This window comes from Dasypus novemcinctus, chromosome 17, assembly GCF_030445035.2.
Source record: "Dasypus novemcinctus isolate mDasNov1 chromosome 17, mDasNov1.1.hap2, whole genome shotgun sequence".
NCBI lineage: Eukaryota > Metazoa > Chordata > Mammalia > Cingulata > Dasypodidae > Dasypus > Dasypus novemcinctus.
Window position 1 is genome coordinate 30,451,802 of NC_080689.1, and position 72,089 is coordinate 30,523,890.

General features: G+C 42.1%; 1 protein-coding gene across 1 annotated transcript; it reads right to left on the bottom strand.

The window, feature by feature from the left end:
* Nucleotides 1-1,105: 1,105 nt before the first annotated feature.
* On the bottom strand, nucleotides 1,106-28,784 carry COX7A2L (cytochrome c oxidase subunit 7A2 like). Its single transcript, XM_004448019.5, has 3 exons — nucleotides 28,631-28,784; nucleotides 3,194-3,325; nucleotides 1,106-1,888 (listed from the first exon to the last, which is right to left on the bottom strand). Exons 1-3 carry the CDS (start codon nucleotides 28,700-28,702, stop codon nucleotides 1,748-1,750), a joined length of 345 nt encoding a protein of 114 aa, XP_004448076.1. The 5' UTR covers nucleotides 28,703-28,784; the 3' UTR covers nucleotides 1,106-1,747.
* Nucleotides 28,785-72,089: the final 43,305 nt, after the last annotated feature.

Genomic DNA, 72,089 nt, shown 5'->3' on the forward strand with positions numbered 1-72,089 from the left:
GCAGTTGGGACACTTGCCTCCAACATGAGGTCCTGGGTTCGGTCCCGGTGCCTACTAAAAAGAGGAAACAGACAACAAGCAAAAAGGTGAGGGAACCATCTGAGAATGGTTGCCAGAGACTGGAGGAATGGGGAGTGACTGTTTATGGGTACAGGGTTTCTTACTGGGGTGATGAAAATGTTCTGAGATTGTCTATGATGATGGTTGCACAACTCTGCATATAGTAAATCTAGTCATTTTAAATAGGTGAATTATATGGAATATGAATAATATCTCAATAAAGCTGTTAAATTTGAATACAGACTATGTACTAGACGGTAGTACTGTTAATCTTAAATTTGAGTATGATAATCAAACTATGGTTATGGAGGAGAATGTTCTTATGAGATACTTGCTGATGTATTTATGGCTGAATTATCATCATTCCATAAATCTTAAATGACTGAACAAAAGCTAAATATGTGTACTTCAATAACTACATCATATGTGCATGTGTGTGAGACAAAGAGAAAGCAAAGGTGACAGTATGTTGAAACTGGTGACTTAAGTGGAGGATATACTGGTATGTGCGGTGCCATTCTTGCAACCTTTCTGTAGTCTAAAATTTGCCAAAATAAAAACCTGGGGAATACACCAGAAAAGAACAAAGTTTAGACATGTACAGACAAATGGCTTTCTAGCCTGTAAGTGAGAATGCTTATCTGGAATTTTCAAACATTGTATTTTATCTTCAGTGAGAGGTCACTGTTCTTCACCATGGCAAGTTACAGAGTACCACATTATATATATAATAAAATTCCATCTTTTTTCAGCATTAACACAAGGAGAAATGAAGTCTACCAATTGTACCAGCACAGGAAATAGTGTCTAAATGGACTGTATGTTACAGGCACACACACTAAGGAGCAAGCAGGTTTTTCATAAGGACCCATATGGTAATCACGAATATACCATTAGACTCCTATTACTTGACTCTGAGGAAATAAATCTTTTGTAAAGATTATCTGGTACCCAATTAAAGAAAAGAAATTAGACTCAGGTTGAGGCATCTCTAGTGTGCTAAAATTTTTCTAAAAGGTCATTTAAAAGAACTTTACACTTGAAATTTTTCATTCATATATTTATTCCACAGTCAAAATAAATTATAATTTAAAGCCATAACATTTTTAATAGTTAAAGGAGAATTTGTGGCACAAGTTGCATTAATAAAACAAGACACTGGTCTAAAGTGCAACAATAAACAGGTGTCCTCTGTTCCCATGGTGGAATAAATACATAACAATTACACCTGAAAATTCACTAACCCTTTGAAACAAACTGTCCAATGATTGAATAGAGGCAGGCTGCAGAGAGTTACTGTTAACATTTTACTGCAAGATGGAAAAATCCCCAAGCTGACTACAAACTCACACCCCACATTGCATGTGCCTGGCCTTGGCTTTTGTCTTTCTTCCACAGTCATATCCAAATCCAGAAAGGCTTCTCTACCCCATGTTCAAAAATGCAACCACAAATCCTTATGGTCCTCAGCATGGAATGATGTTAATAAGCCTGTGCTCATCTGGAACCAGGGAAATCAGGAGCCCAAATGAGGAGAGGATCATTTGTTTAAACAACAGTTTGAACTATAGAATGAGCTCTGACAGGCCATATGCATTTCATAAACCAAAACATTTACCAGAAACAATAAAAAATGAAAATTCAAAGGGTTTATGCCAAGAAGCAAACCAATCCTCTGCAGCCTAACTCATTTGTTTCTGGGCTGTGAAGCCATGTAGAGGGCGATCAGGCAGTAGATGGTCCCTCCCAACGTCAGCACCATGGTGGTCCGGTAAAGCATTTGGTCAGGCAGGCCTCGTTTCAGGTGGATGGGCACACCATCAGATTTCTTAAAGACAAGAATTAACAAGGGCAAGGTTGATGAGAGCAGGCGCTATTTCCAAGAAAAAGATTTTTACAATTTCCAACTAGTAAAAAACAAATTTCTCTATTGTGTAACTTATCTATCAACACACCACAGTGTAAAAAGCCCTAATCCATCAGAATGCTAACTGAAGTGCTGGTATATTTTCCTATAAATGTAGCTAAAGCTTGTAAGCCCAAAGCCACTCCAAAATGCAGGCTCAAGAAACACGGATGCAACAAATTGCAAAATTCTAAGGAATTTACCATATATTGCTTAAATAGGAAAGGAGCACTGGTGAATTTTTTGAAGGCAAAGGTAACTGGCAGCTAAACAAAGGACTCGGGCACAAGAAATGCTTTACATTTAGTTTGACATCTGTTCCTAAGTAGACAATGTATGCTCACATCAGGTCAATTAAAAGATTCAAGCCCATTTTGTATTCGACTGCCTTCTTTCTATTAAGCTGTTAAACTCTTGCTTAATATAAGACTCCATAAAATGTTCAATCCATACTTCGCACAGTCTCCAAAATCCCTTCCCACCTCATCCCAAGATCCCAAATGCCGTCCCTCAAGTCTTACTTACCAAATAAAAAAGGATTAAACTGATAAAAACAAAGTGCTCTATCCCCAAGGCAGAACTCAATCTGGACCTTTTGGAAGAGGGGAGCTGCCTCCTAGCAATAGCAATAACAGACACCGCCACCCCCATGCCACCTGAGATATACTCAGGGCACTAGCCTTTGAATGAATTGTATGTAGATTAGTTTTAATAATTTAAAATTCCAATTCTAGCTGCTCTCTGTTGATCAGCAAACCCAAGAGGGTCTCCTCTGCACACAGCAACAGCTAGATGAATTTTAATATTAAGCAAGCAAAAACAATTAGGAAAAAACTTTTTACCAAAGCCACAATGTGTATCACAAAGCCAAATATATATAAATACACACACACACACACACATATACATATATATATGTGTGTGTGTGTGTGTGTCTTCTGGATTATTCAGTGTCATCCACAGTGTTGTTCCCTCCAGAGCTGTAGATGCAATTTGAAAATCTGCATATCGTCACAGACTGATGAGGAAATTAACCACTCTCCTCTTTTATCACTTTCTACTTACATAAAATTCTACTATATTAAGGGTCAAACTAAAATCAAGATAATTCTAATTAAGGAAAAAGAAGGAGGAAGGTAAATGAGCTAGATTAAGACTCAGTTTCATAAGGAATTTTAAATCCCATTCACTTCATGGGCTTCCATGCTTCAGAGTGTCTTCCCTCACCTGGAAAAATTTCTGCAGTTCTGGAACTTTGTTTTTCCCAGCATAATCATATGCAGTAGAATCGGAGGTCAGTTTAGTTGGTGTAGCAAATATGATAGGCGGTGCTTCTGCAGCAACCACAGGCTTTAATCCCTGTAAGAAGAAAGGAAAATGTCAAGTTGAAAGTCTGTCTGGGCATCTGAACAAACCTTCCAAGGAGAAGGCTGTCTGGAATAGTGGAGGCAGCTGTTCTACCACATGAGAGGGAAGGAAAGCCTCTCCAACTCCGCATTACATGGTCTTTAGGTGGTCCTAAACTGTGCAACAGAACACCTGGTTCTTTTTTTTGAGGTACCAGGGGCAGGAGATTGGGGGATTGAACTCAGGACCTCTGATATGGGAAGCCAGTGCTCAATCACTGAGCCACATCAACTTCCCTGAGTTGGTTCTATCATTTGTTTTGCTTGTTGTTTGTTTTTGTTTTCTCAGGAGGCACCAGAACCAAACCCAGGACCTCCCATGTGGGAGGCAGGCACTCAACTGTGTGAGTCACATATGCTGTTGCCTGGTTCACTTTTGAAAGCAAATCCTATCAAACCCTGCCATTAAGACAAAGGGGAGAGAAAGCAAACAATATCAGAGGCCCTAATATGAGCAACCAAGAATATCCATTGTATCTACATTACCAAGCCAATAAAATATTTATCATCAGTATAAACTTCTGATTAGAGATTCAGACATACAGTAAAAAAAATCTCAATCTGGAAAACCTGTAATTATAAGAAACTTGTCTTTGGGGACCAAAAATCAAAACAAAATAGTAGTAAGGTAACAGAACATTCCAGCATTAATACATCTACAAGTTAAAAAATTTATAGTAATCTGTGAAATGTGGATGACAACACCTCCACTGAAAGGACTATTTGATATAAAAGATGTGTGCCTAAGACAAGTGTCTGGCACATAATGCCAAATAAATATAAACTGAATGAAATTTGCGATTAAAACAGGTTTCTGCAGTCCCCTCAGCGAAATGGATAAAAAAGGGACAAAACAAAGGCATAAAAATAGCCCAAGTGGAACTCTGGTTTTCTATCTGAAGGAGTAAACTTACAGTGACAGACATATTGGTGGTTAGCCCAAACTACAAGGAGCTAAGAGGTACTAAACAATGAAATCATTCTTTTATTTTTAAAATTCTAACTAGGAAAAAAACTTTAAAGTTGGAGAGTCCAGGCCTAGTCTCTTGATTTTAAAGACGAAAATGGAAACCCCTCACTTGACTCAATGTAGTCATCAGACCAATGCGTCTTTAATCTCTCAGCTGTTAGTGATATTAATACTGAAGAACAGCAGCCAATTTCTACGGAGCCTTGTTAGAATCCCAGCATGGTATTAAGCATTTCACATGCATTATCTAATTCTGTCAGCAACCCCCAAGATGATGCTACTACTCCCGTTTTACAGAGAACAGGATCAGAAAGGGTAAGAAACTTGCCTTAAAGACAGAGCCAAGTTTTGAAACTCAAGCCTCTCTTAAGCCCAGAGCCCCAGTTTTTAAGTATTTTACCACCACCACCCCTCATCCCCAATCAACTATTACATAAAAGTAACAACCCAGTTAAAGAGAAAGTTTGGTCAGCAAGCTGCTGGTCTGCATTTGGTACATAACATACTCAAGAGGCTCAGGAGGAGTTAGAGATCCCAGAGTTATTAACAAGGCTAAAAAGTATCTTTACTTGTATTGGAGAGTTTTAGCTACCACCAATCATTTTGTGAGCTCACTGTGTTTTCTCCTAAGAATCATTTCCCCTTGAATGCAAAAATCTAAAAACCATTCCTACCAAGCATATCCAAAAATGGCTTGAAATTAAATTCATGTTTTGACAGGACTAGTGTGAGAGCATTTTTAGAAGGGATTACACCTGTTTTGTGTTTGTTCACCCATCAAGTGATTCAAAACTGCAAAGTTTTTAAACACTATCATTTGAAAACAGGAACATCAACCACTTTAACACTTTTAAATATTTCCATATTTCCATTTATAATACTGTAAAAACCTAGAATACAGAATTTTAGAAGCTACTTATAGGGAGTAGATGTGGCCCCAGCAGTTGAGAGCCCATCTCCCACATGAGACGTCCTGGGTTGGTTCCCAGTACCTCCAAAAGAAAAAACAAACAGACAATGAACAACAACAACAAAAAAGGCAAACAGAGGAGGGAGTCATGGTGGGGGGCGGGAGCTACCTATAAATCCATTATTTTATTCCAATTATTACAAACTGTAACTCTCCTCCAGTCTTTTTTCATATACATATTTTAATATCTCTGTAGTCACAGTGTAAAATTCTACTATTTTGCTTTGTTAAATTATATCAAACATGTTTTTTAGGTTCCTACACAATTTTCATAACTGTCATTAACATTACTCTTCACAACAATCCTGCAAATGAGGCATTACTGGGGCCATGTTAAAGTTCAGGGGGGGTGGGGGGTAAATGGGAACCTCATATTTTTTTCATGTAATGTTAAAAAAATAAAGACAAAAAAAAAAGAAAAAGAAATGTTTTGTGAACCTTGCTATAATGATGTTAACTTTGATTTTTAAAAGCAACTAAAATAAACTGAATTTCTAAATTAAAAAAAAGTTCAGATTATTATACCTAATAAAATCAGATTATTAAACCTCAGATTTTTTTTTTTTAAGATTTATTTTATTTATTTCTCTCCTCTTCCCTCCTCCGCCCCCCCATTGTCTGCTCTCTGTGTCCATTCGCTGTGTGTTCTTCTATGTCTGCTTGTTCCCTCCGGAGCACCAGGAAACTGCATCTCTTTTTTGTTGCATCATCTTGCTACGTCAGCTCTCCGTGTGTGCGGTGCGATTCCTGGGCGGACTGTGCTTTTCTCACATGGAGCGGCTCTCCTTGCGTGTGGGGCACCCCTACATGGGCGCGCCCCTGCGTGGCACAGCACTCCTTGCCTGTGGCAGCTCTGCGCATGGGCCAGCTCACCACACAGGTTAGAAGGCCTTGGAGATCAAACCCTGGACCCTTCCATAAGGTAGGCGGACACTCTATCAGTTGAGCCACGTCCACTTCCCAAACCTCAGATTATTATATCTGATCAAGAAAGGAGATTGAGATGTTTCAGGGGTCTATCCCCCTATGGAAGTTCTGAATAGCCAGCAAGAACTGACAGAAACACCTTTCTAAAAGTATCAGAAACCAGTTAAAGGATTGCAGTTAACAGGACAAGCCCCAAATCAAGAAAAAAGCCACTTAAAAGCTGTAGGATCTTATGGTGCGCTAGTTGGTACCTCCCCCATCCACTCACAGGCTTGGCAGAAGTCTGCCCTACTTCCAGTGTGGATCCCTGGTCCTGGATTTGGGAGGGAGCAGAGTAACCCTTGTGTACATGCTGGGAACAGGTCTGGCCCACTCAATCTGGTAGCAGCCTGAATATGCCCTACATACAGAAGGCAAATCCCAAGCTCTCTTACAAAACCTGCTACTTGGAGCAAAAGATTGCTGGTTAGAGGACATAAAGTTTAGTGCCTGGGACCTTGAGGAAACTGTTTCCTAGGGAAGAGGGAATATTCAGATCCATGTAAACCAGGGAATTTCTAGGGCCACATATCCATGCCAAAGAATAGGCATGCTCAGAAAAGATCATGGAGGCCCCTACACATTGGACTGGAACTATTCTCCAAAGTCATTGTATAGCTAAGCCCCGAAGAAGGGCCCTACACAGATTTTGTTGTTGTTATTAGCTCCTCTGAAATCCCAGCAATAATACTAAATATCAAATGTACAGGTTAAGACAAAAGATTGCAAAACATACCAAAAAAAAAAAAAAAAAACACCAAAAAGGAATAGCCCAGGCAAAGGAGAAATAACCATACAAACCATCAATGATAAGGATCAGACCTGGGACATTCCAGCACACAAAGACTTTAAAAATATGTCCTAAATAAGCTCAAAAAGCCAAAGGAAAACATGGACAAAGAACTAAAGGAAATCAGGAAACCAACAGATGAACATGAAAAGGAATGAAACAGACCTAAAGTCCATAGTAATAAAAATTTAAAATTCCCAGAGAGATTCGACAGCAGATTGGCACTGACAGAAGAAAGAATCCATGAACTTAAAGATAAGATAAATCAATCAGCCAGTCTGAGAAGCAGAAAGAGGAAAAGAATGAAGAAAAATGCACAGAGCCTGAGAAACCTGTGGAACCACTGAGATACCAATATAAGCAGTGAGAGAGTCCCAGAAGAAGAAATAGAGGCAGAGAAAAATATTCAACAAATAATAGCTGAAAACTTCCCAAATTTAATAAAAGACATGAATATAGACATCCAAGATGATCAACAAATTCCAAACAGGATAAACCCAAAAGATGCACAGTACGCCATGTTACAATCAAACTGTCAAATGCTAAAGGTAAAGAGAGAATTCTGAAGGCCACAAGAGAGAAGCAACATGTCACATTCAAGGGTGCCTCAATAAGACGAGGACTGATTTCTTATCAGCAGCCATGGAGGCACAAAGACAGGGGGAGAACATATTTGAAGTGCTGAAAAGCAAAATACTGCAGACTGCAGATTCTGTGAATCTGTACGGAGCAAAACTAAACCTGTCTTTCAAAAATTAGGGAGGAATTAAGACATTCCCAGATAAATAAAGCTGAGGCACTTCTTCACCACTAGATAAGTCCTAAGAAATGCTAAACGGAGTTCTGCAGGCTGAAAGGAAAGGACAATTAACTGAAACCACATCAAGAAATAAAGATCTCTGGTATAGACAATGGCATAGGAAGTATAAATACCAGATACTGTGATTTTGATTTGTAACTCTACTTTTTACTTCCTAGAGGATCTAAAAGCCAAATGCAAACAAACAAACAAAAAATGCATTAATAAATCAAAGGCTTTAGAGTCAATGCATAAATATGTAATTTGTGACAAGAACTACATAATGATGGGGAGACAGGTATAGGTACAATTTATGTATGTTATTGAAGCTGTTAAATTGGTATCAAAGCAAATGAGATTGTTATCAGTTTAGGATGGTAAATTTAAGCCGCAAGGAGCCCAAAATAGCCAAAAATGTCTTAAAATAGAAGAATGAAGTTGGAGGACTCTCACTTCCTGACTTTAAAGCATATTACTTCGTTACAGTGGTAAAAACAGCATGGGATTGGCATAGAGATAGACTGACCAATGGAGCCAAATAAGAGAACTCAGAAATAGACTCTCACATCTATGGTCAAGTGATTTTTGACAAGGCTGTCAAGCCTACCTAGCTGAGGCAGAACAGTCTACTCAACAAATGGTGTTGGGAAAACTGGATATCCATATCCAAAGGAAAGATAGAGGACCCCTATCTCACACCTTATACAAAAATTAACAAAAATAGATGAAAACATTTTCAAGATCTTGTGGTAGGCAGTAGTTTCTTAAACACTACGCCCAAAGCACAAGCAATGAAAGAAAAAATAGACAAATGAGACCTCCTCAAAATTAAACATTTTTGTTCTCCAATAATCACTGGCTATTAAGGAAATGCAGATCAAAACTACAATGAGATATCATTTCACACCTTACAAAATGGCCGTTATTAAAAAGGTAGAAAACTACAAGTGCTGCAAAGGATGTGGAGAAACAGGAATACTTCTTCACTATTGAAGGAAATGTAAAACGATGTAGCCTCTGTGGAAGACAGTTTGGCAGTACCTCAAGAAGCTAAATGATCCAGCAATACCACTACTAGGAATATATTCGGAAGAACAGAAAGCAAGGACGTGAACAGACACCTGTACACTGATGTTCATAGTAGCATTATTCACAATTGCTAAAATATGGAACCAGTCCAAGTGTCCATCAACCAATGAATAAACAAAATGTGTTATATACATACAATGGAATACTATTCAGCTGGAAGAAGAAATGAAATCAGGATGTTTATAACAACATGAATGAACCTGGAGGATAACATGTTGAGTGAAATAAGCCAGACACAAGAGGACAAATACTGTATGGTATCACTAATACGAACTAAATATGATGAGTAAAATCACTGAGGTAAACTCTAGAATATAGGTTATTAGGAAACAGACTATGGGTTCAGAATGGAAGCTGAGGCTTAAGGTATGTGATCAAGACTTTTTTTTCCCCTAAGGAGGTATCAGGCATTAAACCCAGGACCCTGTACATAGGAAGCAGGCACTCAACCACTGGGCTACATCTGCTATCCTGTATGTAGAATTATTAATAAGGTTAATCATTAAAGTGTGGAAATTAATAGAGTTGACACTAACACATTATAGTGATAATTAACACAGCTGATTTACAAATGTGATTGCAGCTAAAAAGGGTACTCTGTGGTCATAAATGTCAATTGAAAGGAAACTAGACAATAATCTGGGGAATGTACAACAGTGATTTCAGTGGTAGATGAAGATTATAGGTAACAGTAAAAATATATGAACGCTCTTCTACAAAGTGCTAAGATTTAGGTGATAAACAGGAAAATTACAACTAATTTAACTTATGGACAATGCTTAACAGTAATACTGTAATATTTTGCAGGAGACAACAAGAGGGGCATGAGGGTACAGGATTTTTCCTTTTGGAGTAATGAAAACGTTCTAAAAATGACTTGAGGTGATGAAAGCACAACTCTGTGATGAAAATGAGAGCCACTGGGTATACTTTGAATGGACTGTACAACACAACAAACCCAATAGTGGGAGGTGGATTGTGGTTAACAGAACAAATATGAGAATGTTCTCTCATGAACAATAACAAATATACAATACTAACACAGGGTGTTAATAATACACCAAATATAAGATATGGGGTATAGTTGATAGTAAAATTTTTTTTTTTTTTTTTTTTATTTATTTAATTCCCCCCCCTCCCCTGGTTGTCTGTTCTTGGTGTCTATTTGCTGCGTCTTGTTTCTTTGTCCGCTTCTGTTGTCGTCAGCCGCACGGGAAGTGTGGGCGGCGCCATTCACGCTGGGCGGCTTTTCCTCACCGGCGCACTCCTTGCGCGTGGGGCTCCCCCACGCGGGGGACACCCTTGCGTGGCAGGGCACTCCTTGCGCACATCAGCACTGCGCATGGCCAGCTCCACACGGGTCAAGGAGGCCCGGGGCTTGAACCGCGGACCTCCCATATGGTAGACGGACGCCCTAACCACTGCGCCAAAGTCCGTTTCCCGATAGTAAAATTTTTGATGATGTTGTTTCATAGTTTGTAACAAATGTTTCACAACAGTGTGAGGTTTTGGTAGTGCGGTGATGTACGGAAGTTTTGTCTGACAATATGTATGTTTGTTTTATAAATTCACAACTTTTACTATTTAAAAAAAAAATTTAGCCCCATGGTAACCACAAAGAAAATATCAAAGACTAAGTGAACTCAGAGACAGAAAATAGAGTAGAGGCTATACCAGGTGTGGGGGACAGGGGCAATGGGGAGTTAATGCAAAATGAGTGAGGGATTTTTATTTGTGGTAAAGAGAGTTCTAGTGGAAAGTGGTAAGGGTACTGCAACACTGTTAATGTGATTAATCCAAATGAATGGTATGGTTGGCAGGGGACGGGATTGGAAGAGTTATGCTGTATGTATATTTTGACAATTAAAAAAAAATGCAAACATTATATAAAATGCATTCTCTTAGCGGTGGGTTTTGTAACTTTATCCCCATTTCTTTTTTATCTTTTACTTGTAATAAATTTTAAATGAACAATGTGGCTTTTATACCAATAAAAATGTAAAGTCAAAAGTAGGGGAAGAAAAGAAAAGCCCAATTCCATCCTCTTATTTTACAAATAAGGACTTTAAAACATTGGGATGTCAAAATACCCGACCAGTCAACAACCACTAGTTAGTGGCAGACCCAGGACACAGCTCAGCCAGCCTTTATGCTTTTCACTGTATCACAGCAGAGAGGGCTGTGATTCCATGGAAGGTTCTCTCTTTATTTCTCTGAGATATACTAACAATGAGGGATCCAGAAAAGAAAAGACATCAGCAAAGGAGATAGGAGTTTGTATTCTAACTGGGGAGACAATTCATAAAGTAAAAAACTGCTCAAAATAATGAGTTATGCAAGTAATAAGGATAATGAAGTTTTCAGTGCAGGGAGTAATCACTGAGGATGTTGAGTGGTCTTGAACTTCACATCAAATGTGGCAGGGATAGGTGGGACAGGAATAGTGGGAGAGGAGAAGACAAGAAACTACAAAAAAAGACTGGAATGTATTCAAAGAACCACCTGACCCTTCAGCTGGAGGGGTGAAGGAAAGATTCTTAATGGGCTTTAAAGGCCAGGCTAGTGAGTCTGAATTCCACAGCTTAAGCATCAAGAAGTCTTTAGGAACATGCTTGTCCAGCCAGTATGCTATACTCATTGTTTCCCCCATTTGCTCAATCCACTCCTCCTGTTTGATATGATCTCCTCACTCTTCACTGCCACTTTAGAATCCAAATCTCCTTCAAGGTCTCTGGGAAGCTTTCTCTGACCACTCAGGTTCAGTCATTTCCCTGTTGATAAGCTTTAGTGCCTGTTTATGTAACACTAACCTACTGCTACGAAATGTTTCCTAATTGAATGTAGTATCTAACTGGATTAAAAACTACTTGGATCAGGAAGCATGTCTCAAATTTCTTTGTATCACTCACTGTGTCTACTACAGTGTTTTGCAAATTGCTTTGCTAGCTCAATTCAGAACTGAGGTTATAATAAGGTAGAGCCAGAAGAAGAGTCAGGATGAAGGAGTTCAAAGACACTGGTACACCTTGTGAAATGACCTCAGGAGTACCCAAAGAGCCATATTAAGTACTATCAAATTACAAAGGGAAAAAGTTATTTCTTCCAATTATCAGTTTTCTCTTAATTACGTCAAGAATAAAGTCTCAGCTGGTGCTAATATATCCTTGACTCACCCTTTTGAACAGAAGGAGCATTTCTAAGGCTTAGAAATGGCAGCCAAGAGCATCTAGTTAGAAGTTGAAACAATATTTTAGCTTCATAGCTGGCTAGCCCCAAGGATGCAGTCACCATCAAAATTAATCATTTATACAGCTCCTGGTCTAGGGTTCTGGGACGCCAGGTCAAGAACTAAATTAAAATCTTTACCTACCCACTCGCCAGACTCATTTCCCCAGCCTGCTTCTTTGTCAAAGCTGTCACTATCACCGTAGACCACAATCACTGGGGTCTTCTTTGACGTCACCCCACACTCAGTCTGTCCACTCCCCTTTCCATCCTGTATTTTACATTTAGTATTTTCTAGATAATGTTTCAATTCTGGGAATTACTTTCTTTCAGCTTTCATGTTCCCTGCCACTCCCTCAAGTCTACTGATTTCTCTAATTCTGAGTGCCTCACCTCCATTTACCGGCCTATAAAATGACTAAGGGCAAAAGGTCCCTCCTTAAATACTGAGTGTATTTGGAAATAGAACTGCGTCCAGCCAAGATCTGAGTAATTGCTGTATAAGATGCTTGGAGAATTTCGTGTGAGCTGGTACAGACCTGAAATCCTGGTTTTTCTGAGGTATGGAGGTGGTATAAAGATTAAGTGTCTTTTGAGAAACTGGCTTCAGAAAAACAGGAAGGGGAAGGAAGATTAATTGGGGTCTTGGAAAAATTAAGGAGACTATATTTTTACCAATAGTTCAGAGATGACAAACTTTCTCTCACTTGTAATGGTTCAAGTTCACATGTAAACTTGTAAATAACTTTATAAATAACTTTAGATCCCACCCAGAACCTCAAATATTTAAAAAATGGGAAGCGTTATATTTGAAAATCAAGTGCAGTTTGCCTAACTAAATGCAATGATTTATAGTCACTGGGTCAGTAAACCTAAAATTCTGGTTAGCAAATGATTACTTGTAAGTACTAATTTTCATCTATTTGTATACTTTAAACCTTCATTTTGACTTAAAAGATACCAGTTTTATTAAAAGTCCTTGGTGCCAGTACTACCCCAATTCCAAAACCAGATAAAAACATCATAAGAAAACTACAGACCAATACTCCTTATGAATATAGATGCAAAAAGTCTCAACAAATACTAGTAAACTGAATTTAGCAATATATAAAAAGGATTATATACACTGGAAATGGGACTTATCCCAGGAATTTGATGTTGATTTAACAGGTGAAAATCAATTAATATTCCATATTAACAGAATATAAGATCAAAACAATATGATTTTATGTTAATTGATTTTTGACAGGGATGCCAAGAACTTTCAATGGGAGAAAAACAGTTTCTTCAAAAACAGTGCTGGGAAAACTGTATATCCACATGCAGAAGAATCAAGTTGGACCCTTACCTCACATTACATACAAAAATTTGCTGAAAATGAGTCAAAGACCTAAAGGTTTTTAAAAGTTTTAGCTATAAAACCCTTAGAAGAAAACATAAGTGCAAATCTGCATGACCTTGGATGTGGAAATGGATTCGTAAATATAACACCAAAACCACAGGCAGCAAAGAAAATATAGATTGGACTGCACCAAAACTTAAAACTAGGGAAGCAGATGTGGCTCTAGTGATAAGGCCTCTACCTACCATATGGGAGGACGCAGGTTTGATCCCTGAGGCCTCCTGGTGAAAAAGAAGAGAAAGCGTGCCTGCACAGCGAGCCAGTGCCCATGCAGTGAGCCAAGTAGCCACACGGTGAGCTGAGTGCCCACATAATGCCCGCACAGCGAGCCAAGTGCACACATGACTGCCAGCATGGTGTTGAGTGCCTGCGTGGTGAGCCACTGCCCACACGATGAGCCAGTGTCCATGCAAGTGAGTCACACAGCAAGATGATGATTCAACAAAAGAGAGACCAAGGGAGAGTAAAGGTGAAGTGCAGCAGAAATCAGGAACGGGGGTGGCTCCACTGACAGGGAACATCTCTCCACATCAGAGGTCCCTAGGATTGAATCCCAGTGAATCCTAGAGGAGAAAGACAAAAAGAGAAGAAAAAAGAGAGAAACAGATATGGAAGATCACACAGGGAAGGGACACAGACTGCAAAAATAGTGGGGTGGGGGAGAGGGAAGGGGAGGGGAAGCGAAAAAATAAATTAAAAATCTTTTTTAAAAAATTTAAAACTATTTTGCAAAGGACATTATCAAGAGAGTAAAAAGATAACCCACAGAATGTGAGAAAATATTTGGAAAGCATATATCTGAAAAGGGCTTAATATCCAGAATATCTGAAGATCTCCTACAGCCCAACAACAAAAAGACACCCAACTTAAAAACAGGCAAAGCACCTGAACAGACAATTCTCCAAAGGACATACAAATGGCCAATAAGCATGTAAAAAGATGCTCTACAGCATTAGTCATCAAGGAAATGCAAATCTAGATCATGCCTACTATGATGGCTATAACCAAATTAAGAGAAAAAGAAGTTAATGGCGAGGAAGTGGAGAAATTGGAACCCCTGTGCATTGCTAGAGGGAATGTAAAATGGTCCAGCTGCCCATAGTATGAAAGAGGCTGTCACTTCCTCAAAAAGTTAAACACAGAATTATTTTATGACCCAGCAATTCTGCTGCTAGTCCTGCACAGCTTTAGAGTCACACACAGGCAGCAAGGCCTGGGGACCTCCTGCCGCAGAAGCAAGACAAAAGCCACTCACAGCAGCAATTTAGAACCCCACGAATATCTAGGTACAAAAATTCAACTCCACAGAGACTGGGCAAAACACAAGCTGCTGAACTAGTAGGTACATACAAAAAAGCCCACAGGAAATAAAAGACACCACAGAACTGTTGGGAAGAGGTACACACACTCAGCCCAGAATCTGATTGCTGGAGCACCTTTTTGTATAGACCCAATCTGGTTCTCTGGGGTGGGGCACATAACATGGAAATAACCAGAAGCAGAAAAGCCTCACCAAAAAAAAAAAAAAAGAAAAAAGAAAGAAAGAAAGGGGTTGGGGGGAACTGAACTGCTATAAGGCAGGACCAGTCCCAGAAATGGAAACGGAATAAAAAGGGGTCACTGAGTGAGGGACAGAAGTTAAACAACCATAGGAGCTGGGGAGAAAATTCTGGGTAAAAACAAACAGAAGAGATCAGGATGCCTGGAGAAGAAACAGAGGAAAGGAAGTTTTCTCCTGGAGGGGAAACAACTGCACATAAACGGGAAATCTTAAAAGTTGTACCTCATATCCAAGACAAGAATCAGGTGCAAAAGACATTAGAAATTCTAAACTGTTAAACACAAGTCACTCAAAAGATTCAATGTAAGTTGTACTAAGTGTCAAAGAGGAGCCTTAATACACAGCCAATCTACAATAAAACTCTAGGCAAGAAGGAACTGACTTTCAGAGTTAACACATCAAAATAATCAGATGCCTAGACATCAGCAAAAAATTACAAGACACAGACATCAGCAAAAAATTACAAGACACACTCTAAGAAATAGGAAGATATGGCTCAGTCAATGGAACAAATAAAAATTTCAGAGGAGACACAGACTTTGGAACAACTAATCAAAGAAGATCAAACAAATCTCCTAAATCAATTCAAGGAAATGAAGGAAAATATGGGTAGAAAGAAACTAATGATTGATATTAAGGATATTAAAAAGACAATGTGACCAAAAATATTTAGAAAGTTTAAAAAGAAACAACAGAAATTACAAGAATTGCTAGCAGGATTCATTCACCTTGAAAGGAAAAGATGAGAGAGTAGCTTAGAGCAATGTGAAGAAGTGACAATCTTCAATAAAAGGTAATTAAATGGGTAAACGCAAAACCTAGTAGTACTTTATCCTCAATTCCTCAATATGTAATTCTAGTCTTTAATTCCTATGAGTTAAAATACAAATGAATGGTCATATTTCCTAATAATGGACACACAAAATATATAGGTAATATATAGGTAATATGGGACAAAAACAACATAAAGATAGGAAATGGAAGGATATGGCAGCAAAGAATGTGTATCCCCCCCTTTTTTTTAAAGAAATCAGTCTTTTATTGTCATCAATCTTTCAAATGTTTTTCCCCAGCTTGCCTTGTGTCTTTTTTTTTTTTTTTTGAGGTACCAGAACCTCTTATGTAGGAAGCAGGCACTCAGCCACTTGAGCTACATCCACTCCCTGTGTATTCTTTGAAGTTCAGTTGGTATCTTTTCAAAGCAGAAAGCTACAGACATAGGTTATAACATAAACCTCAGAATAACCACAAATAAAGTATTTTTTAAATATACAGATCTTAAAAAAAAAAAAAAGTAAGGCAGATGTGGCTCAAACAGTTAGGCGCCCATCTACCACACAGGAGGTCCCAGGTTCAGTTCCTGGTGCCTCCTAAATAAGACAAGCAAGACAGTGAGCTGATACAGCAGGCTGGCATAGTGAGCTAACGCAACAAGATGATACAACAAAGAGACACAACAAGGAAACACAATGAGAGACACAACATGTGGGAGAGGAGTGGCTGAAGCCACTGGGCACCTCCCTCCCACATAGGAGGTCCTGGGTTCAGCTCCCGATACCTCTTAAAAAGAAGACAAGCACATACCAGACACAAGAAAGCAAACAGTGAGTGCAAACTATGAGGGAGGTAGAAATAAATAAATAAATAAAACTCTTTAAAATATACAGAGAGAAAGAGAGAGAGGGAGAGAGCAGATGTAGCTCCAGTGATTGAGTGCCTGCTTCCCCATGTACAAGGTCCTGGGTTCAATCCCCAGTACTACCTGAAAAAAAAAAAAAGAAAGGGATCAATCAGATATATCACAAAAGGATCAACTATACAAAAAAGGAAGATGCAATGAAGGAAGAGAGGGGAAAAAAAGATATAAGACATATAGAAACCAAAGGACAGTGTTATTACTGCCTATGCAGTATGGATTAAACTTCTTCATCAAATGACACACCTGTAAGAATGGATTAAAAAGTATGACCCAACTACATGTTGTATACAAGAGACTCGCCTTAGACCCAAAGACACAAATAGGTTGAAAGTGAGAGGAAAATGAGCTACAGCAATATAGGAAAAAAAGACCAAGTCAAAAGCTGTTACAAGAGACAAAGAAGACACTAAATATTAACAAAAAGGTCAATCCACCAAGAAAAATAAAAAACATAAATATTTATGCACCTAACTACAGTGCCCCAAAATACATGAGGTAAAAAATGGCAAAACTGAAAGGAACAGACATCTCTATAATAATAGTTGGAGGCGGTGGACTTGGCCCAGTGGTTAGGGCGTTCATCTACCACATGGGAGGTCCGTGGTTCAAACCCCGGGCCTCCTTGACCCATGTGGAGCTGGCCCGTGCACACTGCTGATGCATGCAAGGAGTGCCGTGCCACACAGGGGTGTCCCACGCGTAGGAGAGCCCCATGCTCAAGGAGTGCGCCCTGTAAGGAGAGCCGCCCAGGGCGAAAGAAGTGCAGCCTGCCCAAGAATGGTGCCACCCACATGGAGAGCTGACACAACAAGATGATGCAACAAGAAGAAACACAGATTCCCATGCCACTGACAACAACAGAAGCGGACAAAGAAGAAGACATAGCAAATAGACACAGAGAACAGACAACCAGGGGGATGGAGAAGGGAGAGAAATAAGTAAATAAATAAATCTTTTGAAAAAAATAGTTGGAAACTTCAATATACAACTTTAATCAACAGATATAACATCTAAAAAGAATATCAGTAAGAAAACAGAGAACTTGAATAATATGATAAATGAACTAGACCTAACACATAAAGAAAATTGCACCCCAAAACAGCAGGACACACATTCTTCTCAAGTACATAAGGATCATTCTCCAGAAGAGACAACATGTTGTGTCAGAAAACAAGACTCAATAAATTTAAAAAGACTGTGGCTTCTCTGACAACAGAATGAAGCTGGAAATCAGTAACAGGCAGAGAAGTGGAAAATCACAAATATATGGAAGTTAAACAACACATCCTTAAATAATCAATGGGTCAAAGAAGAAAATACAAGAGAAATCAGTAAATACATTGAGACTAATGAAAACGAGAATACATCATATCAGAACTTATGGGATGCAGCAAAGGCAGAAATGAGAGGGAAATGTATAGCAATTACTTACATTAAAAAAGAAGAAAGAGCTAAAACCAAAGACCTAAATGCACACCTAGAAAAAATAAAAAATAAAAAAGAAGAGCAAACTAAACCCAAAGCAGAAGGAAAGAAAAAAAAAACAAATATTAGAGAAGAAATAAATGAATTAGAGAATTTTAAAAAAGAGAGAGACCATTAACAAAACCAAAAGTCGATTCTTGGAAAAGATCAATAAAATTGGCAAACGTTTAGCTAGACTCACAAAGAAAAAAAGAGACAAGACACAAATAAATAAAAACAGAATTGAGAAGGGTGACACTGCTACTGACCCACAGAAATAAAAAGGATCATAAGAGGATACTATCAAAAACTGTATGCCAACAAATTGGATAATTTAGATGAAATGGACAAATTTCTAGAAACAACCTACACTGACTTTAGAAGAAAGAGATCAATAGACCAATGAGAAGTAAAGACACTGGATCAGTAATTTTAAAAAACCTCCCAAGAAAGAAAAGTCCGGGGTCAGATGGCTTCACAGGTGAATTCTGCCAAACATTCCAAGAAGAATTAACACCAATCTGGTTCAAACTCTTCCAAATAATTAAACAAGAAAGAACACTACCTAACTCATTCTATGAGCCCAACATTACTCTAATACCAAAGCCAGATACTACAGGAAAAGAAAGTTACAGACGACATTCTCTTAGGAACACAGATGCAAAAATCCTCAACAAAATACTAGCAAATTGAACCCAACAGTACATTAAAAGAATTATACACCATGATCAAGTGGCATGTATCCCAGGTACACAGGTTAGTTCAAAATAAGAAAATCAGTTAATATAATACACCATATTAAGAGAATGAAGAGAAAAAAACCACATGGCCATCTCAATTGACACAGAAAAGGCATTTAACAAAATCCAGTATCTTTTCTTCATAAAAACATTTAGAAAAAAGCAAAAGAGGAAACTTCTTCAACATGATAAAGGGCATATATGGAAAAACCACTGCTAACATCATACTCAGTGGTGAAAGACTGAAAACTTTCCCTTTAAGATCTGAAACAAGACAAGAATCCCTACTGTCACTCCTATTATTCAACATTGTACTGGAAGTTCTAGCCAAAGCAATTAGGCAAGAAAAAGAAATAAAGGGCACAGAAATTGGAAATGAAGAAGTAAAACTTCTTACTGTTTGCAGATGACATGATCCTATACACAGAAAATGCTGAAAAATCTACAAGAAAGCTATTAGAATAAGTGAATTGAACGAAGTGGGAGAGTACAAGACCAATACTTAGAAATCAGTATTGTTTCCATACACTAATAATGAGCAAGTTGAGGAAATCAAGAAAAGAATTCAATTCTCAATAACAAATAAAACAATCAAATATCCAGAATAAATTTAACCAAGGATGTAAAGGACTTATACACAGAAATTACAAAACTTTGCAACAAGATTAAAGAAGACCTAAATAATGGAAGGATATCCCATACTCATGGATTGGAAGACTAAATATTGTTAAGATGTCAATTCTACCCAAAGTGATTTACAGATTCAATACAATCCCAATCAAAATTCCAACAGCCTACTAGGCAGAAATAGAAAAGCCAATTATCAAATTTATTTGGATGGGTCAGAGGCCCCAAATAGCCAAAATCACAATGAAAAGAAAAGAAGAACAAAGTTAGAACATTCATTTTTCCAGACTATAAAATGTATTACAAAGCGACAGTGGTCAAAACAGCATGGTATTGGCAGAAGAATAGAGATATCGACCAATGGAATCCAACTGAGAGCTCAGTAATAGACACTCACATCTATGGCCAATTGATTTTTTTTTCTTTTGGTTTTGTTTTTTGTTTTGCTTTTTAAGAGGTACTGGGATTGAACCCGGAACATTATAATGGGAAAGCAGGCACCCAACACTGAACTACACCCACTCCCCCGGCCAACTGATTTTTAACAAGCCTGCCTAGTTCATTCAATTAGAAAAGAATGTCCACTAAATTGGAAAAGAATAATCTCTTCAACAAATGTTGCTGGGAGAACTGGATATCCACATGCACAAGAATGAAGTGGGACTCAATCTCACACCATACACAAAAATTAACTCAAAATGGATCAAAGACCTAAATATAAAAACCAGAACTGTAAACCTCCTAGAAGAAAACATAAGGAAGCATCTTCAGGATCTTGTGTTAGGCAATGGCTTCTGAGACATTACAACAAAAGCTCAAGCAACAAAAGAAAAAAACAAATAAATGGGAACTCATCAAAATTAACAACTTTTATCATGAAAGTAAAAATACAGCTTAACTAATGGGAGAAAGTATTTGGAAACCACATATCTGATAAGAGTTTACAACCAGAATATATAAAGAAATCCTACAGCTCAACAATAAAGACAAGCAACCCTACCTAAAAAAGGTCAAAAGATTTGAACAGACATTTCTCCAAAGAGGATACACAAATAACCAAAAAGCACATTTAAAGATGCGTAACATCATTAGTTATTAAGCAAACACAAATCGAAACCACAATGAGATTCCATTTCACACCCACTAGAATGGCTGGGTTTTTTAAATTTTTAATTAAAAAAAAAAAACACAAAACTATACATTTTAGAGAGAACGTGGAGATACAGCAACACTCATTCATTCATTGCTGGTGGAAATGTGAAATAGTACAGCCACTGTGGAAGACAATTTGGCAATTACTCAAAGTATAGAATTATCATATGATCTCACGAACACATCTCTAGGTACAAACCCAAAAGAATTGAAATCAGGGACTAAAATAGACATTTGCACACCAATATTCACAGCAGCATTATTCACAAATGCAAAAAGATGGAAGCAACCCAAATGTCCACCAACTGATCAATGGATAAATAAAATGTGGTTTATACATACAATGTAATATTATTCAGCTGTAAAAAAGAAGTGAAGTTCTGATACATACCACAACATGGATGAACCTTGAAGACATGTTGAGTGAAATAACCAGACCAAAAAGAACAAATAATTGTAAGATCACTGACAGGAATAATCAGAAAAGCAAACTCATAGAGTCAGAATCTGGAATATAGGTTACTAGGGGCCAGTCTGGGGGTAGGGAAATGGGGAATTAATAATTGAGTTGTACAGAGTTTCTATTTGGGTTGATCATAAAAGTTTGGGAATGGATGGCAATGATGGTGGCAACACTGTCAACATAATTAACAGCACTGAATCATATATGTGAATGTGGTTAAAAGGGGAAATTTTAGGTGGTATATGTTACTGCATAAAAATTTTAAAAATCAACATAGGACTATACAACACAGTGAAACCTATTGCAAATGATGGACTATAGTTAATAGTACAATTATAAAAATGTTATTTCATGAAATTTAACAAATATACCACACTAATGCAAAGTATTAATAGGGAGATATATGGGAACTCTATTTTATGCACGACTTTTCTGAAAACGAGCAATTTCTCTAATAAAGAGGAAAACAGAATGAAGTACTCATACTTTCTCCAGATGGATGAACCTTGAGAACATTATGCTAAGTGAAAGAACTGAGTTGCAAAAGACCACATAGTGCATGATTTCATTTGAAATATCCAGAATAAGCAAATCTGTAGGAACTAAAAGATTATTTGCCTAAGGGGTTGGGGGAAAGTAAGGTGGGGATGGGAGGTACAACGGGGGAGTGACTGCTAACAGGTTGCTTAGGGAATGATCAAAATGTTCTAAAATTAGATTGCAATGATGGTTGCTCAACCCTGTGAATTTACTAAAAATGATCAAATTGTACACTCTAGGTGAACAGTACGGCATGTAAATTTTATCTCAATAAAGCTGTAATAAATTCCTTAGTGTGTAAGAATATCACATTAAGGATGTTCACATAGGGCTATGCATTTAATTCTTTCCCTTAAAAATTACATGAGGGAAGAAGATATGGCTCAAGTGACTGAGCTACTGCCTACCACAGGGAGGTCCCTTGTTCAGTTCTCAGTGCCTCCTGGAAAAGACAAGCAAGACAGTGAGCTGGCACAAATGGCTGGCACGGCAAGCTGACACAACAAGATGACGCAACCAGGAGACATAATGAGGAAACACAATCAGAGACACAACAAAACAGGGAGCTGAGGTGGCTCAAGCAATTGAGCACCTCTCTCCCACATAAGCAGTTCCAGGTTCAGTTCCTGGTGCCTCCTAAAGAGAAGACAAGCACACACAGAGAATGGACACAGACAGCAGACAGTGAGCATAAACAACAAGGGGGGGCTGGGAATAAATTAAAAATCTAAGAAAACAAAAAATAACATGAGTATATATTATTCTTAAATGATAATTACTCACACTCATGCTTACCCCTTGATTACAAGAATTCTAGATATAGACATAAAGTTATCTTTTAAAAATTTGCTAGATACTCTTATCTGTATATGCACAATTTGGACATGTTTCATTATTTTCAATTAAAGAAAATACTCCTTCTCCCAAGTGTGATCTTTTTAGGCAGTATAGCTAAGTGTTCACTTGTAACTCCAAAAGCAAGCAATTGGCTTAACTTTAACATAAGTCACTTTACTAAGTGAGTGACTACTTCATTTTAAGTTTGTTGATGACTTCAGAGATACATAAATACTAGAAAGTAATTTCCATGAGTTTCAATCAGATTATTAATAGTTATTCCTTAAAAATTTGGGGCACTGTATGTATGAAGGTGTATTTGAACATATACACTCTTCTATCCATCCAATCAAGCCGTGTGTCTTCATAAATCAAACACTTCTAGCTCTTAAACTCAAAAGTTCAGGTAGAAAAAGAGAGATGATATTATAGAATGATACATCAAAGGTGGCAAAATATTAAAATTGGTGGATATGGGTGTCTGGGGGTGGGGGTATGTTAGAATTTTCTTCATGGAGTTTGTATTATTTTTGCAACTGTCTTATAAGTTTGAAATTATTTCAAAATTAAAAATTAAAAAAAAAAACACACAAAACTTCAAAGATTCCACAAGGAAGCTGGGATTCAAACCACATTTTTATTTTATCATACTGTCAATAACTTAGCTATCTTGGCCCCACAGGTAAAAGGAATCAATCTGTTGGTGAGGCACCTCACCTATCATTAAATTTCCTAACAATTTAAGAGAAGTCAATGTTTCCAGTATTACAAGGCAGCTAGCTCACTAGCACTGGGGTTCTCAAGAATGGACTTGACCAGGAAGCTATTTTCAAAAGAAAAGATCTGGAGTAAACCCTTTATCTACACCTCTTCCAGAACTGTTGTTGTGCCAGATTAGAATTGGGAGCCTCACATATATTATTCCCCACTTTGGTAAATGACAAAAACATCCTTCTAGGTACTTAGGCCAAAAGCCTTCAAACCACTCTTGACAATTCTCGTCATATCTTGTAAATCATTTTGGCTCTGCCTTCAAAATGTCTTCCCAATCTGACCACTTATCCATCTCCGCCAATCCATACCCTGGTCCAGGCCACCATCATCTTGCCCCTGCATTTTTTCAACAGTATCTGGTACCCTGTTTCTACCCTTACTCTCTTGCAATCTATTCTTAATATAGCAACCAGGACTATTAAAACAGAGGATATCACTCTCTGCTCAAATCCTCCCAAAGGCTTTCTAACTCACTAAGTAAAACCCAAAGTTCTTATAATGACTTTCAAGGGCCTACGAGATGCATCCTTCCCTTTACATCACTCTCTCCCTACACTCTCACTCATTGGACTAACCCCTTAAACCAGACACCAGGTATGGTTCCTCTGCCTAGAATGCTCTTCTCCAAGTATCCACACGGTTTGCTCCCTCATCTCCTTCAGGTCTTTGCCCATAAGTGACCTTCTCAGTGACTTCCTTGACCATTCTTCCTAAAATTGCATGTCCTCGACCATACCCTGGCTGCATTCACTGCTCTATTTCCCAAGACTCAAGAGAAGTCACTGGCACAGAGAGAGCATTTGATAAATGTTTGATGAATATACAAATATGGATGCCTATACCTTCACTACAATGGAGACTTGAATATTACAGAACCAAAGTCATGTGAATAAACACTTAAAGGCAGATCCCACAGCAATGAGAAAACAACTGAAACCCGTGATTAAAATAAGTAGCTTGTAGATCAAGTAGGAAATCAGATTTTACTATTTAGTATCAAATATTAGTTGTTTATATAGTCCTTATCACCAAAATTAAAAGCCATTCAATAGAATCTTAAAAGAACTATAAGGAAAGAATTTTAATAAAAAAAAAAACCTTGCAATGAAGAAAAAACCAAGACAAAAAAAAAAACCATTCAAAGTCAATCACATTTATTAGTCTATTTTAGTGCTCACAATTTCTAAAGAGAAATGTAAACATGATTTTTTCCCCAAAGTTGGCTAACCCCAAGTTTTCCTTTTCTTCTACCTTTTGGGTTTGGAGAGGAGAGAAGAGGGTAAAGAAATAAGAGAATAATCCACCCAAAGTTTTCATTTTTAAATGACAGAAATCTATCAACCTTTTCATTCTGATTTAGGACTGGAAACAATCTCAATCCACAATGACTTAAATCCTTCATTTTTAACCATCAGCTAGGTATCACCACCTCCATGTCCTCCTGATACCTTATACGCAACATGTTCAAAATTCCCTCTTCAGTTTCTCCCACAAGCCTTCACTTGCTTCTCCAGTCATAAACCTTTAATCACATGAAATTGAAACTAAAGGTAAGAAGCACACCCTTGTTTCAAACTCTGCACAAGACTCTACCACAACTATATGCATCAAGTTGCTTTCTAAATTCCTCATTTATGACTAAATTAAATCCTACCACCCTAGGTCCTTCAAGACCGACCTCCTTCCACCATCACCAAACTTACTTCCTCAATGACTCCCTTACAGCGTTCCTCCCCTCCCTCACTCTGACTGTTCCCTTTAGTTAGAATATCAGTCTACCACATTACTGGGAGAGTAATTGTTGGGTCATAAGGCTAACTGACGTTTAATTTTGTACAAAACTGTCCAACTGTTTTCTAAAGTGTCTGCACCATTTTATAGTCCCACCAACAATGTAGTAGGGTTCCAGTTTCTCCCCATCCTCGCCAACATTTGCTGCTGTCAGTCTTTTTGATACAGGTATTCTACAAAGTATGAATTGTAGTTTTGGTTTATATTTTCGTAATGACTAATGGCATTGAATATCTTTTCATGTTTACTGGCCTCAACTTCCTTTTATTTTTTTTAAGTTTACTCTAACATATATATACCAAAAGTTTGCCATTTTAACCATTTTTAAGTGTATAATTCAGTGGCATTAATTACATTCACAAGGTTGTGCTACCATTACCATCATCAAATACCAAAACATATACATCATCCCAAAGAGGAACTCTGTACCCATTAAGCACTAACTCTCCATTCCCTACCCCCACACTGGCTCCTGGTAATCTGTATTCTAGTTTCTGACTCTGTGAATATGCTTATTCTAATTACTTCATATCAGTGAGATCATACAACATTTGTCCTCTTCTGTCTGGCTTATTTCGCTCGAAATGTCCCCAAGGTTCATCCATGGTGTTGCACGTAAGAGAACTCATAACACATAGAAAGGTAAGGAAAATGCTTTTCAATGAGTCAATATAAAATACCTTCCCAACAACGATTTGACATCAAGTTAATTTATAAGTTTATAGCTATGCTATTATTACAGATCTAGCTTTTTAATATTAGGTTATTTAATGCATTAAGTTATTTCATGCCACCTTATTAATATTACACGATATTAAAGGTTTACAGTGTGCCGTTTCCAAGAAAGAAAAAGTTGAAATATTCCTAATTACCAAAGTCAAAACGCCTGGTCTGGGGAACACCTGTCATATCTACTTCTAAGTCTACATTCATATAAAGGCGGCAGTTTTACTTCTCTTCACTTAAGAAATTCTTAAGTAACTAAGAAGTTTGAATTTTCAATAGAAACACAATTCAAGAGATGCTAGAAATCTGAAAGTCCTCTTTGCACCAAATGAACTCAAGGTAACCTTCACTCCACTCTCAGGCAATTACAGAGAGCAAATTTAATTTTAAGATGTCAGTTTTTAGTCCAAAATTTTACTTTTTCTTCACTAAGCAGCAAAACCTAGATTATGCTAAGGCTTTATTAAAAGACTATTTACAACAAACAAGTGAACCCAGGTTCAGTTCCTGGTGCCTCCTAAAGAAGACAAACAAACAACAAAGAGACATCAAGCAAAAACAATGAGAAGACAGCAAGCACAGACAATGAGCAAACAGGAAGCAGACAATGAGCAAAACCAGATGAGCAGGGAGCAGATATGGCTGAAGCAGTTGAGGGCCCAACTCCCACATGGGAGGTTCCAGGTTCCGTTCCTGATGGCTCCTAAAGAAAAAAACAGATAACAAGCAAAAAGAAAAACAACAAGCAAAAACAAGGAGCAGACAGATAAGGGACCTATCTCTGGTGGTAAAAAGAAATAAAATAAAATTTCCAGGCATTCACTGAAGAACGAATTTTTATAAATTGACCTTGTATCCTTCAACCTTCTTAAATTCATTTATTATTAGTTTTAGTGGCCTTTATGTGGAGCCCTTGGCATTTTCTATGTACATGATCATGTTGTCTACAAATAAAGACCATTTTACTTAAAAAAAAAAAGGCAAAACTAATCTTTGGAGAGGGAAGTCAGAATAGGAAGATGGAAGGGTCTGTCTGGAAAAGGGTCTGAGGAAACTTCCTGGGAGAGAGATAATTTCTGTGTTAACAGGGTATAGGTTACTGTGCATATGTTTGTCAAAACTAATTGAACTACAACACACAAGACCTATGCATTGAGAAATACACCTTCTTTGGAGTAAAAGCAGTTATGATGAAAAATCTATTTTCCTATTATCTGTTAATAAAAAAATCATTGTAACACTGCCAACTATTTTTCTTTCCTTACAATTTTTTACCAATCTGATTTCACCAGGCTGATTTCTAATTCTGGACTGTTCTTTTGTTCAATTTTCCTCCTCAACCCTCCCTCCATTTTTCTGCAGTCTAATCTTGATCCCACCTTCCTTCCCTATACACTCTCCCTGGATGATCTCACCAGAGATTCTGCTACACCCATGGATTGTAGACACCCAGATCTATCGAACCCCATACTCATAAACCCAGCAGCTTGCTACCAGACATGACAAGTCATCACAAGCTCAAACCTGGACCCTTTTCCCCTTCCCCACCTTCCAAAAAACACTTGTCCTTTCTCTTGCCCTCCTCACACGAGGTACCTAGGATGAGAAGGGCAAATCTAATCTTTGGTTGAAATCATTCTTCAGCATCCTCCCTCTTGGGCAAGCCGTAGTGTCCCACAGGAAAAGGAGAGAGAGGCAACAACAACGGAGGGTCCTTTACCCATCCCACCGTACTCGATGAGGATGAGAAATATGAGGTTATCTCGGACTCCGCTTCTGGAAAATAGCTACCACTTATCCAGTACCAACCACCTGCCAGAGACTGCTTATCACTTGACATATCTCATTTAGTTCGTACTAAATGTGCCCTACAGGAAACTGAGTTTACAATAAATTATCTTGATCAAGGTCACACAGTTAAAAATGCAGAAGCAGGATTTAAGCCTAAATATATCTGGGATTGTAAAATCCCTCATCGCTACATTCCTGAGGTTGGAGATCAAAACTCCAAAACTCCAACTGGTAGAATCCGAGTTAAATCTGAATACTTTCAGACCACCCAAGTAATGCGCATCTACCGCCCGGTTATTTTACAGTTGGCAAACTGTAAGCTCGAAGTCTGTAACAGCCTAGTCCAGGATCCCCCAGGCATGTGAAAGAACGCCTTAAGACTCCTAATACGGATCGCATACACCCTCCCGGCTCTATACCTTCCCTAGGTACCGTCTTCCTCTCTCCAACCTCTTTCTTGAGTGAGGGTGCCTTCTGGGCTTGAGGGAAAAGGGTGACAACCGAGGGTCGGGGAGGCCGAAAGCCGGACTTCCTCGGAGAGGAGCAGAGACGAACTTTGGAACTTACTGGGTCACATTCTAAGGCTCGCCAACCCCACGAGCCACCCCGCTTAGATAAGCAATGACCCTGAAGATCACCTTGAATACTGCCTAGTGTCAAGTCCAATCTCCGAGCCCAGGGAGCCCAGCCTGCCCCGCCGGGGAAGCAGCTACAGAAAGAGGAGCCTCGATGACCGACGCAAGTCGGCGTAGAGGCACCAGGAGATGCGGGACGAACCGAACCGTGATTAGAAGCCTTGCCCTGCACTGGCGCCGCTACTCCCTGGCACGCAGGGCCTAGGCACCCAGTTCTCCTGCAAAGTGGGCGCGACGCGATCCATACCTGCGGACTATAAGCTTCCGAGGCCCAAGCTCCCGCCAACTTCTGCGTGAAGCCACTAAACTTATAGTACATGGTGCCGGCGGCCAGCTACCCGCAGCAGCTGCCTGAGCGACCGCCCTAAAAAAGGACCCCGCCTTTCACACGGTCGCGCAAAACTCAGCCCTTGGTCCCTGCGCCAGGGGGCGGGCTGCCCGAAGATCGCCTAATTTTTAAAATGCCTTTTTAAGTCCTAAAAGGAAAGGAGAATCCGGTCTCTCAGCATCAAAAAAGTCGAAACTGAATCTAGTAAAGGCTGAAAGTTGCTGTAGAGGAGTTTGGAGAAAATATGGGACTCCCCCCCGACATTTCGATTTGGGCAATGCAGAGACGTCTTAAGAAATGCGCAAGCGCCTCGCGGATAAAGAGCAGCGACCATGGCGCTCAAATCAGGTAGTGTTGGGCGGACTCTGGGCGGGGCCTGGTGTGGAGGAGTGGAGCTAGGCGTCAGGGGGCGGGGACGGGACCTGTTTTTCCCGCGCGGAGAGCAGGTGCTGTGGGACTACCATCTGATTGTTGGGTCGAGGGCTTCTCTTCTTTACTAGCTTGTAACCTCATTTCTTTCCTCCTCGACCTAGATCACCTCGTGAAGCACCCTAGTCTTACTCAGTCTGCCCAGGAAGATGGGCCAGGCAGTCGGGCCTCCCTGGCAACCTGGGAGTGGGGGCAAATGAGAAAATTTGAAAGCATCTGCTAGCCTGTTAAGTACTGAGAGCTGTTAGGTATCGGGATCAAAGCCTTCTGGGTTTTGTGTAAGAGGAAAATATATAGTGACCTAAAATCTCAGGGACCAGGATGTAAATTTTGCACAGTTCCTCAGAATTGGTTTGTACTCTTACCCGAGTTTTATGAAAGTTGATTATTTATCTTTTTCCTGGCCTCAGGCTCTCTTAGAAGTAGGACTGGGATGAACTATAAATACTTGAAGATTCAGGACCTTGAACCTGAAAGATCCAGGAATACTACTTTCAGTTCCGATAGTATTCCATTCAATTTAAAGATATTTTTTAAACCTCCACAATATGTAAGGCACTGTATAAAAGGGGTATAGTAGGTTCCTACTCTCCAGGGATGCAGCAAGGCTTTTTTAAGCCCTGTCATCTATCATATGTTTTCAGAAGTATATTATAGGTGCATTTGTAGTGTGTTTATGAAAACCTGACAAACTGATGGAGAACCCTAGCTAATCTTTATATGGCATTTTCCATAAATAAACTCATTTAATCTTCACAACAATCCTATGAGATGGATGCTATTATCACCCCCAGTTTACAGAATAGGAAAATGAGGCCCAGAGACATTAAGTAATATTCTCATGTCTGCTAGTTAGTGGCAGAGCTAATAAACTGGCTCAAGAGTTTGTACTCTTAAGCACTGCATTATAGATAAGTATATATCTTTTCTTCCTGAGAAGAGGAAGATGAAGGCTCGGCACTCCAGAGCTAAAGTATACACCAGTAAACCCCCTTTGGCGGTGGAAGCCCAAGCACTGCCAATTCAGCACTCTCAATACCTGGAGAGGTTTCAGCATATTCATATGATAATCTAATACAAAGTTGCTGTTTTACAAAGCAGCATTGTGATATAATGGGAAGAAGAGGCGGTTGGGTTTGTCACAGTTTCCCCAAGACTGAATGATTGGGGACTTGCTGAGTCTTACTTGCCTCTTTTGTGAAGTAGAAATCATCATCATATCTTCCCTCACCAGTGTTCTGAGAATCAACATTTCAGTGAGCTATAAAACTTACACAAATGTTAAATTGCTGATCTAATCTTTGGATCATTTTCCTTTTCCATAGTTCTTGACTATATATAAGAATATTCATTACCATAAACTTTTCTTGGTTACCCAAATTTAAATTAATTAAATGCTGGAATCTCTCATACCAAGAAAGAGGAACATACTTGCTAGCAAACATTGGGTGGAAAACAAGGACTCTCATAGAGTTTGTTTTATTTTATTTTTAAAGAGGTACTGGGATTGAACCCAGGACCTTGTACACAGGAAGCACATGCTTAAACCACTTGGCTACACCCACTTCCCCTTGTAGAGTTTAGATTGAACAGAGAAATTAAATTATTTAAGACAGCTTGCTGTCTCCATCCCATTGGCTTTTGGACATATATTGGCAGAAGAAATTAGAGAACATTCCCCAACTTTTACAGCACTAAGGTGTACCAGCTTCTTAAAAGTATAAAGGTACCTGTCAACACTGATTATTTTCTTAAAGTTCTTGCCATCTGATTTTAGATCCTGCAAGACATAAATTAAGAATCCTGAAAATGTTACAACAGCCGGGCTGTTCAGTGGGAGATAAAATGTCAGTAGCAGAGTGTGGGTTGGGATGTCACATGGAGTGGCTGATCATGGGTAGATTTTGTCTCATTTCCCAAATAAAACAGTGCACTCAGACAGAACTAAGACACCCTATTCTCATTCTTATTTGCATAATAAGATCTTCCTTTTTATTGTGATACACTTCAGGTTGTTCCCCAGACCCTATTCTTAGAGGAAGTGGCCACAGCTCACAATGTGGGGAAGCATGGCAATCACCAAGTTATCTGAGTGAGTTCAAATGCCACTCTGGCTCCTCCAGGTGAATCAGAGCTGCTGCTTCTTCATTTGTGAGGGCTGTGTACTAATGGCCTCTGGCAGACGGCTCTGTGAAAGCACTCAGGGAACGGATGGAAGTCGATATAAATTTGTGTGTGTGTGTGTGAAGAGCGGCACTCGGCCCCACCGCAAGGTCCCAGGTGGAGGGGAACTCTGCCTACATGCAGCAACAGTCAGCACTCAGTGGCTATGTGCAGAGGGGCAGCGGCTGGGGGTCTGGTACCCCAAGGCACCCTCGCAGACCATATAAATTTTAAATAGAGTTGTACTAAATATAGATAGGGGCTGCCTGGTGAAATGGTTCATTTTTTAATTCTCCAATTTTCTCAGAATTGACTTTTTAAAAATTGACTCTTGCTAGGTCTGGCAGAGCTAAAGCATGTAGGCTCTGTAGCAGTTGAGGTCATTACAGTCTCCTCTTTCTGGTTCCTTCTAAATCTTCCCTGTCCTCCGGGGGCTCACATATCACATAGCTTTGGTGTCAGCACTTGAAAGCAGAAATATATAAGTAATGAGCATTTTTTCCAGAGAGTCTTCAGGATACAGGTCTCCAAGAAGCCCCTCTTTCCCTGCTTTACTGGTTCGTTGCCTCCACATCTGTAGACTGCATTTGTGCATGTGGATTTTGCCCATTCCAAAAGTTTCCCTGATGAGGGAGAATGGAATATACATGGTGCAGTGTCTACCCTTTCTTTGACCATAAAAGGGGGGAAAGGGGAAACACTTCCCAACTTTTAAAATGCTAGTGGTACCCCAAAAAGAGCATCTCCCCAAAATATTGAAAAACAAAATAGAGAGTTAAACGAACTTTTCTCATACTCAGAGTGATGACACCTGCCGTGCAATTATTCAGTAATTTTCATGTGGCAGAATTAGAAATCTCAGCTGTCATCTCTTAGTCTTTTTGTTAAAAAAAGCCCTAGCTGGTATGGAAAGTTAAGCTTTTCTTTGAAACCTGTAATCTGGATTATATTGATATTGAAAAACAAATCTTTATTAAAGCATGGTATTTTCAGAGCAAAGGAGCTGAGGGTCTGAAAGGCACATTTCTCACCCAAAGGAGGGGAAACGACAGCTGGGATTACAGTTGCTGGGACAGCTTTATTGCGGTACAAGATGAATATATTGACATCAACTCCCTCCTCTGACCTTCTCATTGTTGAATGTCAATACAGTGTGTGAAGCTGCCTCACTTTTGCCTGCCTGCCTTTCGTCATGTGCAAGTCAAAAGCACATCCACAGAGATTATGGATTTAACTCAATTTTGACACATCACATTTCATTTCACTGGTTAAGAAAGGCTGAGCTATGACTCATAATTTATTTTAAATCATTTTAAATACACTTAATTAGACATAGGAAAAAGTTGAGATCCAGAACAAGATTCACACTATTTTACATTAACATCTTCTATAAAAATATAGTAGATAGAATGTTGACCTATATATAGAAATAAAGACCTGAGAGAATCTCTACCTTGGTGAGCAGTGACCTTCTTCAGGTTTGAAGTCAAGGGGTGCTTCCTAATCAATCTCTGCATCACATATGTCTGCAGCATTGGGATATTTCACAATGAGTATGTATGACTTTTGTAAAAACATATACATACAGGCAAAAAATACAAAGTCCCCAAAGGCATGAGATTAGAATTTTAAAAATTTTCCAGGTACTAATACTCCAAACTACCGATTAATTTTAGAGTATTCTTTAATCACATCCTGGATAGATGTGGGGAGACTACTGACTGATAGTCCCCAAGTGTTAGACCACAGGGAAGTTCATGTGATAGCCCATTTGGGATAGCAAACAGCAGTTTTTAGTCACAGGCCTGTTGGGGAAAAGACATTCATAAATGAATCGGAAGAAGGTCAACCACCACACCATGGAGCCTAGAGTGTCTACAACTGAAAGCAGGAGGAGTGCACCCAGTATCCATATGGAATCTAAGCCCCCACTTGTCATAGATGTGCAATGGACACAACTAATCCAATGTCCACAGAGAAAATGTGGAATGGGTGAGGGAAGGGTAGCCATGGTGGCTGCTGGGTTTGGGGAATGGGAGGAAGAGATGAGAGGTGGAGCTGGTTTCGGGACGTCGAGTTGTCCTGGGTGGTGTTTCACGGACAATTACGGGACATTGTAGATCCCCCCAGGGCCAACTGGATGGAATGTGGGAGAGTGTGGGCTATGATGTGGATCATTGACTATGGGGTGCAGTGATGCTCAGAGATGTTCTTACCAGCTGCAATGGATGTGTCACGATGATGGGAGCAAGTGTTGCTGTGGGGGGAGTGGGGGGGGGCGGTGGGGTTAAATGGGACCTCATATTTGTTTTGAATGTAATTTTTAAAAATAAATAAATAATTTTAAAAAAATAAATGAATCGGAATTGATGGACAAATGAATGAATGACAAATGAACAAATGAAACATCACTTCCACATAGTGATGTGAGAAATAAGTAGCCACCCTGGATGACTATTGACATTGATCACACTGAGTGCATGGAAATTGGTGATCAAGTGGAAAAAGGAGATTAAGAACAACACAACAACAGAGAAAGCCATGGAAGCAAGGAGCTGGAAGCAACAAAACCTAGGAAGAAGGGAAGAGACTAGGAAATGCTACCATGTGCCTTGACATGTGACAGAAGAGTCCAGGATCATCAGCAGCTGGTCTTCAGGAAGATGTATACAGTGTTGTCAGGGCAGTTTCCATTCCAATCCCTTGATAAAAGTTTGGTGTGTACCAGTGCAATGGAAATCACCAAGAAAATAAGAAACAGATTTCTCTGTTGAAGGAGATACCTGGAAAAATATGTCCGAAGAGGCTAAAGATTTGATTCAAGGGCTTCTCACAGTCTATACAAAAAAAGGACTTAAAATGTCTGGTTTGAATCCCAGGGTCCTCAGGTTGGAGGACTAAAATAAGGATTAGAGTGGACTTACTGGTATTCGACTATAGAATTATCATGACTCTAGCAATGGAAGAAACTGTGTCATTGATGTGGAGACAGTGGCCACGGGAGTTGCTGAGGGCAGGGAGAGGGAAGAAGTATGATATGGGGGCATTTTTGGGACTGGGAGTAGTCCTGCATGATATTGCAGGGACAGATGCAGAACATTATATATCCTGCCATAACCCACTGAATGGAGTGGGAGAGAGTGTAAACTACAGTGTAAACTATAATCCATGCAGTGTAGCAGTATCCCAAAATGTCTTCATCAAATGCAATGAATGTGCCACACTGATGAAAGAGGCTGTTGATGTGGGAGGAGTGGGGGAGGTGGAGAGTGGGGGTATATGGGAACCTCTTATATTTTTTAATGTATCATTTTATGTGATCTATGTATATATTTTTTAAAAGATAATAAAAATAAATAATTTTTTTTTAAAAGTCTGGCTGGAGATATGATGATTGGCATTAAGATGGCAGCCAGCGGTCTTCAGATCTTCTGGAGCTGTTGTAATACCTGTGTGAAAGCAAACTTCCATGCCTTTAACAAATGCAAAAGAGGGGTTTTGCCTTCAGAATGTCGATAAGGCTCCTTTGACTAAGACAAGGAAAATGAAAAAAGACTAGAACCAGTAGGGAGACTTGTAGCAGCTCTAGTGAAAGTTCTCATTCTTCTTCCTCTCAATCTCATGGTAAAACTACACCTACAAAGACACCGCAGCCAAACAATCCTGCTGAGGGCAGTAATTCAGAGACCCTCTTCCATTTCTCTGACTGAGTAGTGTAGGAATGATAGGAATGTAATTGATGACCCATTGCACCTTTATTTCCCTCAGCCTATACCTGAGATAATGTTTTGAGCTTTTAAAAATGTGTCCCCTTTGTGTCATTGGAATCTGCTTCTTAGTGAAATTTTTCAGGAAAACCTGTTTGGTTATCCACGTCAAAAAGCACTCAACAGAAAATGTTACTATGAATAAAGCATATATTATACTATTTAATGACTTAGAATGATGCCAGTAAGACTGTTATTGAAAGAGCAAAGTTTTCTGTAAATGTAATTGGGACAGGTTGGGTTTGAGCTGCTTACAAAGTAAGTCAGAGGTTATTAGATGCCTGCCAGCAAGACTTGACTTGTATTGTGATGATACCTTTTGCTTCGCCTTGAAGACAATGTGGGTTTTTAAGAGATTTGCACCACAGGGAGAGTGATTTATCTGAGAAAAAAAGTCTGTTTTCAAAAAGTTTCTGTAAAGAATGTTATGTGTGGCATATACTTATTTCTTGACAGAGGATTTTTTTTTTTTTAGTTACCAGGGACCAGGGATTGATCCCAGGACCTTGTCCTTGTATTCAGAAAGCCAGTGTTCAACCACTGAACCACACTGGTTTCCCTGAGTTGGTTTTATCATTTGTTTTTATTTTTTCAGGAGGCATGGGGAACCAAACCCTAGACTTCCCACGTGGGAGGCAGGCACTCAGCTGCTTGAACCACATCCACCCCCTTGAGAGAGGATTTTAACTTATTTTTGTTTTATTGTTACATATGATTATAACCAGCTATTATTACTTTTTCTAAAAAGTGGGGGGAAAAAAGACATAAGAACTTAAGATTCCATAGTCTACATTTGGAGTCTATTATGAGATGAATGCTAAGATACATATGTTTTTAAATTTTGTACTGCTCTTTCCTGGCTATTTGTTTTAATGATTATTGCAAAATATTAAGGTACATGTCTCATTTTAAGTAATATTGCACTTTATAAAAGAGAAGGAATAAATACAAGCTGTTTTATGAAGTATACTGTTTAAAGTATATGTACTGTATTTTAGCCATTTTTTTCATTATCTACTTTAAATTAGTCCTCACATCCCTCTTTTACTTTGTATATAACAAGTAGAATAGGGAATGTTGTAGAATGTAATCATTAGCCACTTATGCACTGATGTGAGGAAAAACTAAAGGGAAATTATACTAAACACTGTGCTTCATATTTGTATACTGTGTTGTGCTACAGTGAGGCCTTTCCTTCTATAATCATAAATTACATACATAATATTTTAGAATCACAACTAGACTTGTTTGAAAATTTATTGTTATATTTTAAATCTGGAGAACATATTTTATAAACTCATGCAGAGCACTTTCATTGCTCAGACATACTGAATTTGTACAGAAAAAAAGTGCTATAGGATGAAGACATTTCACTGAAAGATTTGCTGCATTTTTAAAAATTTAATTCATTCCTACACCAAAAAAAAAAAGGCTATGTATGTTATGTTTTCTTTTAAAGCCATCACATGAAATGTCAGGTCTGAGAAAAGTGATCTTAACTATGTTTATAGAAATCATGCTTAAAAAGATAATGCCTGACCTGTTTATTTTGTCTTTTTTGTTAATCATAGCTTCTTGAATAATAGCTTAGAATTTGGGCATGGTATTTATTTGTTTATTTTTTGAGATAATAGCAGCATTAATTTCAACCAGGTATGAATACTAAAAATATTGCACTCTATGTAATGGCAGTATATTTATTGCTCAGTGTATATATTAGTAGCACAGACAACAAAAATGACAAATATGAAATATTTTCAAAATAAAAATTTTAAAAAATTTTTAAAAGAACCACACAACACCTGGGTCTCAAGAAGGTAGATCCTAAGGGATGTTTTTTGTTTGTTTGTTTGTTTGTTTTTTGAGGTAGTAGAAATTTTTGTCTTTAGAAAAATCTAACTGAATCTATGCCATATCAGCAATTTGGGGTGCTGTGTAGCCACTGTCAATGGGTGCACATGGCACCCCTGTACTAGATTTGTGACCTTAGGCTGTTTCTTAACCTCGTTTGACCACAGAATAAAAATTTCAACTTAATAGGATTATTGCAAGGATTAAATAAATGCTGAAATTTTTAAAAGAAAATTTGTAGATACATGGTGCTCTATATGGGAAATAATAATGAGCAAAAATAGTAAAACTGGATCTATATTCACTGATTTAAGTCAAAATTCAATTTAGCATGATGTAAAGCATTAGAATCTTAAGTCCATTGGATTTTTGTGTTTGTGTAAATTTATCTGGTTGTAATAAACATTATAACTTAAAAATCTTTCCATTTCCTCACCCCTCTTTTGCTCATCCTTCTTTCTTTCTGCTTTCCCCTAGAGTGGTAAATATTAGTTGAGGCCATGGGACAGCCAGACCACTGTGGTCAGGTGGAAGACAGTATGAAATCAGCCACCCAGGATGTGACTCTATCTTTAAAGCTTGAAGTCCAAAGAGAGGAGATGGGCATCCTGCTCAAATAACACCCAACATTTTCACATTGGCATTAAAATTTAAAAATTAGATCATTTTCAAATGCCAGACCCCTTACCTACCTCCCCTTCCTCCTCAGATTCTTGAAGGGTAGACATTTGGCATTTCTCTAGTTTCTGCTACATAGAAATCCACAGCCATAGCCCTAATTTCAAATCAACTTCTGAAGAGGATGGCAGGTACATGAGCTCTAGCATCAGACGAACCTGGATTTGAATGCCAGCTTTTCCTACTAACAAGCTCTGTTTCCGAGGGCAAACCATTTCCCTGCTGTGGGTCTCAGAGGTGAAAAGAAAGTTCTAAATCCCAGGACCATGAGTATATTATCAGGCAGCAAAGGTACCAGGCAGTGTTCATCAGCCCCTAGGGGCAGCCTGCCAGGTGGTTCCAAAATTGCTGACTTGGGGAGGAGGGAGGAGAGATCCACCTGGGTCTTCATCAGAGAAATGGACAGTCCTGTGCTATCTGGGAAGCACAAGCTTTAGAGCAGGGGTTCTTAACCAGGGGTCCATAAGTATGAATTGAAATTTAAAAAAAAAAAAAACTTTCTTGTGGGGACGTGTGGGTGCAGGTGTGAAATATTTATTAAATAATACAAAGGAGAGTGTGGACTTAGTAAGGGGTCCATGGTTTTCACCTGACTCGCAAAGGGGTCCATGGAACAAAAACAGGTTAAGAACCCCTGTCTTAAAGTAAAGCTACGAGACTATAAATATGGGGAAAGTATCTAATGGAAGGCAAATCTTCCATTAAAAGAAAGACTGGAGAGAACATGACATTCCCAAACACAGCTGAAAAACTTAGAAGCTCAAGTCGAAGGGCACTGGGCCAGACCCCTGCCCTCCGCTGACCAGCCATCAATACTCTCTTGGATCCAGGAGAAGAATTTGCTTAAGCACCATTCCAAACAACCAAACAAGGTTTCCAGCAAAAGTCCTACACTGAAGATCTGCTTTCTTAACAGTGGCGAGAGCTGAAAGTCGATCATTGGCATCACTTTTCACTCAACTCCCAAACTTCACAGCTACCCTGTCCTCTTTCCTGGCACCCATTCATATCCTAACAGCCTGCAAATGCATATTGGAGAATAACTTCATCTGTTATCATTTAAATCATGGTAAAGGTAAAAATCAAATTACGGTGTTTGCGTTTTCTCCTTCTGAGCAGAATTAAGCGCTCTTTGAACACATATAGCCTTGTTTCAGCACAGATGTCAGCAGCACGGAGCCTGTAAATCTGCCCAGGCAGTTCTGTTCTTGAATCATTAAGAACAACTGAGTGGGTGGAATGAGAACATGAAATTGCTGTGTGCACTCATGTTTTGTTTATGGAGCAATCATTTCTAGATGTGTTTTCTTTTTTTATGAAGAATCTTTTCTATGTTTGCCTTTTAACACCCCACCTTCCTTCCTGTCCCCAGCTCTCCCACTCCCACTAAAAAGAAACAGTGCATTACAAAAAATCTCCACAAATTCAAAGAGGTTACATTAAGCGTCTCTGAACTAGTTCCATTTATTCAGTCAAAATAAATGATTTAGTAATAGAAACAACACAGGTAACAATTGAACTTGTACTGTGTATTGTTTTAAAAACTCACATAACAACTGTTCCAGTCATAAAAATCACTTTCCTTTTGCCATCACTGTGCAAAGAAGTCCTAGTTAACCCAGTGAAGTGAAAGTTTCTGTGATGCTAATGATCACCAGTATTTAATTAGTGGTTTTTGTACCTGCCAGACTAGTTTCACTCAAAACAAGATTCTTCAATTCACTGGGTCTCAGTTTCTTAACTGATAAAGTGGAAATATCTACTTTGAGAGGATTGTTTGTTCCCATGAATGCCTAGAATATAGTAAGTCCACGTTAAACGGCAGCATAGTTGCAGCAATTGAGCAGACAAGATGAAGTAGGGTCTTGCCAAATCCTGTTACTCCTCTCCTCCAACCTTCCCCTTCCCCCAACTTTGGCACACAGCAGGAACTCAACCAAAGGTGACTCAGACTTTTCACAGCAGTAATAAGCCCAGGGCCCCAGGCTTCGCAGGCCCCCAGCGGTCCATCCATCCGCTCCCCTGCCTCTCTGGCCCCACCCTAGGAGGGGTTTGTGTATTGTGCTCTGGTGCATGTTTACCATCTGGGCGGGTCTCACCCTGCCGTTTCTACCCCCTTGTTGTTGTCCTCCTTGGCACACGCCCCAGCCACATTCTCTGTGGCACATCACCGAAAGGTTCGCCTGGTTTGGACATCCTGCTTGCTGCTGGAAGCAAAGCGTGGTGACATCAGGTGTTTTAAAAGAGGGAGAGATTGCATTAAATTTTCTCTCAGGAAAATGAGCTTGGTTTTTTAAAAAAGTGTTTCATGGAACGAATCTAATTACTTAGTGCCATGATGATTTCCCCTCTGCCAGCTCTAATTGCAAAGGATTCTCTCAGAACCCTACTGCTTCTAACAGGCTAACATGACTGCATTTACATGAGACTTTCATCCAGTGGAGGGCTGTCCAGACTTTACCAGCACAAACCGGCACAGGGGAAGCCTCCCAGCCCCAAAGCATAGGGGGAGGTCGGCAGGGCCAAGGTGGCTGGCCTGGAGAAGGCCTGGGACATCTCTTGGGTGCCTTGGGCCTGTAAGAAGTGGGCGATGTAATATTTTTACAAAATCAATAAAAAAAAATAAAAATAAAAATAAATAAAATAAATAAATAAAAAAAGAAGTGGGCGAGGTCATGCCCTTCCTGGAAGGCCCACAAGGGTCAAGAGGTACTTTGCCTTTTGGGGAGAAAGCCTGTCCAGCCAATATTGTATCCCAAGAAGGAAGTCCTAGACTAAGAATGCAAACAAGTCCATCAGGCCTGCTTCCCTCAGGCTCTGGGACTGCCCCAGGCTGTCCATTCCCAGCCAAGCACACCCCAGGAGCTGATCAAATTAGAGAGGTGAAAGCAGCAGCCACAGACATTTTCCGAAAGAGCTGTAATGCTGTCAGTCAACTAGCACTTAATTTCCGGTGGGTTGTAAAAGTGCCATTTATCCTGCAAGCTTCAGGGTGAGCAACCCTGTAGGATTCTAAGTTAAATGATGCAAGAAGAATAACCCTGGGTAAGAACCTTGTGCCTCAGAATTAAACACAAAGCAAAAAAGACCAAACCTACTTTTATATGGAGAGCAAATATTGTAGCAAATGAATCGCCTTCCATTAAGTTCCCCTCGTGAAGCCAGGGGTAACCTGAGTTGACAGCAGCAGGAGACCTGAGGCCATTTAGCAGCACCTCCAGGACAAATGGAGCTTTGCTGTTAGGTCTTTGTGGGGCTGGGCCTCTGTAGGCCGCACAGGCCAAGTGTGAGCAGTGCGACTTTGTGGGCCAATAAGGGGTGGTCTTCAGGTAGAACGGGTGCAGTCAGGCTAAGAAGCATCTGGAGGAGGCCAGGAGGGAAACCTGGGGCTGTTGAAGGGGACCAGGAAGGAGCAGTGGCCCTGGGACAGCAAGGCCGTTGGCTGACAGCTGGCCAGATGCTGGTCTGCTGCGTGGGATATGTACCCACTCCTGGGCTTACAGGCCCCTGATTTAGACAATCACGGGGAACTTTTTATTAAGAAGAGTCATGTAAGAAATAATTTAGCCTAGGTAGCTGGGGCACTGGGTGGTGCATGTATACATGTGGGGTGGGATTTGGAAAGGAGGAGATTAAGAAAAAAAACTACAAAGTGTTTCATTGATGTTCTCTTTAAGTTACTGGATGCATAAAAGGCTATTCCAAAAATATTACCCCAAAATCGCAGTTAACTTGGATAACAAAGATAGTTTAGCAGTGCCGTCTAATAAACTTTCTGTAATGAGGGAAACATTCTAGGTCTCTGTTGTCCAGCACCGTAGCCACTAGTCACACGTGGCTATTGGGCACTTGAAATGTGACCGGTGCAAGTGAAGAACTTAATTTTTTATTTTGTTTAATTTTAATTTAGATAGCCACATGTGGCTGGCATAGTGGATAGTACAGGTTTAAGGGGAAGGCAGGGGGAGGGGTGGAGGAGAAAGACACAAGAACAACTCCCCATTTGCCTAAGTCCCGAAAAAGGGAAATCCAACTCGTTTTTTTAGTGAATTCAGGCCACAGGAGTAAAAAATAATTTCAACTTGTATTGAAAAGTGCTTTAATTCCTGTCTAAAACTCCTCCTTTTCACTATTTTGTTGGGGAAAAAATCATTTTGCTCTTCTGGAAAGTGGAAGTGTCACTCCTCATACAGAAACAAAGACCTGTACCTACCACTAGTATCTCCAGCTTCCAGCCACGCAGGCATTTGCTTGCCTCCCTAGTCTTCTAAAGTCACGTTGCGATTTTTTACAACTGGAGGCATAAACAAGTTCTTCTATTGCTAATGACAGGTCAAGCTTCCCACCCTGACTTAGACAATCCCTCCATCCAGTAGACCACTGAACTTCAGCATTTCTTGTGTGAAGTAGCAACTTATTCCTCAGAAATGTTTCACATGCTGCTGAGAGGTGTCCTCTGCCCATGGACACGGACACACCCAGGGCAGAAGACACAGGCCTCTTCTCCTGCCCCGGCAGCCCTGCAAGGCAGGCTCTGCAGCCCTGAGCCTTGCCCCTCGCAGGCACAGAGGTCAAGCAGACGGGGGATAGGTGAGGTGGATCACAGTAGGGCACAGACTGAAGAGGAGGCTGAGGGCAGCAGACTTGGCCCAGTGGTTAGGGCGTCCGTCTACCACATGGGAGGTCTGCGGTTCAAACCCTGGGCCTCCTTGACCCGTGTGGAGCTGGCCCATGCGCAGTGCTGATGCGCGCAAGGAGTGCCCTGCCACGCAGGGGTGTCCCCGCATAGGGGAGCCGCACACGCAAGGAGTGCCTCCTGTAGGGAGAGCCACCCAGCACGAAAGAAAGTGCAGCCTGCCCAGGAATGGCACCACACACAGAGAGCTGACACAACAAGATGATGCAACAAAAAGAAACACAGATTCCCGTGCCGCTGACAACAACAGAAGCGGACAAAAAAGAAGACGCAGCAAATAGACACAGAGAACAGACAACCTTGGGGGGGGGAAGGGGAGAGAAATAAATAAATAAATCTTAAAAAAAAAGAGCAGGCTGAGTGCTGGAAAGCAAGAAGGAAGCAGGGATGGGGCTCCTCATGTTAAAACACAGCCTGAAAGATCCAGTAAGCCAGCAGCTTGGAGCCATGGGTCTGAGCCAAACAATACCCTTTTAAAATCCATAAAGTACAAGCCCAGCACAAGAGCACTCTGTGCTGTCAGAACTCTGCCCTGGCCTTGTGAAAAGCCCCAAGGCCACTCTGCAGCTGAGTGGGGGGGGGGAGTCCCAGGTGGCCAGAGGGGGCCAAGAGCACCAGCACCCTCGTCCCAGTCTGTGCCGGCCTGGACAAGCAGTTCAGCCAGCCCCGCTTAATTGATATGAGCGCCTAATGAGCACGGTAAACACCATTTGGAGCCATTTGCTATGAAATGGGCCGGCGTGGATGAGAAATCAGCCTCGCCGAGGCAGAAAACACATACATAGGCAGAAAATAATGTGCTGGAAAAGTTTAAATTGAAGACGTGCCGTTCTGAGTGTGCAGAGGCGTTAATGCTTAGGCAATTAATCATCTCATAGTTGAAGATTGGGATTTTTTCCCCTGTTAATTAATTAGCCAATAGACTCATTATAGTACATTTTTCATGTCGAAAAGGCAGTGGGTTCTAGGAGAAGGGAGGGGCTGCCAGGGAGCAGTGGTGACAGCAGTAGAGATTTCTAGTGTGCCGCGAAGGGCAAAGGGAATCCCCATCACCCTGCCCTGGAAAATCCCAAGGAGGGGCTGGGAATTGGTCCAAATACCAGTGGTGGTACCCTGGGGTCAGGGGACAGGGGTCAGTGGGCTACATCCCAGTACCCCATTACTTATCTGATTCTGTTCTTGAAATAAAACCCAGTTTACCCATTGACTAAAATAAGCCAGGCACAAAAGGACAATTGGTATAACTTATATAACTTCCTACAGACAGAATATATATTACAAGTCACCAGGGACAGGGGTGAGGCTGGGGAAGGGGGAGCTGATAGAATTTCTGTCTGGGGTGATGGAGAAGTTTTGGGAATGGATGGTGGTGATGGTAGCACGACATTGTGAACATAATTAACACCACCAAATTGTTTACTTGAAAGTGGTTAAAATGGGAAATTTTATGTTGACTATATGTTACCACAATTTGGGAAACGGATGTGGCTCAACCAATTGGGTTTCCCATATGGAAGGTCCAGGGTTCAATGCCCAGGCCTCCTGACGAGGGCAAGCTGGCCCACGCGGAGTGCCGGCCCATGCAGGAATGCGGCCCTGTGCAGGAGTGCCACCCTGCGCAGGAGTCCTGGCCGATGGGGAGAGATGCAACAGGAGGCACAGAGGAGAGAAAATAAGAAGACATAGCAGAACAGGGGAGCTAAGGTGGCGCAAGAGAGTACTCTCTCCCACTCTGGAAGTTCCCAGGATGGGTTCCTAGAGCTGCCTAATGAGAATACAAACAGACACAGAAGAATACACAGCAAATGGACACAGAGAGCAGACAACAGGGGGAACAGGGAGAGGGGGAGAAATAAATAAAATACATTTTAAAAATAAATAAATTAATTTTTTAAAAATGTTAGATACACACACTGACCACACAAAACAAAAATACCCATTATATCTAATTCCCCTGCATGCATGATTCTTCTGGTGCCCACATTTTTCAGAACTTGCAGTTAGGCCCATTACCAAGAGTTGTTGTCTATTTTCAGGTAGATTTGTCTTTTACTAGAGATCGAATAAGGGCTAACTAAAGCTTGGGCTCTGGAGTCGCCACCCTGAATTCTAGTCCTGACTACACCTTGTCAGCTGGAGATCCTGAGCAAGTCACTTAACCTCTCTGTGCCTCAAATTCCTCCTCTGTCCTAAGATGATAATAAAAGTACCTACCTCAGGGCTGTTAAGAGAAGAAAATAAAATCATGTATATAAAATGCATAACTGGCACATATTGAAGAGCCAAAACCAATAGTTTTTATTACCAGAAGAGCTATGCTTCCTTGTGGAAAGGAACAGCACCTCTGACTTCTTCACAAAGCTTTTTGATAGAGTCAAAGAGGAGAGCGTGGCAGCAATGCCCAGGTTCTGGGCATAAGATCTGCTGTGAGCGGAGGAGTACACGCTTCCTATGCAGGGTCAGTGCGGGCAAATCCTGAGAGTTCCCAGCGGTGACTCCTGATTCAAAAGTGCAAGTCCGAGAAAGAGGAAGGCAGAGAAAAGGAGCAGTTTTAGAGCAAGTTGCTAAAACTATTCAGTCCAGAAAGCCGTGGGCCAGCCCAGAAAAGCTTCACATTTGTGTTCCTGGAGGAAGCAGGACGCCCTCCCAGAACGCTCAGGGTCCAACCTCTCCCTGCGGCCCTGAGAACAGGCCCAGGGCGCAGTAGAAAGGGGTCAGCCTCCGCAGGAGGCCCTGAGAGCTGAGACCTTCCCATGCTCCCACCAGAAGCTTCAGACCCTGTCCCAGGCCCTCAAGGAATCAGATGAAAATGGGGAAAGGCCATTTGCCTGTCCTTCTGCCCCAGCTCCCGGCCTCACTCCTCTTCCTCCAGCGGCTCCAAATCTCTGGACCATCAACCCAGTTCATTGCTGTTACGGTTCTAGCACTGTCAACAATTACCTTGCTCATTTATTTGCTGACTTTTAAATTTGCTATCTTCCGCTCTGGATGGTTAGCTCATGAAAGGAGGAACTTTGCCTCTCTTGCCTGGCATACAGTAGAAGCTCAGTAAATATTTGTTGAACAAATGGATGGAGTGCTTCGTGCATTTCCCCTCGAAGGGCCCACTTCTTCCTCAGCAGGTCCTCTCTCAAACAGAACGCCACCTCTGACCTCTCCTTTTTCCCTTCCTCTAGTCTCAGGCTCCTGGTCAGTTTTCTCCTACCCTCTCTTTCTTCCCCACATTGCTGGCCACCAGCCCTGGAGCAGTTGACCAGCCTACTACCACAAAGGCCATACCACTGAGCGGGAGGTTAAACAGTAAGCATTTACTGGCTCACGGTTTCAGAAGCTAGAAGTTCAAAATCAAGGCACCGGCGTGTCCCCGCTTTCCCTCTAGTTCTGTAGTGTCCTGGCGCTGCTTGCTGGAACCCCTGGGGTTCCATGGCTTGCAGCTCTGCCCCCATCACGTAACAGTCTCTCTTGGGTGGTTTCTTTCCGTTTCCGCTGACTTCCCTTCTGGTTTCCCCTGACTTCCGAATTCTAGTTTCTCTTTCAGCTTTCTCTCTGTGCCTGAATGGCTTCTGTTTAATGTGGATCAAGATCCACCCTGATAGACGTGGTCCTGTTTACAAAGGGTTCACATCCACAGGAATGCAGATTAAGATTAAAAACGGTTATCATAGTTGGATTATTTTTAGCATTTTTCCTTATTACAAAAGCAACATATTCATTACAGAAGTATTGGAAAATACAGAAAAATGTGAACATGAAAGTAAAACACCTATAATTCTAGCCCTTTATCTTCCCTTTTCATGAAATACATAAAGTTAAAATATGAATGGAAAAGATGCCCTCATCCCCATTCCTCCAATCCCATCCCAGAGCTAAACGCCATGAATTAATGATTTGGCATGAACCTGGTTAGATTTTTGTTTTATTATGTTTACACTAAATATAATGCCTCTCCATATTCAGATTTGTATCTATGTAGCTATCCATGAAGATGCTTTTTTACAAAAATAAAATAATGTTTTAACATACTGTTCTACAACTTTCTTTTTTCTCAACACTGTCATATGTCATCAAGATTTCTCTTTTTATGTATACACACACTTATTCATATACCCCATTTGTATGAATATGGCACCATTTATTTTAACCAGGCCTACTGATGAACACATTTTTGCGACTTTTTATTATTATAAACAGTGCTATAGTGAATGTCTTTGCACCTATGCCTTTCTACACTTATACTAGAAGTGAGATTGTCAGGTTGATGAGGATGTGCATTTAAATTGCGTTAGACACTGTCGATTGACCCTACAAAAAGGATCCCCGCCCCCCTCTCCCCGCCCCGGGACTGTGTATGAGGTGCAGACTTCAGTCCAGAGCCTCAGCCTGGTTCCAGCCTCCTGGCCAGGCCGCCTGCTTCACCTCACTAGGCCTCAGTCCCATCAGGAAAGAGGACAATAGAAGGTACATCAAAGGTTGCACTGAGTGTTACATCAGAAAATCCATCTCAAAGCAATTACCACAGTGCCTGGGAGGACTCAGCACTCCACAATGTCAGCTCCATTATTGCCTTTTTGAATTTTAGCTAATCTGATAGGCAAAAAATTATGTTTCATTGTTGTTTTAATTTGCATTTCTTGAAGCACAAGGATTATTATGGCAACTTCTCCTAAGAGTGCTGCTGATTCTGATTTTCCAACGACTACTCATTTTGGCCAGCAGATTGTAAGAATGAATCAACTTATTCACAGTGCTCTGCAAAGCCTCCTACTGCAGGCAGTTGCCTGCTCCCTGGAGCTAACTTCAGAGGAAACTGTACTTGCCACAGCTGTGCCTTAGGGGCCCTGCCCACTCTCTAGCCCTCCCCTCTTACATCCACAGGGCAGGTCGCCTGCTGGGCTAAAGACGCAGGGACACTTGAGTTGGTCAAAGATGAGAGGGGCTCGGGCTTTCTAAGGGACTGGGACCTTGAGGATGTAGCTCAAGAACCCTCAGGGCTCAGGCATATCACTGATGGGGCCACTGGCAATTCAGCTGCCAGGAGAATTCCACATTTAGCAAGCAGTAAGATGGAGCAGCCAGTTAAAGCAGAATTTCAGATAAACAACAAATAATGTCTCCTAAATGAGATGGGCTCATACTAAAAAATTATCTGTTGTTTTTCTGATATTCTAATTTAACTGGGCATCCTGTAATTATCTGGCGACCCCAGTTACTAGATACTTCAGGATTTTTTCAACCTGCTGTATGTTTCCTATTGCTGCTATATAACAAATTGCCACAGATTTAGTGGTTTAAAATAACACAAATTTACTCTGTATCTGATGGCCAGAAGTCCAAATTCGGTGTCACTGGGCTAAAGTTGAGGAGTTAGCAGGGCTGGTTCCTTCTGGAACTCGTTTGCTGGCCTTTTCCAGCATGTAGAGGCTGCCTGCATTCCTGGCTCATGGCCCCACCCTCCATCTTCAAATCCAGCAGGGTAGCATCATCCCTCTCCTGCTGTCTCTGCTTCCATCCTTCCATCGTGTCTCTGATGCTGGTCTCCTCTCTCCCTCTTAGAAGGACCTTTGTGATTATATTGGGCCCAGTCAGATAATCCAGAACATCTTCCCCATCTCAAAATCCTTCACTTAATCACACCTGCAAAGTCCCTTTTACCATAAGGCAACATAGTCCCAGGATCCAGGGATTAAGATGTGAACATCTTCGGGGGGTGAGGGGGATAATTCTGCCCACCATGCCTTCTGGGAACCAGCCTATAGTCCACTGCTTCTGTTGGGAAAGGCATTCTGAGTTCCAAAGTCCACAACCAATTTTCTGCACCAGTTTGTACAAAAGCACTCGGCATGTTGAATTGTAACGATTTTACATGATTTCAGGTTACGCCTGTCTCTGCCTCCCTGCTCCCTGCCTTGAATGCTTTGAGGCTAGAGGAGAGAGGGCTCTGCACAGACAGCCGAGCGGCGAAGGGAGGTCAGTGCTCAGAGGCGCATGGACAGTTGAGAAAGGAAAGAGGCGGCAGGGCAAAGGACCCCAAACCATGCCCCCTCCAGTCCTGGATGCAGACAGCGTACGCTTAAGAGGGAGTTATGGGGGGCGGGGGGGGGGGGAGGCGGTGCCCAAGCTGACCATGAAGGAAGAATTTGGGTGCAAGTAATTTGTTTGGGATGTGATCCCAGGAAGCATGGTGAGGGAGTCAGGTAGTGAGACCAGGAAGGGAAAAGGGGGGTGTGGATGGGTGCTGTGGGCAACACAGTATGGGAGACAGTATAGAACACACCACAGAATTGTCCTACAAAGACATATCTGCAGGGACATTCACTGCAGCCTGCCCATTGCTTGAGCTATTTGCAGGTGACCCAAGGCGTCTGACAGGGACAGGCAGGACACCGACGTTGTCTGCTCAAAGTGGTCATTACCAGGAGGTGGCATTGCAAAGATGCACATCTCAGGCATTATTCACTTTTACATTATTTGTAAATTTTATTTAAAAAAAGAATATTTCAATTTTGGGAAAAAAATAGATAATATACATGCCCTATCCCTCATGGTTGGCCTCTGTAGCTGATATACAGGAAATGCATTTTCAGCATCCTATTCTAATGCATGCACAGAAAACATTCTCCTGGCATTTCCAACTTTGGTTACTAGAATCCTCCCCTTTCTCCTACCCCCTCACTTGTCACCATCTTCATACAGTTATCAGTTTCCAGTCACAGTTCATCAGAGTCATCTCTGATAATTGTCTCTTCTCAAGAGAAAATAAATCTTGGTAATTATAAATTCAAGTCCATTCTGATATGATGAACTCTTTTTCCCTCTATTTTCTTGTTATAATTGATTTTCTTTTATCTGTTTTGAGACAATGGATACCCCATAGCAGGATGTGCCTACATAAGGATCTGCACCCATGCCTTGGTTCTAGAGTTCGGGCTGTGAAGAAAAATGCCACCAAACCACCAGTCCTAAGTGACAAGACCCTTCCAAGTATGAAGAAATCAAGTGACCTGCCAGGCTCCTTCGAGGCAGAACACTGCCCCTTGTGTGACGATGACAAGATAGCAGTTCCCTGCCAGCCGTCTCTATGGCCACTCCCAGGGCAATGTGTAATAATAGCTCTCCCTGAGATGTCTGCATTTTGGTGGATAAGGGTTTAGTGTTTAAAACCAGAAAATGGCAATCCAAAGGCACTGGAGTTCCCCCTCCTGTCTAGTTTCCTGAAGAGAAAGAGGAGGAAGAAAACACAGAAACCTTTTTTCCTCTTATTCCTCCTACAAATTATTGACTGTCTGCTATGGGGCAGGCACTGTGCCAAGTGCCCTGTCAGAGATTATAGGAATTATTCTTTCCAAGAGGAACAAAGTGCATGACACTTGGGTAATAGCTGGTCCGCTCTGAAATGGAACAAGTAAGGGGTAGGGATGAAACAGAAAGGGAAGGAGGAGCAAATAATTCCCACCTGAGGGCAACACAGCTCCTAGTTCACAGCTGGCTGCCCAAACACTCATCATAGACAAATCTTAGAAATCTGTCCACTCATGATGGACAAAATTTAGAAATGGTTGTCTCATTCTATCTAGAATCTTAAGGAACACAGAATTTCCATAAATAAGCACAACACACTCACACACACTCGAGACTGTTCCAAGAGCTTGTTACATACTGTGGGAAAGGAGGGCTACATTTTTGCTTACTTTGGCAAATTTAACTGTGTTTCTGGAATCTTATCCCAAGGCCTCCCTCTCAGACACCAGTTCCTGTCACGCGTGCATCCCTCATGCGCAGGGCTGGGGGTGGTGGTGGCAGGGCAATCCACTAGGACTCGTTGGAGCTCGGGCTGCAGGTCCCTTGCCAGCTGTCCCATGACGCCCCACCATTCCGCCCTTCAATTGCACAATCTGTCTTGGAAAAACTGTTGGATTTGGTTTTCAGGGGATGAGCACCAAGTACAAAATATTTACCAACCGGAAGTTAAGCTTTGGCACAAAATTGGTTTGCCTCCTCAGTGAGTTAAATTCAATTAGTTCCCTCCTTATCTCAGCTATGTGTTGAAATAATGAGCTGTGGTCCCTCTTACTGATCTCTGTTAAGGGAGTTCAAGGGAGGGCAAGATGGGCATTTGGTAGGACATGCAGTTGGCAGAATATTGCTGCAAGATGATCATCTCCTTAGCAGCAAAGAATAGTTGGCGCTTCCCCCACATTTATTCCCACTAAGGATTTCACTCCTCCTGCCCTCCCCACATCCCCACTCTGAGCACTCAGAGCAGTGGGAGACCACTCTGCTCTGACAACTTTCTCTGCCACTGACATTATCTCCTAATTATCTTCTCAGCAGTGAAGGCCTGGCACCAGTCGTCAACTCGTGCAAAATAATTACAATGCCCAATCCGATTGGGAGGAAAGGAAATCCTGTAGTTCTTGGAGCTTCTTGAGGCCATTATGAGTTTTCCAAAGGGTCTAAGTAATGGTCACAACAATCACAAGGGAAACACACACACACACACTTTACTGCAAATGACAATTACTCAGAAAACAATTACACATGTTTTTCAGCCAGATGAATATGTTTGTATAATAGGGTAATGCTTGTCCTCAGCTGAGCTTCCAAGGACCAGAATCATTAAGTTAATGGCCTGAAACGGAGCCCGAAGGATGTCAGCCCTGTGTTTATTCCGTGACGTACGCCCTGGGTGGTGGGACATGCTGCAGCCTTCAAAAAAAGGTTATTTTTTTCTGTTTAGAACAAATGACATTTTCCAGCAGCCTTGAGGTATGCAGCTGCAGCACATGGCATAACTCAGCTAGAGGAAGAGGGCAATTTGGCCTGGAGAGCAAGTGGTAGTGTTTATAGGTCAACGTTCACAAGTCTATCATTGCCTTGTGTCTGTCCTTAGAGAAGGGAGGCTGGAAGTCTCACCCTGATTCCCGAGCCTCAAGCCCCTTCTCTGACCTCTGGTCACCTCAAGATGACGGACACCTGTTTCCTTTCCCCACGCTCAGTGTGGAGCCATTGGTCAGCTGAATGGATCCTGAAACCTGAGCCTCAGTTTGCTTCCCTTGCTTTCAGAAACCCAGAAGCAGGCTGTGCTGGGAGTGATAAGGGGAATCGGATAAAGGGCTGGGAATGGACTGGTGATCCCACACAAAAGGAAAAGTCACCCAAGGTGTTTGCAGGTCTGACACCTTGGGGTAGGGACTTCTCTGGGCGTTCCACTGCCGGTGAAGAAGCCATGCTCCTGGCCTCTTTCCTCCTCCAGGACCCTCTGGAGACTGCCTCAGTGAAGGGCAAAGGCCTCCCAGTTTGGCACAGGGCAAGTGCAAAACCTCTTAGGTCTTGCATATATGGACAACAGCTTGCAGACTTGCAGACTAGAACAGCTCTACGGGTTTGCTTTAACTGGGAGTTGAAGCTGAGTCTCCAGTCCTGGTTTGACTCTGAACTCACTGTGCAGTTTTCTAAAAGCCACCTTACTCTTTGGGGCCATTTTCTTTCATTTTGAAAAAAAAAATGTTATTAGAGCAACCTCCCAAGCCATCAGCTTACTGGTCATTAAACCTCAGCCTTGCTCAGGTGAAAGGTACTGCCTAAATTGAAAGATATCATTAATGATTCTATTACTGGCTTTATGGAAGGAAATGTTGCAAGAGCAGGATGGTAACATTCAAGCTGAAACCCTCACTTCCCTTCCAAAAATACAACAGCCTGGTGCTTCTCCAAGCCCTCCTTTTTCCTCTCCTGCCCACCTGCCTCTCCCAGCTCCACAGGGTACATACAGCCTTGCCAGTTTCTGGAGTGTCATTGTCAGCAAGGCTGATGCTGCCACTCCAGGAAGCTGGGACACATGGACCATCATCTGGGCTGGCAGTTGTCATTTATAACTTCAGGCCTCTGCTATTTCTTGTAAATAATTGGGGGAACAGATGCCTCCCCAGCGCTAGTCTTACCTCATTCCTTCCTCAAATCAATTCAACAAAGATTTATTGGCCAGTTACTAAATGTCACACAGTGGAGGAGATAAAATTTAATCCCAACGAAGAAATATTTATCATCACCTAGGATAGGCAAGGCACTGAGGTTGGCCCTGAGGATGCAAAACGAGCATCATAAGTGCCGCCTTGGAGGTAGCTTCGGAAGGCACAGTCGGCCTGGAGTAACGCTCAGCCTCAGCGACTGATGGTAGGTGGCAGGCAGCCGGCTGTGACACAGGCAGAATGGGCACAACCAGGTGCCGGGGTGGGGGAGCGTGGGCAGCGGAGGGAACCTTTCCAAAGGCAGGCACTGAGGAAAGCTTCTTGGAGGCTGACTGAGAAGGAGGCACAGGATTTCAAGAGGGGCAAAAGGTGACCTGGAAACACAGTGCAGAGCCACAGAGTCCGCCAAGGGCAGGAAGGTAGCAAGGAAGGCCAGCAGCACGGTGAGCAGTGTGGAGAATAAAGCGGGAGGGCCGTGTCCTCCGGTCAGGCCGGTTCGGGCCGTTTGGAGGCCGCGCAGCAGAGTGGGCCCTGATCCCCCAGCCCTGTGGGGCCAGTGGGAGTTTCGGAGCAGGGAGGCCTTGCTTCCTCTGACTGAAGAGCCCCTGCTCGCTGGCCTGCTGAGGGCTTTCTCCCCTTCCAGCTCTGTGCGACCAGGAGGCAGGAGGAGGTGCTGGCTCCGCCTCCACCTCCCTCCTCTCCTGCGGGAAAGTGTGGGGAAGCCAGGGGCCGGGGGTTCGGTCCCCCGGGGAGGTCCTTGGCTCTGACCATGTCGTCCTGCTGTGAGGCTCTGGTCTGAGTTTCCTCCTCAGGAGGACAAGAACGCTGAGGGAGGTGGCCTCTGAGGTCTGTCCCTCTCCAAGAGCACCATTGTGATTTGGAGGTGGCAGGGAACAGGAGGGCAGGCTCCAGCTCTGCCACTTCTGCTAGTCCGCAGTGGGAAGGAAGATCAAGGGTGAAATGCCAAAACTGTCCCCTCTCACCAGCCACCGACAGGCCTGCGTGCCGTGACACAGGGATCTGTACTCTGTGGTCAGCTTTATCTGGCTGCAGTGCGTAGCAGCAGGAAACCAAATAACACCAAAGCCAAGAACAGTGGTCACCACCCTTTCCTGGGCTTGTGCAATGTGTGCTGGGCATGTCACATAGATTGTATCTCATTTAAACCTGACGACAATTTGCATGCTAAGTATTTTGCAGATGAGAACACCGAGGTCAAGAGAAGTGAAGTAAAGCTGCCAAGAGTCACAGAACTTGGAAGTGGAGGACCCGAAACCTGTACCCCATCCCACCCCCCACGCCCAGACTCACCCTCCCGAAGCCCAGTTTTACTCTTGCCTGGGCCATGAATTGCCCCACTACCTAGCAACCAAAACCCAAACATCTTAGCATGGCAATTCAAGGCCTATCATATGTTCTCAGTCGTATCCGCACTCCCCAAATCTTGAGCTACTTGTCATTCTGAGAACAGCGCCCTGCGTGTTCTCAATTCTGGCCCTGGCGCGCCTTGCCCCCTCCACCTAAAATATCCCTCTGCCCATCTGTGCCTGTCAAAACTCCACCCACCTGTAGGCACCGGCTCAAACGCCGTTCCTGGGAAGCTCCGGCTCCTGCTCCTCGCTGAGGCGCCTTCCTCAGCTCTCCCAGCCCTGTGCTGTTCTTTCTCACGCTTGGCACTTTGAGCCAGACAACTTTTTTATGGGAGGGAACTGTTGGTGGTCCCCAAAGATTCCGATACTTTTAAAAATCCCCCTTACATTTCCAATCACCCTCTGGGGTTGAGAACCCGACTGCCATGAGTAATGATAACGTGTGTACATGTCTGTTTCCCCCGTGGACCACACGTGGCCTTGTACTTAGCTTTGCACCTCCTTTACAGCTAGCACAATGCCTTGCACATTCCAAGTACTGAGATATGTCTGTTGAATGCACATATAGCACAATGCTCTTTTTTGTTTTCCTACTTTATAAGTAAACGGATTTTTTCCCCCAGATTCAAAAAGGCAGTAGCAATCCCCAGGCCACTACGAACTCACCTTCCTGGTTCCTCCATTTAGTCAGCTAAATTTTTACCTAACTCTCCAAGTCCCTGAGCATTAATAAATCTAGCAAATAGCACTGATGTCTGCAACTTTTCTCATTCACTAATGCAAAAACTGCAAAATCCCCAAGAGAGTTTAAAGAGGTTTCTCCAAGCTCATGCTTGCCAATGCAGAACAAATACATAAACAGGTCTGAACTTAGATTTCAGCACGGTCAGATCCTGGCTTTTCCAGCTATCTTTAGTGAGCGCCGCCTTCCTTCTGGGACCCAGCATCCAGGTTTCACCTTGCAACCAGGTGGATGCACAGGAATAAATCAAGGCTGGCTGCTTGAGACTCTCTCAAAGCCTGCACAGCCTTTGAGATTCCAAAAGCACATGGCCCAGAAATAGCTCATGGTTGGCATGGAAGTGGGAAAACGTGGCATCTTTCTATCTCCAAGGTGAACTTTCTAAGGCCAGAATTTGCCTGGGGTGAGTCTATGAAGGACTGAGCGAGCTCTGGGAACCCCACTCAGATGGCCCAGGACTGCAGCAAAGGAGAGGGCTGGGCGGGCAGGAACTGAGGGCACAGACGGGCACTGGTCTCGGAGTCAGAGGCCCGGTTCCTGGTCCCGTCTCCACCACTAACTTGTCATGTGGCCTTGGGCGGCCTCGCTCATGAGCAGCAGTATTGCCTGGTTTTATTATAGGTTGGAGCAGTCAACTAAGTTAATGTACAGAGATTATGTTTTAAACTCATAAATCACTGCACAACTATATATTACCGGACATTCCAGTGATGAAGGGCTCTGTCCATCACTGAGGACCCAAGGCTGAAGGAGCCCTGATGGCAGGTTGACTCAGCGAGGGAAATTCTCTCTGGGTGGGTTTACCACCCCTCTCGAACACTGCCCGATGAAGACTTAGGGAGTCGTGTTTCTTTCCTGTCAGCAGTACATTGAAGCCCTCAGAATAAATTTTTCACATTTACTTGTTCTTTAAAATATAAAGAAATACATGTTCACCACAGGAAAATGAGAGAGCTAAACCAAGGAAATTTAGAATACCCACAATCTCACCTATATAGAGAAAAACGCTATTTAAACCTTGCTGTGACTTCTCCCATTCTTCTGAACACGCAGATTTAAAGAATAAATGAGATCATACCATACCATACAGGTACTTTGGAATCTGCCTTTTTCACTCAACAATATATGGTGACATTCCTTCCACATGGCCAAATATACTTTTCCAACTCTGCTTTTAATAAGACCATAAATTCCTCTGTGTGGCCACGCTGTTGTTTACATGGTCCTCCATTGTGGTCACCTTACCCCACTTCAAAGAGTGCTGGGATGGACACCCACACCCCCAACTACTTCCTCAGGCCAAATTCTTGGGAGTAAAATTGTAGGTCAATGGGCCTTTGATAAGCAGTGTCAGAATGCTTGCACCCCTTTATACTCCCACCAGCAGCAACTGAAAATGTCACTTCACTTCTTCCCAAAATAAACTTTTTATTTTGGAATAATTGTAAATTTACAGAAAAGTCGTAAAGCTAGTACAGGGACTTCCCATATACCCTACTCCCAGTTTCTCCAAATGTTAACACATTACCTAATCAGGGCATATTTGTCAAAACTAAGAAATTAGCATTGGTGCCTTGTTATGAACTAAACTACAGACTTTATGCAGGTTTCATCAGTTTTTCCACTAATGAATGCCCTTTTACTATTTCAGGATCCAATCGACAGTCCCACATTGTATATTGTGTGGCATCACTTCTTTGTTTAAATTTTTGTTTTTAAAAAAAAAAGATTTATTTATTTATTTATTTCTCTCCCCTCCCCCCCCACCTGCCCCAGTTGTCTGTTCTCTGTGTCAATTTGCTGTGTCTTTTTCTTTGTCTGCTTCTGTTGTTGTCAGTGGCACAGGAATCTGTTTCTTTTTGTTGCGTCATCTTGTTGTGTCAGCTCTCTGTGTGTGCAGCGCCATCCTCAGGCAGCCTGCACTTTCTTTCGCGCTGGGCTGCTCTCCTTACGGGAGGCACTCCTTGCGCGTGGGGCTCCCCTACGCGGGGGACACCCCTGCGTGGCAGGGCACTCCTTGCGCGCATGAGCACTGCGCATGGGCCAGCTCCACACGGGTCAAGGAGGCCTGGGGTTTGAACCGCGGACCTCCCATGTGGTAGACAGACGCCCTAACCACTGGGCCAAGACCGCTTCCCAAACTTTTTTTTATTGTTGTAACATATACACAACGTAACATTTCCCATTTTAACCATTTTCAACTACACAGTTCAGTGGTGTTGATTACATACTGGCATCACTCTTTTCCTTTTTTGCCTTAAAATAACACAAAGTTGTTATCTTACAGTTCTGGAGGTCGAAAGTCTAAACTGGCATATCTTTTTAAGATCTTACTTTTTATCCACTGCAGCAAAGTCCCTCGGAATTTTGGGTGGGACCCTCTCTAATGCTAGCTATTGGTTATTGTTCACTGCTTTGGGCTATGGATCATTCCAGCTTATAATCTTATGCTGTGCAGAGTGGCAAGGGCAGCTCGGAGGAAGTGACCGTTGAGTTTCGCATTCCCAACTTTGTAGAGCCCAAGGAAAGGCTCTTTATGTGGGAAAGGGGCTCAGCATGTTCCTTCTGGGTCTCTCAGTTGAATGTTCGGCAGGCAACTTTTATAAACAACAGCACCACAATCTGATTTTCCACTATATTTGGAAAATTTGGCCCTTCATTACAAAGCAGGCTGATGGTATCTTATTTGGCTCATTCTCTTGCTCATCTCCTGTAATCATTAAATTACAGAATCAGATTTCCAAAGCTCTAGGAAAAAAAATGGATTAGGAATCAAATCTTTTAAGTTCCTGTCGAAAGCTCTGGACTCATCTATGAATGGCGGATGCCGAGCCCAGGGAATGAGCTATTCCGAGCCGTCCCAGGTGAATGATTGGCTTCATTTTCCGTGGCTCTACAATGTTCTCTCTTGAATGCAGAACAAGGATGGCACCTTTAATATTCTGCTCCTGGATGTATCTCTGATTGCTCCGTGTACTATCCTCAGGGGTAAAAGTGAATGGAGGAACCAGAAGTCATGAAATACATGAGTGATCAAGATGGAGAAAAGAAAAGCCAGGAAAAAAGGCTACCGGGTTGTTTATCAGACTCCTCTGAAAAGGCCATTTCGATCCAGTGGAAGAGCTCCATTCCTTTCTCAGAACTGCCAAATCGAAAAAGTCTTTGTTCTTTCCTTAGGAAGGCCCGTACCTCTTAGGCGATGACTTTAAAATTTAACAAATATTCAGGGAGCTATTAGAGCAATTCTTGGATTAGTTCGTAGGCTGCCTTATCCCCCAACCTCCAAGTCTGTCTGAAACCCTGATCGATTTGCTTATGCTTTCAGTTTCTCTAAGATTCCTGTTTGGACTCCTTTCAATCAAGCTCCGTAGGGACACCTATTTGTTTTTCCCGCAGTCCAGCTTTGGGTTAGGATTTCCCCAGTCAGGGGGAGGGATGCTGGGGCCCTGTCTTCCTTCTGTGGCCACTGTCTTCCTTCCAAGGCAGCTCGGGCAGGATGTGACTCTGCAAGCCAGATTTGCATTCCAAATGCGGGGCCCATTTACATCGCTCTACTTTGTGCTTTTATAAAAATGGGGGTGGGGATCAGGGCATACCTGTAGCTCTAAAATGGTGCTGCTGCCCAGAACTGAAAACAAACAAACAATCTACACCCTCTTCCTGGAGCATCCCCCCGCCCCCTTTCTTGTGCCAGAGAGCTGCTGTTAAGCACCCTGGACCAGTAATTGAGTAACTTGCCTCAGCCCCTTCCCCCCACACAGCTGAAGGCTAAATAGCGTGAGCTCAATCTGTCTGCCTCAAACACCTAGTTTGCAAAACTTCCTTGAGATTGGTTTGTTTACAATGAGTTTGGGGAACAAGGATTGAAATTTACACCCCTGAGTACTGGAAGATTCAAAAAGATAAGGTTGCAACAAAAGCAGCCCAACTTTCTCCAGCTTTGCCAGCAGGCTGTCCCTCCAGGCCTCCTGATAAATCAAGAGAATGACTCTCCAGCTCTCTCTCGTCTTTAATTCGTTCAATTAATAAAGATGGTCTTGTGTTACCAAGCCCTCATATTAATATCTTAAAATTTGGCCCCTAATTTTCTCTCCCATAGGTGTAGCAGAATATATGGGGATTTTTTTTATTCGTAGCAAGTAGAGCATCTGAAATTGGCTAAAGAATCCTTTACCAGTTCAATTCAATCAAGAAGTACCAAAGCCGATGCCTGGGAAATCAGTCCTGAGGAAGTGACACTGAATGTTGAAAGCACTTCTTAGGCGTGAACACAGTGTCTCTCTCTGCCACCTTCCTCTAATACACTTGGGGACGGGGGCTTTGCCCCCCATCTGCTCTTGGTCCATGCCGCGGCCCACAGCTCCCTGCCCTTCCAGGTCCCTGGCTCCTCCCGCCAGTCTCTGCTGCTCCTCGGCTTGCTTTTTTTCCCCCTCCCTCGGGCTTTGCGTGCACCACTTCTGGTCATAACCAGAAATTCTGGGATCAACTTCCTACACGTTGGTATCAGAGAATGGCTTCCCTAGGGCGAGCGGTGCTTACTTCCACTGCCTCCTCTCTTCTAATTCACTCACCAGGAACCTGAGAATTCACTGGTAACACAAGGTTGAGGTGTGTGGCTGGCTCAGCAGTGTTGGTAGCACACCTGTATCCGTTTAGTTTGGATTCGATACATTTGCTTAGTTTGAGGCAGGATAGGACAGCGCTTTCAAGGCCAGGCTGCCTGGCTTAATTGCCTTGACTACCTATGGGACTTCAGGCGAGGTAGTTAATCTCTCTGTGCCTCATTCCTCATCCATTAGGAAGAGATAATGTTACTACCTACCTGGATGGGTTGGTGTGAGGATTAAATGAGTTAGTATATAAATGGAGCACTTAGAACAGTACTAGGCTTGTGATAAGGACTAGCTATTATGATGCTATAACAATCAAAAAGAATTTTGTTTCCCTTTTACACACACACAAAAATTAACTGCAGAGGTAAGCTAGAGCAGAAATGGCAGCTTCATGGTATCATTAGACCCAGACTGAGCTTTCTGTTCTCACCTAAAAGTTACCTCAGGACACAAGGGAACTATTGGAGCACCAGTCATTGTATCCAAATTGTAGTCTGGAAGAAGGAAAGGTGGATAGCAAAGAGATGATCCCAGCTGAGTAAACTCCCTGTTAGAGGTTTGCAATAATTGACAAACTGTAGCTCAGTTTCCCCTGATATGCACTGGGGAAAGGCAAACTCCCTCCCCCATAAGCCTACGTGTCTGAGGGCATGGCACTTCCCCACAGGTTGAACAAGAAACCACGTAGAGACAGGAGTAAAGGGAGATGGAGACCTTCACGACCTGCATATCAAAGGGAGACAAAAAATACCTTTACTCCCTACAGATCAAAGGAACACCCGCTCCTCCAGCATTCCAAGAAAACCCAACTCCCTAACCCACCAGCCTCTAGCCACACAAGGGAAAATTTTCACCTCTGGGCTTCCTATTGGCCCCTGCACCTCACTCGGACCCTTGATCCCCTCCCACCAACTATCATTTCCCTGCCTAGGAAAGTTCTGTATAAATTCAAATCCCTGCTTCTGGGAATGGGCTGAAGTCTGTTCTTCAGACCCTCCATTGGGAGAGCTTCCCAATAAACTGTCTGCCTGCAATCAGTCTCCGCAATCAGTCTCCGTGTCCCAGTGAGCGCAGTTTCTCTCCAGCACTCCCTTTGAGAAAACTTCCTGGAATCCAACATAACACTTCTGCTTACACCTGAACATGACTAGCTGCTAAAGAAGCTGGGAAATGTACTCTTTTATTCCAGGTAGGAATGTGCCCAGCTAAAAAAGACTGAAAAGGAAGGAAAGAGTAGACATAAGGAGAGGTAAGAGTCTGCCACAACATCACAGCACAACAGCCAACCTAAATGTGGATATCTAAGACACCTCGGCGCCTCAGCCAGCCCCGGCTGTGGGGAAGTGTTCAGCAGCTACCTTTCCTCCTCACGCCCTAATCCACACCCCTCACGCTGGCTCCTTCTCTCACTAGATCTGTCACACCTGTGTCCTTCTCACATTTCCCCCTTTCTCTCAGGTCTCAGATCCCACACTTCTCTCTAGACATTCAAAAATTCTCTTGAACTGTAATGCTGAGCAATTCAGCTTCCTCTTGCCCTTGTCCTCATTTACACCTGAATGCCCAGGGGCCCTGCTATGAATGGGGGCAAAGTCTTTTTCAACCAGAGAGGCTCAGCAAAACAATCCAAACCAAAGGATGGAGGAAGCTGGTGGATTGAAAACATGTACATTGGTACGTCCTTGGTACTTGTCTTTAACTCATTCTGGGAGATGCGACAAGTACCAAAACAACAAGTACCAAAAAAATTTTCCCATAAGGAATAATGTAAATAAATTTAATGTATTCACAAAGCAAAGACGGTGTACATTTTTAAGGCAATATGTAAAAAGATAGGGTTGTATATCATTACTTTACATGAGAAATAAACCTAAAAATTAATAAGTACTTAGATTAAATAAAATGAAAACTTCACATTACCTGTACTGAGAAGAGTCCATGGCCTAATGGGATGGTGGGAGGAGAGTGGTGAGGAGGGGGGTTACACGGAGTGTGGCTTGAAGGGGAGGCCCCCTCCAACAGAACATCGGGCACTTGCTCTTCAGATGTTCTCTCTTTTCTGCCTTTTTTCAACTTGCACCACAGGCTCTGACAAACTCTTTGTTGCCTTCACTAAAAACGTATCCAATGAGCACTGTTTCTGTCTTCTTTTCAGAATTCCTCGAAAGTGTGAAATTGTTTGGTCATTCAACAAAGTCCCATTTCTGCTGGTCAGAGCTTTGTCTGTATGGTACTTCTCCACAAAGTTTTGAACTTCTGCCCATTTTGCACACATTTCTGTTATCAAGGAACTAGGGACATCCTCACTTATCTCCTTCTCACCTGAAGAAACCTCTTCAGCCACCTCTTGCTGCTGCTCCTCCTGTAGGTCCCGCAGCTCCTCAGTGCTGAGCTCTTCCCGATGTGCCTCCACTGACTCCTCCACATCAGCAGCATCAACCTCTAGACCCATGGACTGGCCCAAAGGCACAATATCCTGCACCACTGGACCCTCCACCTGCAGGCTGGGGGCAGCCGCAAAGCCCCCGAAGTCTCCCTGAGTCACACCTTCTGGCCACAAATTCTTCCATTCGGAATCATTGTCCTATAAGAGACTTCGTTCCAGGCCTTCTCAGCAAGGTGAAGGCAGTGCAGGATATTGAAATGCTCCTGCCAGGGAAGCAAATTTGGCCCAATGGATAGGGTGTCTGCCTACCACATGGGAGGTCCAAGGTTCAAACCCCGGGCCTCCTGACCCGTGTGATGAGCTGGCCCATGCGCAGTGCTCATGCACGCAAGGAGTGCCCTGCCACGCAGGGGTGTCCCCTGCATAGGGGAGCCCTACGTGCAAGGAGTGAGCCCCGTAAGGAGAGTCGCCCAGTGAGAATAAAGTACAGCCTGTCCAGGAGTGACACCGCAACACAACGAGACACAGATTCCCGGTGCCGCTGATAAGAATACAAATGGACACAGAAGAACATACAGTGAATGGGCACAGAGAGCAAACAACGGGGGGGGGGGGGGGGGGGGGGGGCGGGAAGGGAGAGAAATAAATAAAAAATAAATCTTTTTAAAAAAACTGAAATGCTCCTCCCAGAATTCTGTGAGGATCAACTGGCTGTCAGAGGTGCTCTCAAACCACCTCTGGAAAAGCACCTTGGTGTACAACTTTCTGAAATTTGCAGTGACCTGCTGGTCCATGGGCTAAATGAGAGGAGTAATGTTGGGGGGGCAGGAACCTTACAGTATGAGGCTGAACTCCTCCAGTAAGTCATCCTCCAAGCCTGGAGGGTGGGCAGGTGCATCTTCCCATAGTAGGAGGGCTTTCAGAGGCAAATCTTTCTTCAGCAAATATTTTTTCACCGAGGGACCAAACACTTCATTTATCTATTCGGTGAAAAATTGCCTGGTGACCCGAGCTTTGCTGTTTGCCCTCCATGCATCACAAGGAGTTTGCTCTTTATGACATCAATGCTTCTTGAAAACTCGCGGGTATGCACTACCATAGACTGGTAGAGGCTGGGGTTTTAGGTCCCCACTAGCATTCCCACACAACAGAGTGAGCCTGGCCTTCACTGGTTTGTGGCCTGGTAATACCTTCTCCGCTTTTGTGAGGCTGGTCCTACTCAGCATTTTTTCCCCAAAAACTCTGGTCTCATCACAGTTAAAAACTTGGTGGGGAATGAAACCCTCAGCCTCTAAGTAGTCTTGAAACTCAGTAGTGTTGAAACTCAGCGGCCTTTTTATTAGCACTCGCTGCCTTGCCATGCCCCACGAAACGATGGAGGCCAGTCCTCTTTTAAAATTATCAGACCAGTTGTAGCTGCCGTAAGAACTTCAACATTCTCATCACTCGGTTGCGGTTTGTTTTTCAAAAGAGGGGCATCCAACGCTTGCCCTTTTTTCTATGTCATGGCTTCCGATACACTGTCGCCCTCTAACTTCTTCCCATTTCCCCAAATTAATAACAGCTTTTCAACTTCCTGGAGTGTTTGGGAATGCTACTTTGTTATTGCTTTAACTCCTTTTACAGCATCAGCCTTTGTTATTGCTTCTTTATTCTTAATGATAGTAGAGACCCTTGTTCTAAGCATACCATATTCCCTAGCAAGATCAGTAATGCAAATACCACTTTCGTATTTATCTATTATTTCTTTTTTTTGGCTCAATGGTGGTGCAAAGTAATTTTCTTTTCTGCTCAGCGCTATCACAGCTCATTTTCTCAGGACCCATGATGAGAAATAAAAATCCACAAAATGACCACAGAAGCTAAGACCGCAATAGGATGTGCACAGGGCAAGAGCTACCGCATGACTAACGCGTGGCCCTTTTGGCTGGAAAGGTTAGCGAGTCACGAGGCAACCGACACCAACAAGTCAGCAAGTTCTAGCTTGTGCACCAACTACTGAACAAATGACGAGTACCGGGACAAAATTTTCATGTTAAAATGTGTCGAGTACCAAATATTTTCATTTATCAAAGCAGTCAAGTACCAAGGATATGACTGCATTTACTCCTGCTGCCTCCCCATACTCCCTAAAACATCAGGAAAGGGGCTTGGAAAGGATACAAACCCACAAGGACAAAGAGAATGGGAGAGGAGATGATGGCAACATTTTGGAAGCTGGAAAGCAGATGGAAGAGTGGTATGTGATTTAGGCAGTCCCAAGAAAGCTAAATTATAAGCCAGTAGGCAGGGAAGAAAAGGATAAGAAAGAAAACACGAGCAATAATTCCTTTTACACTGCACCCACTTTCTGTAAAGGGGAGACCGTGGAGCCAAACGCAGGAGGATTGGGGGGAAGCCTGTTTAGGAAGCAGTGAGCACCCCAGGTGTCCTCTCCCAGGGGACATTCTCTCCCCTCCCCCAGGCCTCGGATCTGAGAAACAGGCTGGCCCTGTGTTTTCAGTCGCCAAAAGGGGGATTGAAGGATGTTTACCTGTTGAATGTTGACAGCCCCAACTCCTTCCCTCACTGGCTCACAGGAAGACACACTCCCCCAGCAGGAAAAGGAAGCAGCTTCTCTTCTTCTCAGGGAATGTGATTTACTGACCTCGGGGAGCCTCTCAGGACAGTACTGGGTCAGTAGGAAGAGCCCCAAAGCAGGTCAATAATCAGTAATCAGCACCAAGCTTCCAGCCTGCCCAGGGTCAGGGACCTAGGAGCAAAACCTCTCAGGGGAAAGACATCAAACCTAGAGAGGGAGCAGATGAGGCTCAAGCACTTGAGCGCCTGCCTCCCACACAGGTCCTGGGTTCGGTTCCTGGCGCTTCCTGAAAAATAGAAAAACAAAAAACAAGCAAAACAAATGATAAAACCAACTCAGGGAAGCCGATGTGGCTCAGTGATTGAGCACTGGCTTCCCACATACGAGATCCCAGGTTCAATCCCCAGCTCCCAGTACCTAAACAAACAAAAAACCTAGAGAACAGTGAGTGACACGAGAAAACAATCAGACAAATTCAGGATGTGAGGCATGCTACAATATGACACAGTATGTCAATTTGATGAAAATAAAAAGAGGTGTGAGAGAGAAAAAATAGAGATACAACAACCAAATGTAATTGTGGTGCTTAACTGGATCATACTTTTTAAAAATAGTTAGAAAAGATGTTTTTGGAACAACTAGTGAAATTTGAATATGAACTGCATATTAGAAATTAAGGAATTATTGTTTACTTTGTTAGCTGTGATAATGTTATTCATGTAGGAGAATGTCTTTATTTTGGGATTGTCTGCAATCCAAAAATTATTATATGCCGAACATTATTTAGATGTGAAGCATCATAATGTCTATAATTTTTGTTAAACAAGTTCAGTAAAAAACATAGAAGTGAATGAAATATGGCAAAAGTCACCAACTTTTGAATCTAGGTGGGGCATTGGATTTTCACTGTCTTATTTCTTCTATTTTTCCAAATATTTGAAATTTTCATAAGAAAAAGTAAAACCAACCAACCAAAACAAGCAAAAAACAATCAGGGAATGTGCTGTACCATCTTCCAATTCCCCCGGGAGGAGGCTAGGTAAGGATTCCTGCTGCCTTTTTACCTGGGCCCACAGAGGGTAATGGGAGATGGGGGGAAAACTAAGTCCCCTGGAGAAGATTCTATTCCTGGAGAAACCAGGGACAAGCCTCAAGTTCAAGGCAGGAAAGGCTGAGGTTGTGGTCACGAGGCATGGTTCAGAGCCTGGCAGAGAAAATTCAGAGCAGAAGCAGGGTAGAAGATAGGGTTTCAGGCAAATGCTTTGAAAGCGGTTGGGTGGATGAGATCAGGCATATTGTGAAACCATGAAAAATTACATTTATACAAAGTCATTCACTGGGGCCAGTATTTATAAGAGTAAAATTTAAAAGAAGCTAAATGTCCATTGTTCAGGGACCTGGTTGAATAAACCAAAATATAGCCACACAATGGGTACTAGGTAGTCATGAAAAGCATGAGGAAAAACTCTCTTCATGGGTAGGAAATGGTCTCCAGGAAATATTAAGTGAACAAAGTAAGGTACAATATATATAGTATGCTACTTTCCATGTAGAAAGAAGGGGGAAATACTAATATATATAAACACTGAAAAGACAAATAAAAAATACAAATGGTTATTTATGGGAGGAAGGGACAGAGTGGAAGGGACAGGGATTGAAGCTTATACATATAGACACCCATTATTTAGTTTCGATTTTGGAATCGTGGTCTACAAGTTCAAAAAATTAAAGAAAAAAAATAGGTTTAGAAAGACTGAAATAACAGAAATATTGTGATATTATGTATAAAGGTGCTGCACAAAAATTCATGTTCCATATGTTCAAACAATATGAAAATGTAACCCAAGTTTTTGCACAGAATAATGACAGGAAGGATATATATTATGATGTTAATGTGATTGCTTTGAATACTGGGACTAGATATTTTCTTCTTCCTCATAGTTGCTTTTTCTTTCTTTTTTTAGTTAGGACAGTTGTAGGTTTACAGAAAAATCAGGCAGCGTGAAAGAAAGTGCAGCCTGCTCAGGAATGGTGTTGCACACACAGAGAGCTGACACAACAAGATGACGCAACAAAAAGAGACACAGATTCCCGTGCCACTGACAACAACAGAAGCAGACAAAGAAGATGCAGCAAATAGACACAGAGAACAGACAACCAGGGTGGGGGGGGGAGGGGAGATAAATAAATAAATAAATCTTTTAAAAAAAAAACGAAAAACAACAAAGGGTGAAAGCAGACACAGAAAAAAATGTGCAGCAAATGGACACAGAGAAAAGACAGCAAAACAAGCCTGGGGGGGGTGGGAATAAATAAATAAATAAATCTTTTTTAAAAAAAGAAGGACGTTAGTTTGACTCCTATTGATTGGATGAGGGTTGACCATCTTATAGAGGCAGGTTTAGGGTAGGTGGGCTTTATTTTTTATTGGGTCAAAGATAATGAATGAGGGGCTTGATTGGCTATCCCGGCCAGCTGCCTTGGTGGGGATTTCAAATTTCAAAAGATTAAGAGGAAACTCAAGAGGGGATGGGTTGTGTTTTGTTTATTTGTTTGTTGGGTTTCTTTTTTTTTTGGCTCCGTGGGGTCCCCAGGGCTTTTTCTTTGCTACTTTCTTTTTTGTTTTCTTTTAAATATTACCCCAGGGCTTTTTCTATATAATTTTGATCACTGTTAACTATCATCTGTATTTTACGTTAGGGTTCACTCTTTGAGTTGTAAGGTTCTTTAGTTGCTTTTTAAAAATTTTATTCTGATACCATATATATAACTTAAAATTTTCCATTTTAAACACAATATACAATTCAGTGGTCTTAATTACAATGTTGAACTATCATCTCCGCTATCCATTACCAAAACTTCTCCATCACCTGAAAAAGAAATTCTGTACACATGAAGCAAAAACCCCCCATTACCATTCTGCACAGGTCCTGGTAACCTCCATCCTACTTTCAGTCTCTATGGATTTTTTTTTTCTAGATATTTCATATAAGTGGAATTATACATTTGTCCTTTCATATCTGACATTTCATTTAGCATGTTTTCAAGGTTCATCCATGTTGTAACATATATCAGAACATCATTAATTTTTAGGGCTGAATAGTATTCCATTGTATGTACATACCACATTTTGTTTACCCATTCATCAGTTGACAGGCACTTGGGTGGCTTCTACCTTTTGGCAATTGCGAATAATGTCACATGAACATTGGTGTGCATCTTTGCCCGTATTTTCTTTTTCGTTGTTAAAGATCTATTTTTAACAGAGAGCTATCTGCTCTCTGTGTCCATTTGCTGTGTGCTCTCTGTGTCTGATCGCCTTCTCTTTAGGAGGCACCAGAAACTGAAACTGGGACCTCCCATGTGGGAGAGAGGTGCTCAGTCGCTTCAGGCACCTCAGCTCCCAGCTTAGTTATGTCTCTCCTCTTTGTTTTTTTTTAAGATTTATTTTTTATTTATTTCTCTCCCCTCCCCCCCCCAGTTGTCTGCTCTCTGTGTCCATTTGCTGTGTGTTCTTCTGTGTCTGCTTGTATTCTTCTCAGCAGCACCGGGAATCTGTGTCTTGTTTTGTTGCATCATCTTGCTGCGTCAGTTCTCGGTGTTTGAGGCGCCATTCCTGGGCAAGCTGCACTTTTTCGTGCTGGGCGGTTCTCCTTATGGGGCACACTCCTGCATGTGGGGCTCCCCTACGTGGGGGACACCCCTGAGTGGCAGGGCACTCCTTGCACGCATCAGCACTGCGTGGGCCAGCTCATCACAGAGGTCAGGAGGCCCTGGGTTTGAACCTTGGACCTCCCATGTGGTAGGCCAAATCTGCTTCCCTGTCTTTCCTCTTTGTGTCTCTTTGCTGTGTTATCTTGTTGTGTCAGCTCACTGCGCCTGCCTGTCATGCCAGCTCACTGTCTTGCTCACCTTCTCTAGGAGGCACCGGAAACCAAACCCAGGACCTCACATGTGGTAGGTAGGAGCTCAATTGTTTGAACCACATCCACTTTCCCCTGGCCTGTATTTTCAAAACTCTCTTTCTGGATCCTGAATTCATTTAATAATTGAAAAAAAGAGAATATAGTTTTGGAAAAACTCAGCTGACTGTACCATATATTAGAAAAGCTTGTCTTTGCACAGCCCCTTTACAGTCTACAATTCACCTTCACATATATCCAGCATTTTAATTTCACAACACTAACGGGCAGGGATTATCTTTAAAATCAAGGAAAGATAATACAATAAGGGAGACTGACGCAGAGACCAGTGGTCTTTGCCCAGTTGTCTCCATCCTTTTGCTCAGATCAATCCCCTTGAGTGTCCAGTCGTCTCTTCTAACTAGAGGGAAGATGGCAGCCCCAGGAAAAGTCCTGGCAATTGGGATTTGTTTCCACCATACTTTTATTTTTTAGGGGGTGCCAGGGATTGAACTCAGGACCTCGTACATGGGAAGCAGGCACTCAACCACTGAGCTCCACCTGCTCCCCAGTGAGAGCTGTTTTTTCAGGAGATACCAGGGATCAAACCCAGGACCTCATACATGGGAAGCAGGCACTCAACTATTTGCGCTACCTCTGCTCCCCTATACAATACAATAAGTTTTTGAGATACACAGCCTTGTGGAAGACTTTGATTTGCTTTGATAAATATTATAAACTCAGAGTTAAACAACTGTCCACAGAAGCCAAAGAGCACGGACAAAGAAGTGTCTGAGAAATGCAGCGAAAGCTTCCAAATGGAACTCCAGTTCAATTTAAAGCACTGGGTATTTTTGACACATGTAAAAAAGTATTTCTGAAGTGACCTTGGAGCAAATACAATTTGCAACAGCAGAGGAAGGCTTAGCTCTTCTGCTTTGCAAGTGACCAGTCTGCAGGCTGTGGACGCTCACAGCCAAGGATGGGAGACGGAGGGGACACCGTTTTCACACGTCCTGGAGCTATGGGGGACTCACCCTGCATATTCATCCTGGGTACTCCTGATGAGCAAGACAGACCCCCAGCAGTAGCTTGCACAAGGATCCCCAGAGCTCCTGGGAGAATAGAACAGGAACTTTGACGCCCACACACCGGACGCAATGCTCACCCAGAGAACAAAGGCTGCGCCACCTGTGTGTGTTCTGCTTGGGTGGAAACTTCTCACTCTCTGCGTCTTTCCATCCACTGCCCTAATGAGGTTCGCCTTTTGTGAATTGCCTGTTCTCATCCGTTGCCCATGTTTTATATTGGCTTGTCTTTTTCTTTTAGATTTGTGTAAGCTCTCTATTTTGGATACTATTCCTCTGTGTAACAGTATGTTAAATTATGGCTCCTCCTATATTAATTTAGATGGAGGTACTGATATGTTATGCACCAAATACCAGAGTGACAGTGAGGCTGGCTCTCCATATGTAGAATTTACCAGAGAACCTGGTAAATTCAACAATTCTTGATTCTCAAAGATTAATGAAAGGGCAGTGGGGTCAGAAGGTGAAGAGGAATTTCTGAAGAGATTTCTTTGGAGAGACTTGTTGCTGTGCTGAGTAAACTCCATCTCATCCCAGCTTGGGGGGTATAGGGGCGCTTTGCCTCCAGCCTAGAGAGAAAGGGCTCCTGTGACACCACGCAGGGAGCTGAGGATGTGTGTCCCAATGGCTGGAGATCACTGCGGACAGGGGGCCGACTCCTGTCCAGGAAACCGAGGCAGGCAGGAGAACGAACTGCTTGGGTGGCGGAGCCAGCACACTGTGGACGTGTTGGTGTCCTCCTGCCCTCCCACTTCATCAGGCCAGAGGAGGCACGAGCGTTCCCGCGGGCAGGACGTGGGCAGTGGGGAGAGGCCTGGTGTGGGCGGTCTCTGGGGAACTCAGCAGCAAGAAGCTGGAGATGAAGCTCCATTCCTAGGGGCTGGAAGGAGACACAAGCCACCACCTACAATAAAGACACAGGGGTCAGGGTTGAGGGAACTGCGGAGAATGGTCCCTGGTAAGGGAACCTCCTAAGAGGCCTGGAAGTGCTCCCAAGAAAACAAAACAAAACTTACACACCTTCAACTCTGCCAAGCCCAGAATTCAAAGGCAGGTCATGACAGGACTTTTCCAACCCATTTATCACCCCTCCCTTCATGCACCCAGGCCCTGGAGGGATCGGGAGGAAAGGAAGTTTGACATTAAATCCAGTTCAGAGTTTTTATGAAAATTTTGGTTGGATATTATAATTTATAAACTGGGACTAAGTGTGTGCTTTAAAGGGACTCTAAGACTTTCTCTTATCTAGGAATGAACAGAAAAGTCTTGAGCCTGCCAGAGTTTTTATCCAGGTGCAGAAAAAGACCACCCCCCATAGAAAAGTTTAAAAGAGAGTAGGACCTAAAAAATAAAAATATTTTCTTTTTATTATTTCACAAGTCATGCTTGTCCAATATACTAAAGTACATCTATTATGAATGTTGCACTTCTCTTAGTCTTTTTTGCTTCTATGTCTGCTTGGATTCCCATTAGGTGGCTCAGGGAACCAATCCTGGGACTTTCTGGAATGGGAGAGAGGTGATCATTCTCTTGTGCCACCTCAGCTACCTGGTCTGTTGTGTCTCTTATTATCTCTCTTCTGTGTCTCTTTTTGTTACATCATCTTGCTGTGCCAGCTCTCTGCATGGGCCAGCACTCCTGTGCAGGGCAGTACTCTGCGCAGGCCAGTACTCCACGTGGGCCTCCTTGCCACACAGGCCAGCTTGCCTTCACCAGGAGGCCCTGGGTAACGAACCCTGGACCTCCTATATGGTAGGTTCATATATGTTACTTGAGACACATCTGCTTCCCACTTTGTTGTTTTTTAATTTTATGGATGGTGATATCTTATCTAAAAAGTTTACAATTTGATATTGTTAAATTTGTCTGTTTTTCTCCTTTTTGTATATTTTAAAATAAATGTTTCTAATAGTTTTATTTTTTTTTTTAAGATTCATTTATTTATTTCTCTCCCCTTCTCCCCCGACCCCGGAGTTGTCTGCTCTCTGTGTCCATTCGCTGTGTGTTCTTCTGTGACCGCTTCTATCCTTATCAGCAGCATCGGGAATCTATGTTTCTTTTTGTTGCGTCATCTTGTTGTGTCAGCTCTTGTGTGTGTGGCACCATTCTTGGGCAGGCTGCACTTTCTTTCGCGCTGGGTGGCTCTCCTTACAGGGCGCACTCCTTGCATGTGGGGCTCCCCTACACGGGGGACACCCCTCCGTGGCAGGGCACTCCTTGTGTGCATCAGCGCCGTGCATGGGCCAGCTCCATACAGGTCAAGGAGGCCCGGGGTTTGAACCGTGCACCTCCATGTGGTAGGTAGACTCCCTATCCATTGAGCCAAGTCTGCTTCCCTTCAATAGTTTTAAAGTTTTGTTTGTCATGCTCAGATCTTTAATTCATCTTGAACCTACTTTATACATATGGTGTGAGATAGGGTTTTGTTTTCCTCTTTTACAGAAAGCCAATTTTCCCAACACCAGCTATTAAACATTCACCTTTCCCATTGATTTGTGAGACCCCACTATCATATACCAAATTCTCATATTCTATGTAGGGGTCAGTTTATGGGCTCTGTGCTCTATTCCACTGGCCTATTTGTTTATTCCTGCACCAATAATCACCATTTTAATCACTCTGGATATATAATGCCTTGACTTCTGATACTTATTCATCTTTTTCAGAATTGGATATGAGTTGTCTTAACCCTTCAAATTCCATATAAATTTAAACAAAGTTTCTTAAGTATTACATACACACATAAAATCTATTGAGTGTTTTTGCTAAGCTCAATTGAATTTATAGATCAATTTGGGGAGAATTGCCATTTTGAGGTTGAGTGTTCATTTCCAGAAACAAGATTTATTCAGTTCACCCTAGGTGCCCTTTGATGTATTTTTGTAGTTTTTAAAATAGGGGTTTGAGATTTATTTCTAAGTATCTTACTTTGTCTTGCTAATTTGAATAGTCTCTCTCTCTCTTTTTTAACACATGATCTAATTGGTTATTTCTTATGTAAAGAAATGTTATTGCTCTCTTTCTGTTGAGCTTGAATTCAGCCACCTTGCCAAAAGTCCTATATTAGTTCTAATGCTTTCCCGCTTTCTTGGCTTTTCTTGTAATGTTTGTGACTTGAATCACTGCACAGTGCTATCACCTAGG

What these genes read in the sequence shown, in the direction of transcription:
- COX7A2L (XM_004448019.5), bottom strand. Translation starts at nt 28,702, where the DNA reads ATGTACTATAAGTTTAGTGGCTTCACGCAGAAGTTGGCGGGAGCTTGG. An exon ending in CGGAAGCTTATAGTCCGCAG is followed by an intron (nt 3,326 to 28,630) that starts GTATGGATCGCG and finishes TTCTTCTTACAG; the next exon opens with GGATTAAAGCCTGTGGTTGC. An exon ending in AACTGCAGAAATTTTTCCAG is followed by an intron (nt 1,889 to 3,193) that starts GTGAGGGAAGAC and finishes CTTGTCTTTAAG; the next exon opens with AAATCTGATGGTGTGCCCAT.